General features: G+C 39.2%; 1 protein-coding gene across 1 annotated transcript; it reads left to right on the plus strand.

Moving 5' to 3' along the window:
- Positions 1-39,201: 39,201 nt before the first annotated feature.
- On the plus strand, positions 39,202-57,446 carry NEURL3 (neuralized E3 ubiquitin protein ligase 3). The gene is made up of 4 exons (XM_007476532.3): positions 39,202-39,360; positions 50,279-50,773; positions 52,695-52,757; positions 56,591-57,446. The coding sequence occupies exons 1-4, from the start codon at positions 39,333-39,335 to the stop codon at positions 56,848-56,850; spliced, it is 846 nt and encodes a 281-aa protein (XP_007476594.2). The 5' UTR covers positions 39,202-39,332; the 3' UTR covers positions 56,851-57,446.
- The last annotated feature ends 14,643 nt before the right edge of the window (positions 57,447-72,089 follow it).

Consider the following 72,089-nt stretch of genomic DNA (forward strand, 5'->3'; position numbering starts at 1 on the left):
TCATTGGCAAAAAAAACCCCAAAACAAACAAACAAACAATAAAAACAGATTTAGGACAAGAGCTGACCGACACTGTCTTCTCTCCATTGTCAATTATAATCAACCCATCTACTCTAAGCAACAGCCATACCTACTCCTTTGTATATCCCCCTTTCCCTTCTATTTATTCAGTTGATTTTTTTAAAGTTCAGGATTTAAAATTTTTTACCTTAAGTTGTTTCATCTTGATGGCGTCAGTCCAGAGTTCTAACTTGTGGAGTTCCTTGAGAATCTTAATTTGCTGTCAGTTGGGTAAACTATTTCTTCCAGTCACTCATAAATACATTGAGCAAGATAGGATGCCAAGAGCAGAGCCTTGAGGCACTCTCCTGGAAACCTTCCTTCAGGAAGACATAGAGCCATAAATCACTAAGTAAAAATGTTAGTATGCAAAGTACATGACCTAAGCATGACGTAGTGAATGCGACTCTTCTGAGTTTGAGGTCATTTCTCTTTCCACTACAAACAGGGGAAACTGAGGCAAACAGGGTTAATGAAAAACTTAGGTATGTTCTAGTCTTGTATTTCTACTTTTTTTCCTAAACCTTCTGACTCAGAATTGATACTAAATATTGAATCTAAGGCAAAAAAAAAAATGCAGTAAAGGCTGGCAACAGGGGTTAAATGACTTGCCCATGATCATACAGAGTCAGGGGACAAATTTGAACCCAGGTACTCCTGACCCTAGTTAGACCTGGCTCTCTATCCAATGTGCCCCTATTCTTTCTGTTCTTTACCTTATTCATTAGTGGCTTGTATAACTTCTTTAGTATGAATTACTAATTATGTAAACAATAACTTACATCGTAACCCAGGTGTCTGGCTATGGAAATTCCCACTGCTGCGTGCATGCAAAGGTATCCACATTGGGAAGTTCCAGTTAAAGTCAGGCATCTGGCTAATATATAACAATCAGCAAAGGAGTCTAAAAGAAATGGAACTCATGGTTTAAATGGGCTCCTGAGGGACGATGAGCACATTTATGTTCCTGATCATGTGTTCCTAGACAAATCATGTAACTTCTCTGAACCTCATTTTTTATCTGTAAAATGGAGCTATAACACTTGCACGACCAACCTTAAAGGGTTGTTAAGTGGGAAGAGCTCTGCAAACTTAGAGCATTTACAAGTATCAGTAAGTATCTTTATTTTTATTTAACGGAGGGACAGAAGTTATCAGTTAGATTTGCAGACAACTAGACAGTGAGAGGTATTTAGACACAGCCAACTGATTTGTTAATAGTTATTAGATAATATCTAGTTTTTAGAATCATAAGGCTGGTGTGGCACAGTGAAATGAACACTGACTTCGGAGTCAGGGGACCTGAGTTTGAATTCTGTGTGAGCTACTTCCTTGCATGAACAAATCACAATCTTTCTAGGTCTCAGTGGACTTGGACTTGAATTAAGGGGCTCAGACTAGTGAGTCCCTTCCTTGGATCTGAAATAACTATACTTAAATAATATATGTAAATATAACCATAACTAAAATTAATAATTTCTTTTAAGATAAGGGAAGGAAGGGAAGGGAATTGGGATGATCTATCTAAAACCAAAATCAAGTTGTTAACCTACACTCTCTAATACTTCTCCACCCACAAATCTACTTCCTACAACTAGTTAAATTAAATCCCCTTAGATAATACATAAAAGTGAGAAGGAATTGAAGGTAGCAGGAACAGGGTTCAAAGGAAAGGTCTCACTGACAGTTGTCCTCTGGGGTCTTGAACAGCTCTGTTGGGAATCACTCTCAGCATCAACCGGATTCACGGGGATAAGCTGGTCACAAGGAAGGCCACAGGATAGAGAATATCTAATTCTCTAGGTCCACCCCAGAAGAACTAGACTGAAGCTCAACTCCTGGCTGCTTAACTATCTTTCTCAGAAGAAACAAACTGCCCTGTCACTCTCCAGAATTCTGGAACCTTGCTCTTCTGCCTTGCAGATAACAGAGCCTATGAGACCTTGTAGTCCACAGCAATACTAGCCCCAGCATGTAGAGACTTGAGTATCCAGTTATAGTGAGTATATTTAGGCTTTGAGTGTACCCATGAGCACAGAGGCTGCAGGTGTGAACATTTTAGAGTCTGTGGCAGGGCAGAGGAGAGAAGAGAATATTGTCGCTAACTAAAAAGCTGGGCAATGGGCCACCACTGACTCATTTAGAGAGATCTCAGTAGAATCTGGGAAACCCAAAGGCTGCGCCAACCAAATGGTGGAGACAGAGACAAATCTAATTTGGTTAGAAGCCTCAGGTGGAAGGAAGTGGCCACATCAATGTATATTTTGTCATCATAACAATAACAAGGCAACTTCCTGCTCAACTTTCACCTCTGGGGCTTCATTCTTCCCCCAGTCTCAGGGCAGCAGTGACTCTAAGGAGTTTCTGCCCCATTTTCAGAGGAGGAAACTGCAGTATAGACCTGTAATCTACAGAGGAGCAGCAAAAGATGGGAATTTGTTCCTTTGATTTGTCATCAAAGGCACTTTCAGAGAGGCAGTGTGAATACACTGCCCTGGCAAACAGGCAGAAGAGACTTTTAATCTAATCAATATGTACACAGGAATTTACTCTATGACATTCTCAATGAATTATCATTCTATCTCTACTTGAAAACCACTCTACTCTGGGTAGCTGGGTGACCTAGTGAATTGAGAGCCACGCCTCTAGGCTTGGTCCTAGATGGGAGGTGCTAGGTTCAAATCTAGCCTCAGATACTTCCTAACTGTGTGATCCTGGGCAAGTCACTTAACCTCCATTGCATAACTCTTACCACTCTTCTGTCTTGGAACCATTATACAGTATTGATTCTAAGAGGGAAGAAAAGAGCTTTTTCTTTTTTTTTTTAAACTATCTCACTTTTGAGTAGCTCTAATTGGTGGGAAGTTTTCTCTTACAGCAACCCTAAATTTGCTTCTTTGCAACTACCACCCATTAGAATTTGGGGCCAGGCAGAACAATTTCAATACTTCTTCCCCAAGACAGCTCTTCAAACTCAGCTAACATGTCTCCCAATAAGCCTTTTTTTCCTCCACGTCCAACATCTTCAATTCCTCTAACTAATCTTTATGACTATGATTGTTCCTTTGGCTTATCATATAATATGTACTCATGGTCTCTCCCCATTTATTTGGTTCTCCTCTGTCTGTTTTTGACTTTCATTGAATCCCAAGCATCAAGCACAGTGCTCAGCACATAATAAGCATTTAATGACTGTTGACTGATCTAACTGACCATACACTCTCCAACTTGTCACAGCCCTTCCAAAAAGATAGCACCCAGAATTAAATACTCTAGATGTGACCCAGCTAAGATAGATGACAGCAGGACTGTTAGCTTCTTAGTCCTGAAAACTATTCTCTAAAACCATAGAGGGACCAGAGTATCAATTATATCCATTAAAGAATTAATTTTTAAATAATTTTACTATAATTTCTCCACTCCATGCAAATGCAATTTATTATTTTTTTAAAGTCTTACCTCTCTGTTCATGGACATATAAGGTGAATGGTTTGTTGTAATTTGGGATGCCTAGAGCAAGGGCAGACAAGATAGCCTATTTTAGATTTGAAAGAGCTACCAGATGTTCCTTTTCCAATTTAAGTGGTTCAGGGACTGGATTGTTTGTGAGTGATACAAGGGGCTTAGTGATTTCTCCATAGGAAGGGATCCACTGCCTACAAACTCCTGTTGCTCCAAGAATCACCCTCAATTGCTTTTTAGTGGTAGGAGCACTTAATTTTTAGATACTTTCAATACATTTAGGAGAAATAAGATGGGACCCAGAAGTTAAAATAAAACCTAAATTTTATACTTTGGGGAGACATCACTGAACTTTGTGACCTCTCTTATGTAGTTCCAAAAGTAGGTATTTTCTGTCCTCTTGGCATGCTTCAGCATTAGGTGATGCCAAGAGTAAATTGTCCATATATTGTATTAAATGGCTATATTTAAAATTAATGGCATCAACAGTTAAGAATTGTGTAAAAAATGTAGGGCTGTCCAAGAAACCTTGGGGGTAAATGGGTCCAAGTCCATTGTGAACCCTTCCATTCTAAAGCAAAGATATGCCTGGAATTTTCATTTATGGGTATAGAAAAAAAAAATGGAGCACAAGTCTACTAGAGTAAAGTATGTAGCTGTGCTAGGAATAGAAGAAATAATAGTGTTTATATTGGAAACTACAGGGTGTCTCTATATAACATAATTGTTAACCACGCTCAAATTCTGGACAAATTGATAGAGATGCTTGCCATTGGGCCCCAATTTTGATTTCTTAACAGGGAGGATGGCAGTATTATATCCAGATTTACAGGGAATTATGATGCCTTGGTCAATTAAACAATTTATTACCAGTGTAATGCTCTCAGTTGCCTCCTTTGAGAGAGGGTACTGAGGAATCAAAGGAGGTGGGCTAGATTTTGTTTTAATTTGGACAGGGATGGCCAATTTAAGTAGGCCAACATGAGAAGATGATGTGGCCCAGAAAGGCTCAGGTATATCATTTGGGATTTGAAAAGGAAGAGGTTCCTGTATGTCCTAAGTTGTCAAAAGAAGGACCTGGAGCAAAGTTAAGGTTTCCTCTTGCAACTCTAATGAGATAGAGTCATTAGGAGAGCAACTTATCGTTGCTCTCAGTTTACATAGTAAATCTCCCCCCAGAAGATTTATAGGGGAGCCAGGCATCAAGAGGAAAGAATGCTCCACTGACAAGTGTCCTACAGAGACCATTTTTGGGGAAAGCTTTGGAATCTTTAGGGGTGTACCTGATATCCCCACTACATTTATTGAACAGATGGAATTGCAATCCAAATCAGGTGTGATCCTCAATACAGACCTTGAGGGTCCTGTGTCCAGATGACAGTCATAATAAGTATTACCAATCTTTAAAGTCACATGGGGGGGGGGCAATGAAAAGGTATAACAGGTAGTAAGACATCAGGGTCTGGAAAATCAAAGGTTAAAATCTTTGATTCTTGTGTCCCAACCCCCCCACACACACACACCTTGATAATCTTTGGGTATTTCCTTGGGTTCCCCCCCGAGGGGCATAAGCACCCTAATTAGTTTGGGATGAGCTCCATTTAAAATATACTGTTGAGGGTCATTTGGTTTGAGTTATCAGTTATTTGGTTTAAATTTCTAGAAAAGCTATCAGTTCTAAAATTACAATTTCTAAATTCATTGTTGTAATTAAAATCTCTATAACCATTATTCCATTGATTATTGGTTCTGATTGCTTGGAAGAAATTTCTACAATTCATCATTATGTGACCCTTCTTTCCACAGAAGTGGCAAGTAAAGGATTGATAATTAGGTTCTTGGAGAGGGGCAAGTAGCATTGGTTGAGTATCATGCCAGTTTTCTTGTTTATCAATTCTTTATATTAAAGATTTTAATTCTTTCTGGATCTTTTCTAGTAGATCATTAGTTTTTGTTTTTGTTTTGTTTTTGTTTTTCTTTATTGCCTTTGAAGACATAAGCAGCAGTTCACCTTAACTCATCAATGCCCATTTCAGGACACTTTGGGCAATTTGTTTTAAAAATTCTTGGAGTATTGTGGAACAGTTGTTTACAAAATATCTTTTTATATGTCTAATACCACTTTCTGTAGAATTATCATGGTCTAGGTACCTACCTACCCAGGTCAATGAGCCTATCCATAAATTGGGAGGGTGTCTCATCATCAGATTGTTTCAAGCATTCAAATTTAGTCCAACCATGAGGTCTTTCTGAACATTCCCTCATTGCTTTTAAAGTGCTGTCTCTAGCATGTTATAGTTGCATATGTTCATTGTGATCGTTATAGTCCCAATGAGGATCTACAGGTTGCCATTGTGGTGCATTGGTGCCTTGGGACTTATTAACATGAGAGATGATGTTATCCCTCTCACGTTCTGTCAAAAAGGCATGGAACAATTGTTCAACATCCTTATAAGAAGGATCAAAATGAAAGAATATATTGGCCATCGTTTTTGTGACAAGGATAGGTTCATCTTCATAACTTGGAACACCTCATTTAAATTCTTTAATATCCTGCAGTGTGAAAGGTCTATGTTGTCTTAATATTAAGACATCCCTAATTAATGCTAATGTGGGCACTTCCCTAAAGGGGAAAAGTTATTCATAGGAATCAGTCAGTGCTTGTGGTTTTCTAGGAGGTGCCTTTGTGGACACTGAGGTAGTACAAGTAGGAACATGTATGGTAGGGGAACAAGGGTTTTGGGGAGCTGGAATTGGCAGTGGGGTGGGAGGAGAGACAGGGCAGGAAGGGGCATCAGGAGGAGTATTAGCCAAGAGTTGAGAGAGGATATTTTCCATTCTAGACATATGAGAAGAATCTGTCTGTATTTCAAGAGAAATTGGATTTTTTCTCTGAGTAGTTTGGGAACAGGCTTATAAAAATTTGAATTAGACATTTGAATGGGATCCTCCTTTTCTACTGGATTGTGTGAAGAGTGTTTAAAATTTTCCAATTGAATTTCTAGTGCTTGTATTTTTGCTTGCATTTTCCAATTTTCAGCCTTTTGCATCTTAATATTAATAAGTAGGAAAAGAAGAATTCCTAGCAGCATTAGGAAAAGGAGCCATTCGGGAACTTTAATGGTTTCCAATTTGACAAAAGTCAAAAGGCTTTCTTGTAGAGAAGCGATCATGTTGTTCTGTTTTTATTCTCTACAATGATATAGCATGGCTGTATTGGATAGTTGTTTTTTTTTTAGTTGCTATATGTATATATTTTTTTATTGGTTCTGCCTTTAGGGGGCAAAAAGGTAGCACTGCAGGTCAGCAGAAAAGGGGGAAATAAAAAAAAACTGAGGGATAAATATTAACCTCTAGTGGCAGGGGTGAGGGGGTTTAAATCAAGGATTATGGGCTTGTTTGAAGCATGAGGACTTCTTTTAGCTGGAGTGGGAAGAGGTTTGTTTGTTGTTGTTTTTTAAGAGAGAGTATAGGAATCTGGGTGGGGTGAGTTTTTTGGAACAGAATTTAGTTAGGAGAGAGAACCAGTACCCCCTGAAAAGGGGAAATGAATCCCCCTCTGCTGGACTGGGATTTTGGGGGCAGGGAATTTGAAGCTTACCAGTATGAGGAACAGCAAGCAGCAGTGACAACAGAAGGAGTTAGCAGGAATAGCCTCTGTGAGGGAAAGACCCAGCTACCCAACTATCCTTGTGGGCAGGTGTAGGTAGTGAACCTGAGAAGGCTTTGAAGGGTTTTCAGGAGGGAAAAGGGAGAAGGAAAGGGGGAGAGGGGAGAGGGGAGAGGGAAAACCACAGCAGGGAAAAAAAACTGGTTCTTCTAGTTCTTAGTCCCTTTGTGGTCTACAAAAATTTTTGTAGGATTTTTAATAATAATTAAAAGAGAGGACTGGAGAAAAAAAAGTTCTTTCTACCAAGTGAGCAGAGCAAAGAGAGCCAGAGACTCACATCTTCAGCACTTTACCAAAAGCACAACTCCAAGAAAAGAGCCCCACAGCATGGGTCTCAGCCAAATTTATCTCCTAAGCATCCTTACATAAAATGAGGATGTAACTTAAAAGGATGCTGGGAATGTAGCTCAGGTATTATAAATTTTCCATCTGCATACATCTTAGAATCAATACTGGGTATTGGTTTCAAGGCAGAAAAGTGGTAAGGATTAGGCAATGGGGGTTAAGTGACTTGCCCAGGGTCACATAGCTAAGAAGTGTCTGAGGCCAGATTTGAACCTAGAACTTCCCATCTCTAGGCCTGGCTCTCAATCCATGAGCTACCCAGCTTCCCCCACAAATGATTAAAAAAAACTCTAAGAACTTACATGCATTCCTGTTTGGTTGAATCTTTAGTAGATTAGTCTAATTTGGGGGTAACTGGGTAGCTCAGGGGATTGAGAGCCAGGCCTAGAGGAGGTCCTGGGTTCAAATTTGGCTTCAGACAGTTCCTAACTGTGTGACCCTGTGCAAGTCACTTAGCCCCCATTGCCTAGCTCTTACTGCTCTTCTGCCTTAGAACCAATACACAGTAGTGATTCTAAGACAGAAGGTAAGGGTTTTTTTAATTAATCTAATTGCTTGCTAGATTAATCTTGTGTTCTAAATCTTTTTATACCCCAACTCTGTCCTCCATTGTTAGCCATTCCTTCACAATTTTGTGTCATCTTTAAATTTAATAAACTTAAATAAATTAATAAATAAAATAAATAAATAAAAATGTATGCCCATAAGATAGTCTACCTCCCTGCAATGTCATCCTTACATTTCTCTATAAATCTGTATCTCCTCAACTTTAAAATTCAGCTAAAAACTTACCTACTTCACTAAGGTCATCATTGAAAGGGTTAAAAGCTGTGTTTATATGAAAATATTCATGGAAACTTTGTTTATTATGACAAAATAACTGGAAATAACCCAAATGCCATGATAGGGAGAAATGGCTGGACAGATTGAGATATTTGAAGGTAATTATTATGTTATTGAAATGACAAATGTGGGAAGAATAAAGAAAAGAAGGAAAATACACAAAGAGAAGAATAGAGAATAAGAACAATACATATCATTATTACATTTTTAAAGGCCACAAAATCAAGAGAAAAAAGTATCCAACTAAAACAAATTCAAAAGTAACTCAAAAACAGGGGGTGTTTATATGAGCATACATAATGTAATTTACATATTTCAAGCAAATTATAAAAATGTGGAATTGGGGGTTTAGCACATAATCTTTTTTATGCATTTGTTTAGCTGAATGTTTTTTGGATGGTGGTTCCTATGTATATAATAAAAAAATTTTTTTAACTTACTTAGGAAGCTCTCCCTATTTCCCCCTCCCTCATCACTTCTTCACTTGGTAGTGTGCCCTCTGTTACAGGATTTAATGACTGACAGTACATTATTTTTCATTTTTCTTTTCTTCTGTAGGTGTTTTATGTATTGTTTTCATATGTGTGTGTGTGTGTGTGTGTGTGTTTATATATGAGGGAGGGACCCATCTCTCCTATCAGGATATGATTTCTTTATAGTTTCATCCTTCCCACAGATTTCCCTTGAGGGCCTAAATAGAGGGTGTTTGGCTGGCTGGGGTCCAAGGTACCCATTTCTCCCTCCCTCCATAATCCTTCTTGCTCCCTTCCACTAGGAGGCAGTGATGGCTAAGCCTTCCCTTATAAACCAATGCCTCTTGGCATTTATTCATTCAGTCAGTCATTTGCTCATAAATACATTTATTCACTTCATTCATTCATTCTTTCATATAGTCACCATATTTAGTCTTTTATTCATTCAACAAGTGTTCATTGCTACTCTACATTTTCCAGGAATGAACAAATGGACAAATGGACAAATGGACAAATGGTCATTGAGCTCATCAGCTAGGTAGATGGATAGAGAGCCAAGCCTAGAGATGGGAGATCCTGGGTTCAATTATGGCCTCAGACACTTCTTAACTGACCTTGGGCAAGTCACTTAGCTCCTCCCCTCTGCCCCACCCCACCCTTCATTGCCTAACCTTTACTGCTCTTATGCCTTGGAATTGATACTTAGTGTTGATTCTAAAATAGAAGGTAAGGTTTTTTTTTTTAAATTAAGACATTAAAAAAAATAATTATCTGGACTCTACTCCAGTTTTGCCTCTAGCTCCTTCCCTATTGTCTAATAAAAATAATGAAGTGACATTTATATATCACTTTATGTTTTACAAAGTACTTTATATGATTCTCTCATTTGATAGTCATAAAACCCTATAAAGTAATGGAAAAGTACAGCAATTACTCCTATTTTACAGATAAGGAAATAGGCACAGAGAACCTAAATGACTTGCCCATAACCACAAAGCTAGTAAGTGGCCAAGCCAGAACTTAAATTCAGGTTTCCCAAGTTCAGTGTTCTTTCTACTTCACCATAGTGCCTAAAAAATCGGTGTTACCTATAGAAATGAAATAACTCAGTTTGTAAATATAATCTAGGATCTGGCAGCTAGGTGGTGCATTGAATAGAGTTTTGGATCTGGAGTCAAGAACACAAGACCTGAGTTCAAATTTAGCCTCAGGCACTTCCTGGCTGTGTGACTCAAGTCATTTAATCCTGGTAATTTAGCCCTTACCATTGTTCTGTTTTAGAATTAATTCTAAGCAGAAGATACAGATTTTTTTTTTAAATGCTTCAATCTCATTCAGACGCTATCAATTCTTTCTCTGGAAGTGGACACAATTTTTTTATCCCAAGTTCTTTGGAACTTCCTAGATCATTGTATTGCTGAGAATGGCTGTCATCCACAGTTGATTGTTATATATTATTGCTATTATCGTGTACTGTCTTCTCTTGGTTCTGCATTTGAGAAAGCACAAGTAAGGTGGAGCAACCAGGGTTTTTCACAGGACCCTAAAATGTAGATTTTTAAGAATGTTTCCCAAAATAGCTAGAAATAACACAAATGCAATGAATGGGAGAAATGGCTGTATAGATTGTGATATATGAAAGTAATAGATTGTATTGTTATTAGAAATGACAAATACTGGAAATATAAAGAAAATAAAGGAAATGTATGAAGAGATGAAAAGAGAATAAATACATTTTTTAAAAAGCCACAAATCAATGCTCATGGGTGGGATGAACTAACATAATAAAAATGACAATCCTACCCAAATTAATTTACTTATCTGGTGCCATACCCAATGAACTACCAAAAAACTTCTTTGCGGAATTAGAAAAAAAACATAACAAAGTTCATTTGGAAGATCAAGGATATCCAGGGAAATCATGAAAAAAAATGCAAAGGAAGGAGGACTTCCAGTCCCAGATCTCAAACTATACTATAAAGCAATGGTTATCAAAACAATTTGGTAATGGCTATGAGACAGAAAGGAGGATCACTGGAATAGACTTAGGGTAAATGACTTCAGCAGGACAGTCTATGATAAACCCAAAGATCCCAGTTTTTGAGACCAAAACCCACTTTTTGATAAAAAACTGCTGGGAAAATTGGAAGACAGTATGGGAGAGATTAGGTTTACATCAACATCTCACACCCTACACCAAGTTAAACTCAGAATGAGTGAATGACCTGAATATAAAGAAGGAAACTATAAGCAAATTAGGCGAACACAGAATAGTATACATGTCAGATCTTTGGGAAAGGAAAGACTTTAAACCAAGCAAGAGCTACGAAAAAATCACAAAATGTAAAATCAATAATTTTGATTACATCAAATTAAAAAGGTTTTGTACAAACAAAACCAATGCATCCAAAATTAGAAGGGAAGCAACAAATTGGGAAACAATTTTCCTTACAAAAATGTCTGACAAAGGTCTAATTACTCAAATTTATAAAGAGCTAAACCAGCTGTACAAAAAACCAAGCCATTCTCCAATTGATAAATGGGCAAGGGACATGGATAGGCAGTTTTCAACTAAAGAAATCAAAACTATTAATAAGCACATGAAAAAGTGTTCTAAATCTCTTATAATCAGAGAGATGCAAATCAAAACAACTCTGAGATATCACCTCACCACACCTAGCAGATTGGCTAACATGACAGCAAAGGAAAATAATGAATGTTGGAGGGGATGTGGCAAAATTGGGACATTAATGCGTTGCCGATGGAGTTGTGAATTGATCCAACCATTCTGGAGGGCAATTTGGAACTATACCCAAAGGGTGATAAAAGACTGTCTGTCCTTTGATCCAGCCATAGCACTGCTGGGTTTGTACCCCAAAGAGATAATAAGGAAAACGACTTGTACAAGAATATTCATAACTGTACTCTTTGTGGTGGCAAAAAAGTTCAAAAATGAGGGGATGCCCTTCAGTTGGGGAATGGCTGAACAAATTGTGGTATCTGTTGGTGATGGAATACTATTGTGCTCAAAGGAATAATAAACTGGAGGAATTTCATGGGGACTGGAACAACCTCCAAGAAGTGATGCAGAGTGAAAGAATCAGAACCAGGAAAATGGTACAATCGAATGTAATGGACTTCTCCATTAGTGGCAATGCAATGACCCTGGACAACATGGAGACACCTACGAGAAAAACCTCTATCTACATCCAGAGGAAACACTATGGGAGTAAAAACACTGAAGAAAAACAACTGCTTGAATACATGGGTTGAAGGCATATTGTTGGAGATTTAGACTCTAAATGAACATCCTAGTATAAACAACAACATGGAAATGGGTTCTGATCAATTATACATGTAATTACCCAATGAAATTGTGTGTTGGCTGTGGTAAGAGTGGGTGGAGGGGAGGGAGGGAAATAATATGATTATTGTAACCAAGGAATAATGTTCTAAATTGACTAAATAAGCTTATTCAAATGGGGGAAAAAAGAAATGACTTAGAACAAAGTCATATGCCACACTCAGCAATACATTCTAAATGGACATGTATCCTTAATAATAAGGATTATATTATAAAAAAAGAAGTGAAGTAGATTATGTTTCTCATACTGCTTTGAAGTGCTGGACCTACATTGTAGACATTAATGATCTGAAGGCAACTAAGCCAAGTGGATGGCTTAAAGCAGTGATGGGCAACCTTTTGAGCTTGGTGTGTCAAAATTCCTCAAAAAACCAAGCATAACTCAGGTGATGTGTCACTTTCAGAAAAAAAACCATAATTTTGTGATATTTATAGTTTAAATAACAAAAATGTATCATTGCAATATATAACTAAATTTAATAAACCAAAAACTAATTATTTAACTTAAAAAAGCCACAAAATCAAGAGAAAAAAGTATCCAAGTAAAACAAATCCAAATGAAACTCAAAAGCAGAGTGTGTTTATAGTAGCACACATATCTAACTTGCATATTTTAAACAAATTGCAAACAATGTGAAGTTGTGGTTTTGCACATAATTTTTCATGTATTTCTCTATATAATGTTTGGTGGTGGTGGTGGTTACTAAGTATATAATACAAAAACAAAAAATAGACTACACTCACACAGGAATGTTGATGCAACAATTGTAAATAAAATGAATGTAAGGAAACTGTAAAAATTTTTTAAAGTGTTTGCATTTTCTATCATCTTAGAAACACTGGAGCTCACTACACCTACCTAGCAAGAATAATAAGATAAAGGAGAATGCTATCAGATGACATTGTTCCATTCCACATGGGCCATCCCTTGCAAGCTCGTCTATGCAGGGACCTTTAATAATGGCATCTCCACTGCCATTGGAATTTGTCTTATAATATCAATTTAAGAGCAGATTTAGTTCTCCTCACTTCAGGCACCAAAATTGTTAGTCACTACTGATTGGACTTAATGGTCTCTGAAGGTCATTTGAACTCTTGGGCATTTATTGGAAACGAGTAGACCAGATCCTATAAGAATTCTATTTTGTGCCCTCTATATCTCTCATGCCATTGTAGTCCCCACTTCCCTATTTCCTTCCCCACCCTTGAACATGGGTTTCTGAATAACTCTACCATCCCTGAAGTGTTTCTCCAAAGACAATAGAGGTCACCTCAGCCACCCCAAGCTTAGAGACTACTGGGGGACTAACTGATTTATATGAATACATTCATAATAATTTTAAGTATTTTCCTCTCCTACCTCCTGGGACATGTAGAAAGTTTCTATTTCTCTTCTCCTTATTGTGGGACAAAGAGAAAGCCTTTATTCACCCCACAGAATTGATGGAATAGATTCTTTTTTTTAAACCCTTACTTTCCATCTTAGAATCAATACATGGTATTGGTTCCAAGGCAGAAAAGTGGACTATCATACAAACCAAGGCAGATGCAATGTTAAACATATAGTTGGAAATTGGAGAGCATTCCCAGCAGCCCTTTGGGTAAATGCGGTTGCCTATACAAACAGGTGTTCTGAAATAGTATTTCATTATAATCATAAACCACAACTTGTTCATCCATTCCTCAACTGATGGCACTTTCCTTGATTTCCACACAAAGAAAGCTGCTATTAATATTTTGGAACAATATATTTTCTTTTATGCATTTAAAAACATTTTGAGAAGGATCAATAGGCTTTACCATGCTTCCAAAGGAGTTCATAAAACAAAAAAAGATTGCTCTAGCTAGATATGGATACGGCTCTAAGGAACAGCACTTCTGACAACAGAAAAGAGACAACTATAGACTCAAAAGAGAACCAGCCTTGAAATCCAGATTCAAGCTGCAAAGAGGAACAGATCCTGGAAGCCAAGCTGAGGAACTCACCCAGCAAAATATATTGTTCAAGGTGAACATTTAGAGAAGGTTTCCTAAGGAGAAAGGATTTCCATTCCCTAAAGTACCAGGAGAGTGAATGACTTTGGCAAATATATTTCCTGTGTGTTCCTTACTATTATTGTACTCTGTCTGTGCTCCTCTTCCCATATATGTTGTATTTATGGAGAGTTGTATTGGTTCCAAGGAAGAAAAGTGGTAAGGGCTAGGCAGTGGGAGTTAAGTGACTTGTCCAGGATCACACAGCTAGGCAGTGTCTAAGGTCAGATTTGAACCCCAAGATTTCCATCTCCAGGCCTGTCTCTCTATCCACTGAGACACCTAGCTGCCCCAACATAACTTTTTTTTTATTAAGATAGGATCTCTATGACCCAAAGGATGCTCTGTGGCTCAGATACAGATCCTCTGGGACTGAAAAATGTGTCTTCAAAGGTTTAAGGACTAAAAGACAGAGCAGGAGGGCAAGATCCATTCGAAAATGAATTAAATGTAAACCTTGTACCCAGATTCATAGGGGTAGCTAGGTGGTACAGAATATAAAGTGTCAGATCTGGAATCTGGAAGACTCATCTCCCTGATTTCAAATCTAGCCTCAGACATTTACTAGTTGTGCGACCCTGGGAAAGTCACTTAACTCTAGTCTCAGTTTCCTCATCTGTAAAATGAGCCAGAGAAGGAAATGGCAAAATACTCCAGTATATTTGCCAAGAAAACCCCAAATGGGGTCACAAAGAGTCAGTCACAACTCACGTGACTGAACAACAGTAGGTTAATAAGAAGAACATTTGATAGTTACTAGTTTAACCATGCAATCTTAGTAAATGCCTTTGCTATGAGCTAATTAAGTTTACAGAAAGATTGTTAAGGGGAAGAATACTGGTAGGAGCTTGTTTATTGTAGGAGAAACATGGACCCACAGGATACCCTAGAGCCTGAGGAAGCAACTGCCTTCAGAGGATTAAATCCTGAATGTGGGTTCAAGTTGAGGGAGGTACCCTTGAAGAGTGTTACAAATAGATACACGTATCTAACCATGCTTATATTAATAATTGAGACCTCTCTTCCTTCTTCTTCCTCCCTTCCCTACTGAATCTGACAACATTCACATGTAGAATTCCAAGGGCAAACACTTTCATCACTTATATCAATCAGAAGGTTGCCTCTTTATCTGGGAGAACAGTCTAAAGTTATCCTATCTAGAGTCTGAACTCTCTGGGAAGTCTCATATTCACATTAAATATCTCTTAAATACCAATGTAATTTTAGTAGGTTCTCCATCTATTTTGTTTAAACCTCTAATGCTAGCCCAGAAAGTTTTCCCCAATCTCTCCAATAAAAATTGGACAGACTCTATTCACTTGTGCCCAAACACTCCCAGAGCATCTGGGATCATAAACAGCTATGTGGCCCAGTGGAGAGAGCCCTGGACCTGGAGTCTAAAAGGCTAAAATTCAAATCCTGCCTCAGATACTTATTAGTTGAATGATCCTGGCCAGATTACTTAACCTCTGTTTGACTCTGTTTTCTCAACTATAAAATGAAGATAATAATGGCACCTACCTACCAGGATTATTGTGAGAATCAAAGGAGTATGGTAGCCATAGTAGGTGCTTAATAAATGTTTGATCTCTTCCTTTCCCCTTAGCCAAACCTGAATAGACTGGAGGACATTATAATCCCATGATTCTCAACCTCTTCCAATTATGGTCCTTGGAGTTAAAGTTAGTTCCAAAATACAGATTCAGTAATAGAGGCAATAGATGATAGTTTGTTACCCCACCGATCACCACCTTGTTTCCCCATCCACCAAAAGGTCAGAGAGCACAAGGTAAGTGTTAAATAAAAGAACTCTTACTTCCTGTCTTAGAATGGATACTAAAAATCAGTTCTAAGGCAGAAGAGCAGTAAGGGCTAGGCAATGGGGGTTAAGTGACTTGCCCAGGGTCACACAGCTAGGAAGCATCTGAGGCCAGATTTGAACCCTGGTCCTCCCAACTCCAGGCTAGGCTCTCTTTCCACTGAGCCCCCTCACATGATCATTCTTTTGGATGGTTCATTTTTGCCAAATATGGGAACTGGAGTGGGTGAGAGAACTTGATCAAGCCTCCTTCTCATTATAAAACTCATATAGAGAGCCTTATTCAGACTGCTGTGATGAGTGAGCCTGCTTCACAGGGTCACACTCTCATTACATGTCAGAGGTAGACCTTGAACTCATGTCATCCCGACTTCCCTCCATGCCTGGCCTTCCCACCCTGGAACACCATCTGCCACACCAGTCCTCTTCTCCCATTGGTGAGTTCCTTCCAAGGTCTCCATCTGGGGTCTGGACCCAGTAACGCTTCATTTCCCACCTAGCCATGCCTCTGACGCTCTGGACCTTGACCCAGTGCCCCTGATTTTTCTTCCTCCTCAACCCCTCTTTTCAGCTCCTCCACAATTAGAGCACAAGTCTCTGGAGGACAGGGATGCTTTTTGCTTATATAAATTTCTATCTCTGCACACAGTAAGCCCTTAAATGCTTCTTGCCTTGCCTCACCTCCAAAGCCACCATGCTGCTCACTACAGCACTCTAACTCTCCCTGGAAATGCTGGATGCAGATGACTTTTTCTGGACTTTCCCTTTTGACTTCATTAGTCACCCTTTGATCATTCCGTGTAAACAAACATGAGTTTGTGCACCTGCATAATTGGGAAATTTTGGCCTGAGACTGACTGACAGGAAGCTAGACAATAGGCAAAAAAGGGAAGGAAACTAAAGAGAAATAAGGAATAATGTGTTGTAGGGGGAAGAGCCCTGTTTTAGGAGCCAGGAGCTCTGGGTACTAAGCTGAGCCCTCATCCTGACTGTGTGAGCTTTAACTGGATATTTGGCTTTTCCAGGCTTATTAGCTTATCTTTAAAAGGAGAGTATCTGGCCCCGAGGCCCCTTTCAGTTATGAAAATTCTATTTTGGTGGCATGATGGAAACTGTGGCTCTGTTAGGATCTCTGTGACCATAGACACGTCATTTCCATTTTCTAGGTCTCAGTTTCCTCGTCCATAAAAGGAGTGCGGTTGGACTCTAAGTCCCCTTCTGTCTAACACAGGACAGATTTCTCATGATCAAGAGAAAGAACTTGGCCTGGGAACAAATTGGTTTCAGATGGATGAACAGAGGTATGCAGGGGATGGTGGGACACAACCAGCTGGGCTTAGCCAGCTGCTGGAGACCAGACAGATCTCTTCCAGAGAGAGAATTGGGGAAAGTTCCAGACACCAGGGGAGATTGGCCAAATGTGGTGTGTTGGGGAGAGGATGGGGGAGGCGCCAGAGGAAGTACCACAGACAACAAACAATACATAGAGGGCCAGGTAGTGTGAAGGCATCAGTGTCCTGCCATGGACTTCAGGGAAGACTGGCAATAGGAACTAGCTAGAATTCCTGGTGGGGCTAAGCTGTCAGTCAATCTGTCAGTCAACAAGCATCTGCTAATCCTTGCTGTGCCAGGAACTAAACTGGAGATATTAAGGAAGATAAAAATGGGGGCCTTGCCCTTAAAGAGCTTACCCTCTAAAGGGGAGATAGCATGCAACAACTACGTCCATACAGGATCTGTGTTGTTTGTCCTTTGTTTCAAAGAGGATCAATGACCTCAACTCATATGGGAACTGGATTTAAGTGAAGCAGAGCTGCACAAATACTCCCAAGATATAGACAGAGTAGAAGGAATATAATCTCAGAGGGAAGACATGAGCATGAAGAGGACAGAAGGGGCAGCTTGGGGGCTCAGTGGATAAAGAGCCAGTCCTAGAGACAGAAGGTTCTGGATTCAAATTTGACCTCAGACACTTTTTAGTTGTTGCCTACCCTTTATCGATCTTCTGTCTTGGAACTATTAATTCTAAGACAGAAGATAAAGATTTTTAATTAAAAAAAATTTTTAAGTCTAGAACAGGGTCAGCTAGGAAGCAAAGTGGATAGAACTCTAGGCCTAGAGTCGGGAGGACCTGGGTTCAAATCTGACCTCTTTCTAGCTGTGTGATCCTAGGCAAGTCACTTAACCCCAGTTGCCTGGCTCTTGCCATTTTTCTCTCTTAGAACTAAGACAAAAGGTAAGGGTTTTTTCCCTAAAATGTCTAGGACAGAACTTTGTATTCGATCCTGAAAATAATCAGGAGTCACTGGAGCTTATTAATAAAGGGATAAATTTTTAGCTACATGGCACAGTGGATAGAGTACCAGGCCTGGAGTCAGGAAGACTCATTTTCCTGAGTTCAAATCTAACTTCATATACTTACTAATTGTATGACCCTGGGCAAGTCATTTAATTCTGTTTGACTCAGTTCCTCATCTGTAAAAATGAGCTAGAGAAGGAAATGGCAAACCATTCCAGAATCTCTGTCAAGAAAAACCCCAAATAGGGACATGAAGAGTCAGACACAATCAAGAAATGATTGAACAATAACAAAAAAATGGCAAGCCTATGCTTTAGGAAAAGCAATGGCACCAGGGCAGGCCAGAAGTAGGGAGAAGGAACTCACCTTCATTGAATGCAGTTTGGTGACTCCAAGGCTCCAGGTTTTAGGAAGTCATTAAAAAGAAGAGAACAACAAATGCTTATTCAATAAATGCCTACTATTGCAAAGCACTCTAGGGGAAGGACTGTTTTAATAAAATGAAGAGAAATTAATTTTTGAGAATGCAAAAATTGTGATAAAGTTCTCAAAGGGGTCATTTTGAAATTAAATTGCTGCTGATACCTGGGACACTGAAAAGTTAAGTGGATAATAAGACCAGGCCAGAACTATAACCAGGAGAGGGCAATTAGGGCTTTTTCCCAGAGTTCTGACATGTGGGGGTATGGGGGGGGGAGATTCATTCCCACAGTGCTTTCCCTGACCCCTTTTGCCTATCCTATGAATGATATGTCTCCGATTTCCCTGTCTCCCTTCCCCAATTCCTGTACACCACCACTACAGTCATGTATTGATGTCCTCTGTCTATCCTCACTATTATCATCCTCATCTACTGTCTCCTTCCTCTGGTCTCCATCCCTGAGGATTTGGAATTCAGAAACATGCAGACCAGATACCCCTCCTCTCCCCTGTAACAACTATGCTCAACCTAGATAGACTAGTCTTTGCTCTATCCCTCCTTCTGCCAATAGGATCTCCCTAAGGGTACCCAACCAGTGTGCATTGCCCTCACTCTGCTATCCATTCTCCAAGTGCTTCTCTACAAAGGCTGAAAGGGAAGGAGTTAGTTTAGGTTAGTTTAGCTTGTTGACAACATTGATTGTGGGCCCTGGAGGATAAGTGGGAAGAAGAAAAGCTTGGAGAAGGAGAGAACCAAAGGAAAAAATATGCATTCAGCCAGTTAAGCATTTATTACACACTTAATAAGTGCCAGGCACTGTGTTGAACACTAGGGATACAAAGGAGGTAAAAAAAATGTCCTTGTCCTCAAGGAACTTACAGTTCAATAGGGAAGATAACATGTAGATAGATATCTAAGTACATAAAAGATATATAAAGAGTATATAAAAGTAATCTGAGACTGGAAGGACCCCAACAAGCCACCACCTGGCTTCCCTGGCTTCCTTCAACACTCAACTCAAATTCCCACTTCAGCAAGAGACCTTTCCTAGGTTTCCCCCTGCCCCCCACTCTGCCCTAACATCCAGAGGAATCCAGAAGGTTTACTCAGAAGATCATTCCTTGGTCCTCAGGGCATCAATGCCACACAAACAAGACTCCAAAATTCCCAGTATACCTTACTACCCTTCTTATTTTTCCAGACTCGCAAAATAGGAGGCTCCATTTTCTTTACCTAAAATGAGGTCAAGGACTGAGACCCTTTCACTGGGCCACATGGCTTCAGAACATTGGCTCTTGCTATATTCTTTGAGTGAAGGAGTAACCAAGATTCCCCAAGAGCCCTGAGGATGAACTGAAGAGACTGGCAAAAACTGACAGCCTTTTGGAAGATGCCTCCAGTTCTGGGTACATGGCCAATTGAAAAGTGCTCCTCCTAATCACATAGTTGCAGACCAGAACCAGTTACAAAATGCCCACATTTGTTCCTCAGTCTCTCCAAAGTATTTGCATTCCATGTTATCACAACTCCCCTGGAAGCAACCTTCTCAGTCTCTCCACATGGGGAAGTTGTACCAGTCAAGCATGTACCAGACTCCTATGGTATCTATGACCCCAGTTCTTAGCAGTATCTGGCACAGAATAAATGTTCTGGCTGCCACCTCCTCCTCTCTCCTCCTCCTTCTCCTTTCTTCTCCTTCTCTCTTCTCCTTCTCCTCCTCCTCCTCCTTCTCCTCCTCCTCCTCCTCCTCCTCCTTCTCCTCCTCCTCCTCCTCCTCCTCCTCTCCTCCTCCTCCTCCTCCTCCTCGTCCTTCTCCTCCTCCTCCTCCTCCTCCTATTCCTCCTCCTCCTATTCCTCCTCCTCCTATTCCTCCTCCTCCTATTCCTCCTCCTCCTCCTCCTCCTCCTCCTCCTCCTCCTCCTTCTCCTCCTTCTCCTTCTTCTTCTTCTTCTTCTTCTTCTTCTCTCTGTCTTCCTCTCTCTATTGGTCTGTCTCTCTCATACACACACATATGCATACATATTCCTTCCCTACGCTAAGACTCTTTGGAATCTGTTTTACTGAATCTGTTTTACTTCATCTGCCTTCAGTTTCTGAGATCTACCTGTGGTAGTCGCTGATGAACAAAGGAAAGAATTTCAAGTAGAAGAGTCAGAAGCTTGAGTAGTATGCTAACAAATATTTAACAACCAGCTTCCTGTAGAAAAAAGTATGTGTGATGCAGGGTTTTTTCCCTTTATTCTCATGCTTATATTTCTGGGTGTTCTACATCATCTTTTTTTTTTTAAATTAAAGTTTCCCAATTACATGTAAAAACAAATTTAACATTTGTTTCTTTTTAATATTTTGATTTCTAAATCTCTCCCTCTGACTCCTCCCCACTTATGAGAAAGCAGGCTGTTTGATATAGGTACACATGTGCAGTCATGCGAAACATATTTCCACATTAGCCATGTTGTAAAAGAAAACAAACAAAAGCCAGCATGAAAAATAAAGTGAAAAATAATATGCTTTGATCTGCATTTAGATTCTATCAGTTCTTTCTCTGGAAGTGGATAGCATTTTTCATCATAAACATGACACACTTTTAAATATAATCTGCATTATTAACATTTTCCATCACTTTTTGAAGTCTAGACAATCAATTACACAACAAATCAAGTCCTGATTTGTTATGTTGTCCAATTTCCAAATACAACTGCTCATATTGAATATCTAACCTTCAACTCTCAAGAGCTTTACCACACCCCAGCCTGTTGTAAACTCCAGTGGAAACCTTTAGAGAGAGGGGACAGAAACGGAGAGGTATGGTTTGGACTAGTGTCCTAATGACAGATTTGGGAGACAATGGACAGAAGAGATTCTAGGGTGCTTGTTCACAGCTCTCTCTCTCTCTCTCTCTCTCTCTCTCTCTCTCTCTCTCTCTCTCTCTCTCTCTCTCTCCCCCCCTCTCTCTCTCTCTCTTCTCTCTCTCTCTCTCTCTCTCTCTCTCTCTCTCTCTCTCTCTCTCTCTCTCTCTCTCTCTTTCTCTCTCTCTCTCTCTCTCCTCCCTCCTCTGAATCAAAGTAGAGTGATAAAGTGGAATTAATTCTAGGATGGGAATCAAAAGATTCAGGTTCTAATCTGGCCCTGCTCTTAACTGTTTATTTTTCCTCAGTTAGGTGACTCAGTGGATAGAAATTCAGGCCTAGAGATGGGAGGTTCCAGGTTCAAAGTTGACCTCAGACCTTCATAGCTCAGTAACCCTCAGTGCCCAGCTCTTACCACTCTTCGGCCTTGGAACCAATACTTAGAATTGATTCTAAGAAAGAAGGTAAGGGTTTTAAAAAGAAAAAGAAAAAAGCAATGGAGTTGGGTGTTGCCAAAGATTTTTTTTGAGGCTCACATCTTATGATTCTATAACTTAAGGGAGTCTATGCTTTGGCTATAGACCAGGGATTGGCAAATTATAGCCCATAACAACCTGTGAACTAAGAATAGTTTTTACATTTTTAAATACAACAAAGCTTTATTTAAAATATTGGGGTTTTTTAATTCTTGGTTTGCTGGATGTGCCAAAACAGACAACAGGCAAGATCTGGCACTCAGGCAATAGTTTGCTTTTACAGAGCCCTAGCATAAGCCAACCCTAACCAGAAGAATAATATCTTCATCCTACACTGTCTGCCTTCTTAGAAAACAGGTGATAAGCTGTGATTAGAATATCTTTCTTCCCCCTATTACTCTTGGAGAGACCAGTGGAGATCCATCCTGGGAATTCATGTGGGTGCTCCCCAAGGGTGTGGGGGTAAATGTTTAACTACTGACTTTCTGAAGAAAATAAAAGGACCCACAACACATTTTTTAGTTTAATGTGAATTATTAATATCACTTTCTTAAGCCTAGAAAATCAACAGAACCATAAACCAATCCCTATTTGAAGCATTTGTAGATTTCTGAAGTGTAAATGCTCCCAATAAAAAATTAATTATCAGCTTTTGAGATATGGTTTGAATTGGTTCCAGCATTTACCTAGTGCAGCACTGGCAAAGCTTTTTGAATATGAGTGCCCAGATGGCAAATTTAAGCTGTCTGTGAGCCCCCAGTATTACCAGAGAGAGCTGAGGGAGAAAATGCTTGCTTTGGATGGCTGGACAGAGGGGCAGGGCATGCAAAAAATGTCCTCCAGCACTGGGAAGAGGGGGAATGTAGCAGCTCCCCCAAGCCTGGGGAGGCTCACCCACCATTACTTCACAAATGGCTGACCTAATGTTTCCTTTCTCTGAGCTAGTCTTTTGGATTATGAAATGGAATGGGGGAGTCCTACCTTCTGTAATTTTCCTGGAAGGGGAGGAATTAGGTATGCATGTTCAGGAGGAATGTCCTGAGGAGTTACCCCTAGGAAAGGTGCCAAACTAGATATCCCATGGTTGTTTATAGGTTGAATGAACTTGGACTTGATAGATAGTAGGGCCAGGTGTAGAGTCAAGCAGAAGAACTCACCTGTTTTCCCAAGGTCAGGCCTGATTTTTCCAGTGTTGGACCTGTGGATCATAAATGCAGGCCAGATATACAGGGATTCATCATTAAGGGTCTAACATTTACTAGGGTCATAATTGTAGCTTGAAGACAGAAGCATTTTAAGGTGAGAAGTTCATCTTTAAGATGAGTTCAACTTTAAGATGAGAGTTGGAGTGGGGTTCTATCAGAAAAGCACCTGATTGGGTAAAGATGGTTCTAAAATCTTCAATAGCTCCTCATTGCTTATAGCATATTAATAAATCACTCATGTTTATATAATGTATCCACTTTGTAAGAGGAAGCAAAGAACATGTTATTTTAGCTAACTAAAATGCTATAGAAAGGAAAGTGATAAATGTTGGAGGGGATGTGGCAAACCTGGGACACTAATACACTGCTGGTGGAGTTGTGAATTGGTCTAATAATTCTGGAGGGCAATTTGGAACTATGCCAAAAGGGCTTTAAAAGACTGTCTGCCCTTTGATCTAGCCATAGCACTGCTGGATTTGTACCCCAAAGAGATAATAATTAAAAAAAAGACTTGTACAAGAATATTCATAGCTGCGCTCTTTGTGGTGGCAAAAAGTTGGAAAATGAGGGGATGCCCTTCAGTTGGGGAATGGCTGAACAAATTGTGGTATCTGTTGGTGATGGAATACTATTGTGCTCAAAGGAATAATAAAGTGGAGGAATTCCATGAAGACTGGAACAACCTCCAAGAAGTGATGCAGAGCGAGAGGAGCAGAACCAGGAGAACATTGTACACAGAGGCTAACACACTGTGGCACAATCAAATGTAATGGACTTTTCTACAAGAGCAATGCAATAACCCAGGACAATCCAGAGGAACTTAGAAGAAAGAACACTATCCATATCCAGAGAAAGAACTGTGGAACAAGAAATGCATTAGAAAAATATATGATCAATAATGTCGTGCAATAGAACAGTGATTAGGGTTTTGATGTTAAAGGATCACTGGACTGCAAATATGAATAACATAGAAATAGCTTTTGAACAATAATACATATATCCAATGGAACTGCTTGATGACTTTGGGGGGGAGGATTATGAATCATGTAACCATGGAATAATAGTCTAAATAAAAATTAAAAAAAATTTTAATGAAGTAGGTTACATTTTAACAGATAATGGGGCTACGGGTGGTGCTTCTTATTAATGAAAAGAAAAGAAAAGGACCCTGGACAGAGACCTTTGGGTTAGACATGATTAGTGGAAGAAAGGGTCAGATAGATAAGAGGAGAACCAGAAGAGAATAAGAGTCACAAAAACCTAAAGCGAAGACAGAATCAAAGAGAAGATGGTGATCAACAATGCCACTACTTCAGAAAGGTTTCAAAAAGAGTGAGGATTGAGAAAAGGCCATTAAGTTTGTCAACTGTAAAATCACTGGTAACTTTGGAGAAGGCAGAGGTCAGAAGCTGGGTTATAAGGAATTAAGGAGAAAGTTAATGAAAAGGAAGTAAAGAGATCTTTTGTAAATGTCCTTCTTCAGGAGGTTAGCCACAGAGGGCAAAAAAGCTACAGTATGATAGTAGGGATGCAAGGATCAAGTAAGAGTTTTTGAGGATGGGAGAGAATAGGAATATTTGTAGACAATAGGGAAGGGGTCAGTAAACACGAAGAGACTGAAGATAAGTGAGAGGAGGGTAATCTGTTGGAGGAGATAAAATAGAATGGGATCAGTTGTGCAGGTAGAGGAGTTTGCCTTGAAGGTGAGTAGAATCATCTTTTGTGTGAGACAGAATTGAAGGAGGAGATGGTGGCCGAAGGCATCTGACTGATATGAAATGAAGAGGGGAGAAGAGGGAGCTCTCAGCAATGGTTTCAGTTTTTTCAGTAAAATATGAAGCTAGATTGTCAACTGAGAGGGTGGGAAGAGGAGAAATCATGGGAAATTTGAAGAGAAATGAACAGGTTTGGAAAAATAGACTATGGAGAATGGACAAATGAGTTGAAATAAAGGTGAAGAAAAATTGCCTAGCAGCAGTGTGGAGCCCATTAAAGTTATATAACAAATTTATAATGTATCCAATCATAGCATAATGATTTTTTCCACCATCATTCAGCATCCCTTGTATAGGATGAATTTAGCATATTATGGGAGTGTTCCAAAGCTGAAGCTTGGCAGGACTCAACTGGCAATAGGGGATTAGGAACTCAAAAAAAGAAGACAGTATTCTCACTGCTGAATTGGCATACTAAGGGATCAAAATGAGGAAAGGAGGAGAGATTGGCTAGTGTACAGGGGATGTCCTGGGGGAGAAGTGAGGGGTCAAGGGATTGGAAATCATGATGCGGATGAAAAGTATTATTTGATGTGGGAAAGCAGTGGGAGAAGTAGAAAGCCACTAGATAGTGATCAGCTAAGGGAAGTTCAGAGTTTTATAAAGATATATAATGGCTAAAAGCACTATATCCAACAAATACCTTTGCACATTATTACAAAGAATGGTGGTCTATTATGAGCAGGATTGCCTCATAAAACAAAGAGAAGTAGAGTCAGATAAAAGCAGTTTAAAGAAGACAGCAAGTCAGCCCAAAGTTACTTGACAGACATCTACAGACAAAAATGCAAGAGAACAACAAACAGAAGAAAAATGGAAAATATTTATAAAAATTATTATAGCAAGCTGTGTGCTGCACTTGATCCCATCATAGGAAGTAAAAATGGTACTAAATGGCAGCCAAATTAGACCAAGTATCCATAGAGGAGATTGTTCTGGAGGTAATACATCAATTGTGAGAACACTAAGGGATCAGTATACAAGGTATTTAAAGAGGAAAAACCAAAGGCATGGGAAAAGTAATGAACATTATCAATTCCCTCTAAAAGAGTTTTTGAAAGGCTATCTCTTTCCATGCATGTCGCTTCTTCCTAATATATATATATATAATGTCTGTGAGAATCAACCATTCACAATTTGAGTGTCCTCAGTAAGATATTAGTAGGAAAAAAGAAAGTTTTCATAAGCTAAGTTCAACCATGGACTAGCATTTTCTAATTGAGTAAAAATAGCTAATAATAGCTAACACTTTTATAGTTCTTACTGTCTGCCAAGCACTGTGCTAAGCAGCTTTACAATTATTATCTGATCTAATCCTCACAACTACTCTGGGAGGAAAGGGCTATTATTATTCCCATTTGACAGATGTGGAAACTCCAGCAGATAGAGGTTAAGTGATTTGTCCAGGGTTAAACAGAAAGTAAGTGCCTAATGCTGGATTTGAACCTAAGTAAGCTTGATGCCAAGCCTGATTCTCTATTCACTGCATCACCTACCTGCCTAGAAGATGCAAAGAAAATAGGATCCAGGCATGTTTATTGGTTATGAAAAAACATTTACCTGAGTACAACAAGATGTGACTCCTCTATGAGACATCCAGATCTGAAAATCATTTAAGATTCCTTGAAAATAGATAGTGTAACAGAGGAAAATTGACATGGCTACTTTGCGGCCATTCTAAGGACTGCATGGCAGACCTGTCTCTTATCTGGTCTAAGGTCAGAGTCCTTCAGATGACAGGGGCTCAGGCAAATGATGCCATGAGAAGAATAAATTGGTGTAGAGGAAGGAAGTTGGGTCTTCTTGCCTCAGAACCTTGGACAGATGAGGTGGCTTGGAGAACACTGGGGTGGCTGTGATCTGGCTGGGCAGCTGAGTCTGGTTCTAGGCTAGCTGGAGGGTGCCTGGGCACAGAAGCTGACTCAACCAACTCTGGGAAGATGCTGCTAAAGGAAATGGCTGGTATCTTGTCTTTCCCTAGTCTGCTTTTTATTATTTAATAAATAATTATACATTAAGATACAGTATCTAGAGAACTTTAATCATAACAGAAGCTTATATTCTCTAATCTTTCATCTAAGTTTTTTCAGTTAATTTTAAGAATTTAAAGATGTGGTCTGTTGTGGAATATTGCTTTGGAAGGACTGTTTATTATATTGTGAAGAACGACATCAAAGAAGTATATTCCTGGGAGAAAAGATTGGCCATTCATGCCAAGAGATGGACATCCCTCTTTCTCTATCAATGCCCTCAGAGTGTCAGGAGAGAATGGCCTCTACCATGTTGGGTGGACCTTCTATGGGAAATTTCTAGAAGGAGATGTAAAAGAGTCACCCAAGAAAGGTAAGTTTGGATGGGCCACAATCTTGGCACTGGAAAGAATACCTACATCAATGACATAATAAATCTAAGAGGATATTAGGTTGAAGTGAATATGTTTTGTGGGGCTTGGAGCTATGAAAAGTACTATATTCTAGTCCCAATTCCTTCTGGGGAAGGATCTCAGTAATATGGCCCTTCTTTAGACTAAAGACAACAGGGTCCTAGGTAACCTGAAAATAATGTCAGTCCTAAGCAAAGTGATCTTTGGAGCCCTCCTAAATGTTAAGCCAAGTCTCTTAGAAATCCTGTTAAATCCCTACCATATTCAAATTCAAATTCAGTTAACTAGGAGGTATAGTCAGGAAATTCTGAGCTCAAATTTGATCTCAGATTTTTATTGGCTATGTGTGACCCTGGGCAAATCATTTGACCTCTATGTGTCTCAGTTTCCCTAGCTGTATGATGGTGATAATAATATAGTAAAAAACCTCTCAGGACTATTGGGAGAATAAAATGAGAGAATATTTGTAAAGCACTTTGCAAACCTTAATTGCACTATAGAAATGCTATTTGTATTACTAGTAATAATATAACATCATAATAAATTCTGTATACGTGTTATTACCTCTACAAGATTTAAACTTTCTTGAAGGCAGTAACAATTTCTTATTTTATCTTTGTAGCTGCCCTAGTGAATAAATGTTTGTTGAATAAACTCAAGCACTCTGTGACTCCCATTTTTTGCTAGAAGAGAGATTGATTCCCTTTATAAACACTGGAGAAGAACCTTGAAGACTACTGCCTGTGGACTATTGTGACTGTGGAGATGAAGTGAGGACCACTAGAGGGGTGGGACTTACAAGGTACTGCCTGAACTCTAAATCACAAGTAAGGCCTCACAGAGGGATTATGTGTAAAGAGGAGATTCATCAAACTGAAGAATTCCCCAACTGCCAGGGATCTCAGAGATTGTCTAGTTCAAAGCATGAATTAAAACATTTTCAGCATCCCTGACCAGTGATGATCACCTCTATACTTGAGAACCTCTATCTCCCACAGTAGTCCATTGCACCTTTGGAAAGCTTAGGAAATCCTTGCTTGTATTAAGTAAAATTCTTGCAAATATTAAGCCAAGAAGTCCTTGTAACTTCTACCCATTGGTCCTAGTTCTATTCTCCAGGGCCAAGCCAAATAAATAAATAATATCCCTCTTTCACAGGATATCCCCTTGAATATTTGAAGACAATGTTCACAATCCCATTGTCTTCTCTAGGCTAAACACTTCCAGGTCCTCCAATTGAACCACATATGGCATAATGTCAAGTTCTCTCACCATCCTGGTCACTCTCTAGTAGTTTGCCAGTGTTAATAAAATGTGACTTTCCAAACTAAATATTCCAAATGGTGTCCAGTAAGGAAGAGGATAGTGGGTATATTACCACCCCTATTTTCCATCATTCCTCCCCTTTTTGAACACTGTGTTTCTCAATAAAATATAAACTAGTACAACAACATCATTGGCCTCCATGCCATACTGTTGACTCCTGATGCTATCCTTATTAAAAATGATTCAGTATTAGGGCAGCTAGATGGCACAATGGATAGAGATCCAGGCTTGGAGTGGGGAGGACCTGGGTTCAGATCTGACCTCAGATACTTCCTAGCTGTGTGATCCTGGGAAAATCACTTAGTCCCATTAGCCTTAAAAATTACTTAGTATTAATTTGTATTTACTGACTTATATACATGTAAAATCCTTCTCTCTATCTGTCTCTGTCACTCTGTCTCTTTCTGTGTCTCTCTTATAAGCAGACACACACATTCATACCCACTAGAATAAAAACCTCTTGAGAATAGGGACTGTTTGGCTTTTAACTATATTTCCATTCTTTAGCACAGTGTTTTAACACAGAGTTAGTTCTTAATAAATTGTCATTATTCAGTTGTTTCAGTGGTGTCTGACTGTGCCCTCATTTAGAGTTTTCTTGGTGAAGAAACTGCAGAGGATTGTCATTTCCTTCTCCAAAACATTTTAGAGATAAGAAAACTGTGGCAAATAGGATAAAATGACTTGCCCAGGGTGACTTAGCTAGTAGGTATCTGAGGCCATATTTGAACTCAGGACTTCCTGACTCTGAGTCTGATGCTTTTTCCACTATGCACCCTAGCTGCCCTCTTTAAAAAAAAAGATGTTTTTTGATTCACAAGTGAATTCTATCAAACATTTAAAGAACAACTAATCCCAATACTATACAAATTATTTGACATAATAAGCAAAGAAGAAGTTTTAACAAAGTTTTTTACCAGTTTTCCTTTTATGACACACATATGGTACTGATTCCAAAGCCAGGTAGATCAAAAACAGAGAAAGAAAACTGAAGACCAATCTCCTTAATGAACATAGATGCAAAAATCTTAAATAGAATACTAGCAAGAAGACTCCAGCCAGTGATCACAAGGATTATCCACTATGATCAGGTGAGATTTATACCAGGAATGCAAGGATGGTTTAATATTAGGAAAACCATCCACATAATTGACCATAGTTATAGTATTAGTCTCTCAGTAACTGAGAATGATGATTGTCTTTGTGTGCTTTCATATAGATGAGTGTGCACAAAAACACTTGTGCGTGAAGGACATTTAAGTGGAAAAGTCGATGCACAGAGACAGTCCCACTCTCTCGGCGTTGGAAGCCTGGGTCCAGTGGCACGAAAAATCATTACACCTGGAGACTTCCTCAGCTGCATTGGATGGCCATGTTGTCTTTTGTGCTCCAACACGCCCTAAGCACTCCACAGTGCTTTGCTGCATCGCCCTCTCAGCTGTTGAATCTTCTTATTGGTTTCTTCCATCTGTTCAGCCGAAGCAGTCTTCACATGCTGGGTGAGCAAAGCCCTGGTTCACCAGGGGTCGACGACCCAATGGCTACCCTCACAAGGTTTAGCCAGCCTGTCGAAGCCGTTGTCATATCAATAAACAAACCAACAGAAATCACATGATTATCTCAATAGGTGCAGAAAAAAAGCCTTTGACAAACTACAATACTCATTCCTATTGAAAAAACTAGAAAGTATAGGAATAGAAGGGCCTTTCCTAAAAATCATAAATGGTATATACTTGAAACCATCAGCAAGTATCATCTGCAATGGAGATCAGTTATAAGCTTTTCCAGTAAGATCAGGAGTGAAGCAAGGATGCCCATTATCACCTCTATTATTTAATATTGTTCTAGAAATGCTAGAGATGGCAATCAGAGAAGAAAAAAGGAATTGAAAGTATTAGAGTAGGCAATGAGGAGACTAAACTATCACTCTTTGCAGATGTCTACTTAAAGAAGCCTAGAGAATCAACTAAAAAGCTAATGGAAATTATCAACAATTTTAGCAAAGTTACAGGATACAAAATAAACCCACATAAAACATCAATATTTCTATATATTTCCAACACAACTCAGCAGCAAGAGTTAGAAAGAGAAATTCCATTTAAAATCACCCTAGATAATATAAATATTTAGGAATCTATCTTCCAAGACAAACACAGGAATTACATAAAGACAACTACAAAACACTTTCCACACAGTTAAAACTAGATCTAAATAATTGGGAGAACATTAATTGCTCATGGGTAGGATGAGCTAATGTCATAAAAATGACAATCCTACCCAAATTAATTTACTTATTCAATGCCATACCTATCAAACTACCAAGAATCTTTTTTATTGAATTAGAAAAAAGTATAACAAAGTTCATTTGTAAGAAAAAAGATCAAGAATATCAAGATAACTAATGAAAAAAAATGTGAAGGATGGGGGCCTAGCAGTATCGGATCTTAAACTGCACCATAAAGCTGTAATCATCAGAACAATATGGTACTGGCTAAAAGACAAAAGGGAGGATCAGTGGAATAGATTTGGGGTAAGTGCCCTCAGCAGATAGTGTTTGACAAACCCAAAGATCCCAGATTTGGGGACAAAAACTCGCTACTTGACAAAAATTGCTGGGAAAATTAGAAAACAGTAAGAGAGAGATCAGGTTTAGATCAACATCTTACACACTATTCCAAAATAAATTCAGAATGGGTAAATGACTTGAATATAAAGAAGGAAATTACAAGTAAATTAGGTGAACTTAGAATAATATACATGTCAGATCTATGGAGAAGGAAGGAATTTTAGACCAAGCAAGAGATAGACAATGTTACAAATTTTAAAATGAATGATTACATTAAATTAAAAAGGGTTTGTACAAACAAAACCAATGCAACCAAAATTAGAAGGGAAGCAACAAATTGGAGAAAAAAATCTTTATAACAAAAACCTCTGACGAAGGTGTAATTTCTCAAATTTATAAGGAGCTAAATAAATTGTACAAAAAATCAATCCATTCACCAATTGAAAAATGGGCAAGAGACAGGAATAGGCAGTTTTCAGATGAAGAAATCAAAACTATCAATAAGCACATTAAAAAGTGTTCTAAATCTCTCATAATTAGAGAAATACAAATTAAGAGAACTCTGAGGTACCACCTCACACCTTGCAGATAGGCCAATATGATAGCAAAGGAAAGTAATAAATGTTTGAGGGGATGTGGCAAAATTGGGACACTAATGCATTGCTGATGTAGTAGTGAATTGATCTAACCATTCTGGAGTGCAATTTGGAACTATGCCCAAAGGGCGCTAAAAGACTGCCTGTTCTTTGATCCAGCCATATCATTGCTGTTTACCCCAAAGAGATAATAGGGAAAAATACATATACAAAAATATTTATAGCTGTGCTCTTTGTAGTGGCAAAAAAACCTGGAAAGTGAGGGGGTATTCATCAATTGGTGAATAGCTGAATGAATTGTGGTATCTGATGGTGATGGAATACTATTGTGCTGAAAGGAATAATGAACTGGAAGATTTCTATGTGAATTGGATCGATATCCAGGAACTGATGCACAGTGAAATGAGCAGAACTAGGAGAACATTGTACACAGAAACTGAAACATTGGGGCACCATCAAATGTAACAGATTTTTCTACTAGTAACAATGCAATGATCCAAGATGACATGAAGGAACTTTTGAGAAAGTACACTATACACATCCAGAGAAAGAACTGTGGGAGTAGAAGTGCAGAAGAAAAGTACATGATCAATCACATGATTTGATAGGGATATGATTGGGGGGTTGACTTTAAAAGATCACTTGATTGCAAATATGAATAATATAGAAATAGGTTTTGAACAATGATACATGTATAACTCAGTGGAATTGCTTGTCAGCTCAGGGAGGGGAGATGGAAGAGAGATAGGAAAAATCATGGATCATGTAACCATGGCAAAATATTTTAAATAAATAAATAAAATGTCCCCTTTTTTATTTAGAATATTTTTCCATGGTTACATGATCCATGATCCCTACAACTCCTATTTTTTTCCTCCTCCTCCCAAATCCAACAAGCAGTTCTGCTAGGTTATACATGTATCATTGTTTAAAACCTATTTCCGTGTTATTCATATCTGCAGTAGCACAATCCTTTAACATCAAACCCCCAATCATATACCTATCAGATTACATGATCGATCACATGTTTTGCTAATACATTTATGTTTCCACAGTTCTTTCTCTGGATGTGGACAACATTCTTTCCCGCATATTCCTCTGAATTGTCCTGGGTCATTGCAATGCTGCTAGTAGGACAATTCATTACATTCGATTGTACCACAATGTATCAGTCTCTGTGTACAATGTTCTCCTGATTCTGCTCCTTGCATCAATTTCTACAGGTCATTCTAGTTCACATGGAATTCCTCCAGTTCATTATTCCTTTTTTATTTTTTAAATTTAAGTAATTTAGAATATTTTCCCATGGTTACATGATTCATGATTTTTCCCACCTCTCTTCCCTCCCCACTCCCGGAGCTGACAAGCAATTCAACTGTGTTTTACATGTATCATTGATCAAGATCTATTTTCATATTATTAATATTTGCAATAGAGTGATCATTTAGAGTCTACATCCCCAGTCATATCCCCATCAAATCATGTGATCAAGCAGTTTTTCTTCTGTGTTTCTGCTCACACAGTTCTTTCTCTGGATGTTGATAGTGCACTTTCTCATAAGTCCCTCAGAATTGTCCTGGATTATTGCATTGCTGCTAGTAGAGAAGTCCATTACATTCGATTGTGCCACAGTGTATCAGTCTCTGTGTACAATGTTCTCCTGGTTCTGCTCCTTTCACTCAGCATCAATTTCTGGAGGTTGTTCCAGTTCACAGGAATTCCTCCACTTTATTATTCCTTTGAGCACAATAGTATTCCATCACCAACAGACACCACAATTTGTTTAGCCATTCCCCAATCAAAGAGCACTCCCCCCCATTTTCCAATTTTTGTCACCTCAAAAAGTGTAGCTATAAATATTTTTGTACACTTATTTTCCTTTATTATCTCTTTGGGGTAAAGCCCTTTGGGCAAAGTTCCATATTATCTTCCAGAATGGTTGGATCAATTCACAACTCCACCAGCAATGTATTAGTGTCCCAGGTTTGCCATATCCCCTCCAATATTTATCACTGTCCTTTGCTGCCATTCTGCTAGGTGTGAGATGATACCTTAGAGTTGTTTTAATTTGCATTTCTCTAATCATGAGGAATTTAGAAAACTTTTTCATGTGCTTATTGATAGTTTTTATTTCATCATGTGAAAACTGCCTATTCATGTCCCTTGACCATTTATCAATTGGAGAATGGCTTGATTTTTTGTAGATTTGATTTAGTTCCTTATGTATTTGGGAAATTAAACCTTTGTCAGAGATTTTGTTATAAATATGTTCTCTCAGTTTGTTGCTTTCCTTCTAATTTTGGTTTCATTGGTTTTGTTTGTACAAAACCTTTTTAATTTGATATAATCATAGTCATTTTACATTTCGCAATGTTCTCTATCTCTTGCTTGGTCTTAAATTCCTTCCTTTCCCACAAATGTGACAGGTATACTATTCTATGTTCACCTAATTTATTTGTGATTTCACTCTTTATATTTAAGTCATTTATCCATTTTTAATTTATCTTGGTATAGAGTGTAAGATGTTGATCTAAACTTTATTTTTCCTATGCTGTTTGCTAATTTTCCCAGCAGTTTTTGTCAAATAGTGAGTTCTTGTCCCAAAATCTGGGGTCTTTGGATTTATCGAACACTAGCTTGCTAGGGTTATTTACCCCTAGTCTATTCCATTGATGCACCCTTTTGTCTCTTAGCCAGCACCATATTGTTTTGATGATCACCGCTTTATAGTATTGTTTAAGATCTGGTACTACAAGGCCTTCTTCCTTCACTTTTTTTTCATTATTTCCCTTGATATTCTTGATCTTTTCCTCTTCCAGATGAACTTTGTTATAATTTTTTCTAATTCTATAAAAAAGTTTCTTGGTAGTTTGATAGGTATGGCACTGAATAAGTAAGCTAATGAGGGTAGAATTATCATTTTCATTATGTTAGCTCATCCTACCGATGAGCAATTAATGTTTTTCCAGTTGTTTAGATCTAGTTTCAATTGTGTGAAGTGTTTTGTAGTTGTGTTCATATAATTCCTTTGTTTGTCTTGGCAAATAGATTCCTAAATATTTTATATTGTCTAGGGTGATTTTAAATGGAATTTCTCTTTCTAATTCTTGCTGCTGAGATGTGTTGTAAATATATAGGAATGTTGTTGATTTATGTGGGTTTATTTTGTATCCTGCAACTTTGCTGAACTTGTTAATTATTTCCACTAGTCTTTTAGTTGATTTTCTGGGGTTCTTTAAGTAGACCATCATATCATCTGCAAAGAGTGATAGTTTAGTTTCCTTGTTGCCTATCTAAATCCCTTCAATATCTTTTTCTTCTCCAATTGCTATCACTAGTGTAAATAATAGAGGTGATAATGGGCATCTTTGCTTCACTCCTGGACTTATTGGGAAGGCTTCTAACTTGTCCTGATTGCAGATGCTACTTGGTGATGGTTTTAAATACATACTGTTTATTAAATAAATAAAATTTTAAAAATATTTTTAATTCAATATTGAGTTCTCAGTCTACTAAAACAACAAAACCTTTATCAAAGAAATTTTTGTGGGGCAGCTCGGTGTCTCAGTGGATAGAGGGCCAGGCCTTGGGGATGAGAAGTCCTGGGTTCAAATTTGACCTTAGACACTTCCTAGCTGTGTGACCCCGGGCAAGCCATTTAACCCCCATTGTCTAATTCTGCTCTTCTGCCTTGAAACCAATAAACAGTATCAATTCCAAGTCAGAAAGTAAGATTTTTTTAAAAACTGCTATCTAGTCATTACTTTCCCATATTGTATTTGTGAAACTTATTTTAGAACCCAAGTTTAGAATTTTAAATTTATCTGCATTAAATTGCATCTAATTCAATTCATCCCTCACTCTACCTTGTGGCACTCTTTTAGGATCTGGATTCTTTTATTCAGTATTTATTACCTATGTCACAAGGGGGTGTTGCAGCCCTCTCAGCAGGCTCTGGAAAGCCTGTTGTTAAATTTTTTCAGAGTGAATATTTATGCCTCAGAAATCAGCAAATGTCATAAAGCAGAGCTTGATTTATTGATTATACTTAAAGTAATAGAGAACATGTTAAAAAGGGATATACATAATTTTAGAGTCATTTGTCATTTATCACAACCCCCAAGGCTTATGCCTCCATTTCATTTGACAAGCATTGTATTTATGTCTTCTCCAAGTCATGTAAAAAATGTTGACCAGCCTAGTGCCAAGAACACATGCCTGTAGCATTCCATTAGTTGCCCCATTCCACTGGCCCATTGATGACTTCTCCTAGAACAGGGGCATTTTAACTTCTGCCTTTTTAACCAGAGTGCCCAGCATAGTGCCTGAAATATAAAAGGCACTTAAGTGCTCATTGAGTGATTAATGAATGTCTTTGAGCATGGCCATTTAAGCAGTTCTAAATATGCAGATCCAACTCTATCAATCATACTGCTTATTTCTATGGTCCACAAGGATATTGAAAGCCATTGTCAATTGCCTTGAAGAAGTCCAATTAATGCTGTGTCCTTAGCATTCCCCATATTAATTAGCCTATTAACTCTACTAGGTTCAAAGAGAAGAGAGGGCTGAGCCTGGAATCAAGAAGACCTGAGTTCAAATTTGACCTCAGAAACAATATTTGTATGACTAGGCAAATCACTTAACCCAGTTTACCTCAGTTTCCTTGTCTATAAAATGAGCCAGAGCAGGAAATGGCAAACCACTCCAGTATCTTTGCCAAGAAAACCACAAGTGGAGTCACAAACAGTCAAACACAACTGAAAATAACTGAAAAAAAAACTTCCAGAAAAGGAATGAGGCTAGTCTGGGGAAAGGCTTCACAAAATCACCTCTTTAATAATGTAGAACTTTGCCAATAATTGAAGTAATGATCTTGAAATTGTCTTCTTCCTCATTTGCCTACTTCTAGTCATATGACACTCTACCTTTTCAGTAGAATTCCTCAATGATCACAGTTCCTTATTAACCATTCTGTCTCCCTGATAGGAAAAAAAAAGTTCTGTAATTTCACCTTTCTTCCCTAAGTTGTTATTATCCCATTCTCCCCAGCTAGCATTCTTCTGACCCAGATATAACAATAGAAACCATAAATTATGACCTAATGGAGCTCCCAGATGAGGGAATGCCTAATACCAAAGCAGATCAACTGTTTCCAATTTATCATCTTTGAGAGCAGCCTGGAACACTGAGAGGTTAAGCAACTTACCTAGGGTCACACAGCTAATATGTATCAGAGATGGGACTTGAACTCAGATCTCCTTGATTCAAATTCCACTTCCCTATCCACTAGACCACATTGACTTCCCTGCCTCAGTATAGCTGGGTTGTTTGTTTTTTTTTAACCCTTATCTTCTTAGTATCAACTCTAAGACAAAAGAGTGACAATAGCTAAGCAACTGGGGCTAAGTGACTTGCCCAGGTCAGATCCCAGTACAACTTTAAAAGATCTTTTTCATTGTCTTTAGCATTATCCTAAACTTAAGCTCACACTGGGTTTTCCTTATTCTATTTTGATACCTTGAAAGGACAGTAAAAGTTAGATTCACTTTTTTTTAAAACCCTTACCTTCCATCTTAGAATCAATATTGTGTATTGGTTCCAAGGCAGAAGAGTGGTAAGAGCTGGGCAATGGGGGTTAAGTGACTTGCCTAGGGTCACTTAAGTGTCTAAGGCCAGATTTGAACCTAGGACCTCTGTCTAAGTCTGATTCTCAATCCACTAAGTTACCCAGTTGCTCCCAAAAGTTAAATTAACTTTGAAGAATCCTTTGAGTTCTACCATTGAATTATACATTTAAGCCTGGAAGGGACCTGAGGAGTCATTGAGTCAGTCCTACCCCCTCAATTTACAGATGAGAGAACTGTGGTCCTGAGGACTTAAGTTCCTTTAATTCCAGGAAACTTTGGGGGAACCTCTATATTGCAGTGACTCAAGGAATGGATAAGTTAAAAAACTTTTCCTTTTGGTAACTGAGGACAAGGTATCAACCCATGGGAAATATCCCTTTGAAACCCCAGCAGAGGAAAGAAATGAAAGGAAGCCCTTCCAAGAGAGAAAAACAGAGAGGATAACAATCAGAAGGAAGGAAGCCATGGTCAGAGAAGTCAGCAGACTATTAGATACTCATCTGCAGATCAGGGGGGCCTTGGAACCATAGCACTGTGTTGGGGAAAGAGAAAGAAGGGAAATGTTTCTTCTTTCATTCTTTGTTGGAATAAAGCTCCCTCATATTTGGGGGTCAGAACTCTTGCAAAGGTAGAATCGGTATGAACCTTTTGGACTTTTATCTTCAAGAGAGAGCTCTTCCTGGAAATGCCTCCATGAACTGGTGCAGAGTGAAATGAATAGAGCCAAGAGAACATTGTACCCAGAAAGTGAAACATTGTGGAAATATCAAAATGCAATAGACTTCTCTACTAGCAGCACTGCAATGATCCAGGACAATCTTGAAGGACTTGTGAGAAAGAACACTATCCATATCCAGAGGAAGAACTGTGGGAGTAGAAATGCAGAAGAAAAACATATGATTTATCACTTGTTTATATGGATACATGATTTGGGGTTGGGGTTTCAAAAGACTGCTCTATTGGAAAAATGGATAATGTGGAAATGGGTATACATTTGGATAAGCCAGTGGAATTGCTTGTGGGCTCCCGGAGGGGAGAGGTAGAGAAGATGAATCGTGTAACCATGGAAAAACATTTTTAAAAAGTAAAAAAAATTGTGAAAAAAGAGAGAGAGCAGTTCCCCAAATTTTGGGTGGGGTCTTTGGGATGAGAAGCAGAAAAATACAGCTCCCTAAAGTGCTCAAGTCCATAATTCCCCAGATACCACATCATCAAGGTTAAAATCTTAAGAGTGTCCTAAAGAGAAAGATTTAGGTCCCATGCTCCCAATATACCTAGCCACAGAAGTTACTTTCTCAGTCTCGTAGCCCTCAGGCTATTCCCAGCCTCGATCCCACTTTTTGGTCTCTTTCTGCCAAGGGGTAGGGACCCAGCCCAGGCCTGACCCTTCCCTCACTGGGTTTGGGACTAGTATATTCAGCCAAGGAAAGAACTAAATGCTGCTGGATGTTACTCCTCCCTGACTCTCTCCCTCAAGCCAACGAGACCAAGGCAACATGGGCCAGAAGCCAGGAGCCGCTGTTAGCAAGGAGGAAATCCCCAGGATATTGTATCTTGTGACAAAAGCATCTCATTAATCATCAACCCTGTAACATGAGCTCCCATCTCATAAAAGGGTGCCTCTGCTAAGCTCTAAGGAACCTCATCCAGCAGAGCTACACACAACAGCTTTCCCTGCAGAGATCTCCCAGCATCTACAGAGTCCCTCAAGTAACCCCTAGTGGGGTGAAGGAAGGATGGGAAGTGCTTTCAGTCATGAGGCTGGTAAGTAGCCATTTAAAGGAGCCTGCTCACCCACTGGATTTTTGAGTCCTCTAGGCACTGGGATGAAGGCTGAGGATCAGAGAAATGAGATAGCATTCAAAGTAGCTCCAAAGGGAAGAACCAAGACCAGAAGGAAGGCTATCAGAAGAGGAATTTCAGTTCATTATAAAGAGTTTTGGACTGTGAATTAGAGAATCGAGCTTGAATCCGGGCTCTATGACCTTAGGTGAATCATTTGGCAACTCAGTTTGCTAATCTGTGAAATGGGAATGAGCCCAATTGAGTAATAATTTTAGATCAAATAAGTTTATAAAATTAAAGATAAGAGCTTTATAAACTGTGAATTGCTAAATGTATAAATGGATGGGATTTTTTTTATTATGTCTGTTAGAGATGTCCTATGGGGTAGAAAGGTTTCCCATCAATCAGAAGCTGAATAGCCTTTATCTCTCAGGGATTTTGTAGAGTATTACTGCAAGGCAGGGATGGTTTCTCCAGATGAGCTCTATGGCAACCCCTAATTCTAAAATAATGGGACATTGTGATAAGAGAAGCCAGTTAGCTATAGACTAGACTCAGTTGAGGATGACAGCTGGATATATAGGCAACAGATGTTAATGGTTTTTTGGACAAGAGAAAGAGGATATTCTTTATCAACATTATATGCATCAATCAATAGATATTTCCCTTTAATTATAGCTTCCTAAGCATATTGGGTCCCTTATCTCTATTTATCCCATATATATGATGACTTCCTTGGAACTGCTGATCAATGACTGAATTGCAATATGATTGGATTCACCCATTTCCCAGTTCAATATTATCCCCTGCCTAGTAAGCCTGTTAATAGCTAATAACAATTATAACAATAACTCTGTTTGGTTTTCTGTAGAAGGTTGCTATGTTGCCTTGAAAAACAATCTTATTTCCAGCAGAGAAAAAGAGGAGTAGACACAGACCAGTAGAGAACTCTACTAATTACATTTCATTTCACCACTCGGGCTATCTCCATGGGTCCAAGTGGAATGAAAGAGCATTGATGTGAGCTGGTAGGTTTTATTGTCTGCCAGGCTAATATCATGCAGATGTATGTCAAGTGGAACTCCTTTGCCAATGGTGTTAACTGGAATAACATTCATTTGTGTTTTGACTGTTTAATATTCATTTAAAGTGATATGAGGATCTTAAGGTTTGGGGGTGATCATATGTTAGTGGAGTAGACTAGTGGCAGTGACAATGGTAGCAGAGTGAATAGTGTGCTGGTTTAGAATCCAGGAAACCTGGGAGGCTCAGTGGATTGAGAGCCAGGCCTAGAGATGGGAGGTCCTAGGTTTAAACCTCAGACACTTCCCAGCTGTGTGAGCCTGGGCAAGTCACTTGACCCCCATTGCCTAGCTCTTACCACTCATCTGCCTTGGAGCCAATACACAGTATTAATTCTAAGATGAAATGTAAGGGTTTAAAAAAAAGAATCCAGGAAACCTACCTCAAATTCTACTTCCAGCACTTACTAACTGTGTGATTATGGACCAGACACTCAGTTTCATTGGGTCTCAATTAAATCATCTGTAAAATGAAAGGGTTGAACTAGATAACCTTTGAGCTCCCTCTATCTCCAGGCTTATGATAGTATAATTTACTAAGTCATAAATAGGATCTGCATTTGGCCATAAACTCATAAATCTAGAGTTGGAAGGAGCCTTAAAGGTTGTTTAGTCTAATCCCACTCTTTTTTCACAGATGAGGAAACTAAGGCTCAGAGAGATTAAAGTGATTGCTCAATAGACCCACAGCTAATTAGAACTGAGATGGGATTCAATTTAGGTCTTTCTGACTCCAAAGCCAGTACCTTATCTGTCATGGTGCCACTGGTGGAGGGCATTTCCACAATGAAATTTCTAAATTCCTACCTGGGAATATACTATGTTCCAGAAATCATTGATCCTTTATGTATTTGTCTATACAAATACATAGAGGATGGAGTGGAGCTAGTGAGTGAATAGCAAAGAAGGGAAGTTGATGGGAAGAAGAAAGGGGATTCAGGACAATAAGGGTATCAAGGCAAAGAGATATGGCATCCATGCAGTAGGGAGCAAAATCTTAATAGGATTCTAACCTCTCCAGCTGCCCAGAGGAAGCTAATCAGAAATAAGTACTGTGGAGTGAAATTCATTTTCATACCAAGTTGATTAAAAAATGGTAACAAGTGGAGCAGGTGGATGGCTCAATACATTGAGAGCCAGACATAGAGATGAGAGGTCCTAGGTTCAAATCTGGCCTTAGACACTTCCTAGTTGTGTGACCCTGGGCAAGTCATTTAATACCCATTGCCTAGCCCTTGCCGCTCTTCTGCTTCAGAACCAATACACAGTATTGATTCTAAGACAAAAGGTAAGGGTGTAAAAATTTTTTTTAATTGTTTAATGATAACAAGAGAGAGGAAAAGAACTCTATACTCCCTTTCTGTTCATCTTTCCCACTGCTTACAAAGCAGGTGACTGTTGTAGTAGTTATTAAAACTTGGTGAATTATAGTAGGGGGGATTTTTTGAGAGGTTGCACCAGGGCCAGGGAAAGGACTGAGTTTTGAGCCCCTCCTCTATACTACTTCCTGTTCCCTTTAACTGTCTGGGAAATGATCTTCTCACAAATGGTAAATTGTAGATTTTTCCATTAATGACTAAATCCCACAACCAGTCCTTTAACTAAAGGGAATTTTATTTGGGGGGTGGGGGGAGAAGGGATAAGAAGAGGTTAGGGGAAGGGTAGAGGAAACTTAGATCTCCCTAATTTCTAGGTTATCTTGTTGATTGAAGATTTGAAATATAGTCAGTTCAGGACACAAATTTATCTTTCCTTAAGTATAGATATTCACAGCACTGCTGACAAGTCTCTTTTGGGCTAAACCAAATTTCTCTGCAGCTCACAGTCTATGTAGAAGGCAAATGGCTAGAGAGGAGACGAAGAGGGCTATCTTCCACCTTCTGGTCAAACAGCCAGAGAGGGAATCTCTCTCAGCCAGCTGAAGCTTCTTAACTGCTTTTTCCCAATGTTCCATGGGAACTGTCTCCCCATCTCTGTTAATTGACGTTTCACAAAGTTCTGAGCTCCTTTTCTTTTTGCAGATGCATTTGTCATTGCCCAATATCTTCATTTACGCTGTCCCAAACTAAGAAAAGGGATCCCATAGCAATGTGGAATAATAAGAAGAGCACTGCTTTTGGTGTCAAGAGAATTGCTCTACTACTAACTGGCTTCATTACCTTACTAAACGTCAATTAACCAGTGAGGCTCTCAGTTCATTCTGTAAAATGAGGGGTGTTGATCTGAAGATCATTATAGGCTCTTCTAGTGCTAAATCTATTATCCTAAATTTCTAAGTCCTTCTAGTTAAAAAAAAAAAAGTAATTCTTTATGACTCAGGCCTCTTCTCTGAACTTGGGGCCCTGGGGCTACCACCTATATTTGGACTTAGATCCTCTCCAATTAAAAAGGATACTTCCTTTTTCTCTTTATTTTCTGATTACTTTAGGTGACTGAATCATACAGCCCATCTGGGAGAAAGGGGACCATGAAGTTAGTGCCCACAGCTATTATTATCCCACTAGAGAAAATTAGGAGAATGGCTCTGCTTTTAAGTTAAATTGGACAGAGCCCAACTCCCTCTGAGTTGATTTCTGCTCCCAAACGTGGGTTCCATTATTGTTAGTGATTCCAAATATTTTTCAACAAAAAAAGTTTTTTTTATGCCTTTGGTTTATTTAATCACAATAGTTTTCTCCACTATCCTTCCCAGAGAACCATTCCATATAACAAATAGTATTTTTAAGGGGGAGAGAGAGAGAGAGAGAGAGAGAGAGAGAGAGAGAGAGAGAGAGAGAGAGAGAGAGAGAGAGAGAGAGAATCTGCATTGAATATATTGTGAAAGTTTGAAAATATGTTCAATATGCAATGTTTGTGGATCTCCTGCATTTGCAAAGAGGTAGGAATGTCTTCCCATATCACTTCTTTTCAGATATGTTAACTATTCATAATTTTGCAACACTTTTTGTGGTTTTGTTCTTTCCATTTACATTGTAGTCATTGAACATATTGTTGGCTCTGCTTACTTCACTCTGCATCCGTTTATGAAGATCTGTCCAGGCTTTTCTGTATTTGTCATATTTGTCATTTCTAATAGCACAGTGATATTATATTACATTTTTAACCATTGGCTTAAGGGCCATTTGCACACGACTCTCCTTATTGGTGGAAACTGATTACTCTGGCCTTGAATGAGGGACAGAATTGATGAGTGCTGGAGCTAAGAGAGATCCTGGTCATCTAGATTTCAACTCCAAAAGAGAAAACAGTTTCAATTGTTTTCTTTTTCCTGAAGAGCAAGAAAGACTGTGGGAGGAAACAAAATATAGAGAAGCTGAAGACCAGGATCGCTCTTCACCTCAGCTCTCAATAATTCTGCCATCTCACATAGAGGGCAGAGCTCCTTCATACAGTTTTAGTAATCAGTCTCCACCAAAAAGGAAAGTTTTTTTGGACCTTTTAACTTTTTATTTTTAATATTTTTCCATGTTTCCATGATTCATTTTCTTTCCCTCTCCTCTTACCTCCCCATTCTCAGAACCAACAAGTAATTCGACTGGGTTGTTCAAATGTTATCATTTGATACCTATTTCCACATTATTCATTTTTTACCATAAAGCAATCTTTTAAAGCCAAAACCCCAAATCATATACCCATATAAACAAGTGATAAGTCATAAGTTTTTCTTTTGCATTTCTACTCCCACAGTTCTTTCTCTCAATGTGGATAGCGTTCTTTCTCGTAAGTCCCTCCATAATGTCCTGGAATAATGTATTAGTACTAGTATCAAAGTCCATTACATTGGATTGTTCCACAATGTTTCACTTTCAGTGTACAATGTTCTTTTGGTTCTGCTCATTTCACTCTGCATCAGTTCTTGGAGGTGTTTCCAGTTCATATAGAAATCATTTCTTACAGCACAGTAGTATTCCATCACCAACAGATACCACAGTTTGGGCATCCCTTTATTTTCCATTGTTTTGCCACCACAAAGAGTTCTGCAATGCATATTTCTGTACAAACATTTTCCATCATTATTTATTTGATGTACAAACCCAGTAGTGGTATTGCTGGATCAAAGGATATGCATTCTCAAAAAGGAGTCTTAAGCAAATGGCCTTTTGAGCTAACAGTTACACATTCACACATCACAATTTGTTTAGTCATTCTCCATGAAATTGCAAATATTTATTGAAAACAGAACATGTCTGTGTAACTCCGTGCTGGTCCTCATAGGAAGAGAGATTAGAAAAATATAAGACATAGTCTTTCCTCTTAAAGGCCTTAGTCTAGGAATCTGGGAGACAGCAATGGATATGGCGTCAAGCTTGGAGTCAGAGGACTTGGGTTCAAATCTGCCCTCAGGCACTTCTTAGGTGTGTGACCTCTTCAAGCTCATTTGCCTGGCCCTGATCCTTCTGTTTTAGAGTTGTTAGTAAAGCAGAAAGTAAGGGAGATTGTTGTTAATGTTCTAAAGAGAGCTTAGTCTAGCAGGGGTGACAAAATAACTGTGACTTTAGAAATGAAGCTATAAGGTATAGACTCTAAATGCAGCAAAAGTTCAGAATAAGAAAAAATCAACATGGGCTGGACTAGTTGGCAGGCTCATTGGAAGAGGTGGGGCATGACAAGAGACTTTTAAGGATGAATACATAGGAGGTATTCCAGACAAGGAGGTTAAGTAGAGTAAATGGGGATTATAGGTGGAGATTATGTGTAAATTTCCTACAGACTCAAGGAAAGGATAGATAGAGGGATGAAGAACACTATTGTGATGGACCTTCATGAACCTCATTCTCAACTGATGTCTCTAATCAGAGCCTCTGAAATGGGATTTTCTCAACACCACCTGCAGAGATTGAATCCCAATATGTCACTCATTCCAGCTGTGTCTATTCTTTAACAGAGTAAGTACAATCTTTGGCTGGGATCCTGGAGCACCTTGTAAATCTTGAGTCAGGAAAGTGGCAAGACTTGTGGGTTCAATCTTTCCTATTTCTCCTTTGAGGCACAGACTAGCTTGACTCCTCATTAAGAATTTCTTACAGAAAGTCCCCAAGGCTACCTTTGGGGGGAGAATTGAGAAAGTCATTGTAGAGTCTTATACTTGTGCCTAATGAAGTCCCATTTGTAATGAAGCCCTCTTTGGAGAGGGCTCAGAATTTTGCAAGTTACTTTCCATTTTCCATCAGCAGCTCTGCTTGGTTTCTACTCCAAGGAATATCAGATCCCTAGGGTACCCCCCTTTCCCCATTTCCCTATTTATTTTGTGTCTTCTCTTATTTGATTATAAATTCCTTGGGGGTAGAGATTATCCTTTTGATATTTGTAGTCCACAGCACTTAACACTGTACCTGCCACTTAGTAGGGGCTTAATAAAAAGTTTATTGAATTGAAATTAAAATGCAAACAGGAAGAAAGACAATCCCTGCCCTGCAAGGAACTTACATTCTAACTGAGGAAGACCACACATAAAAGAGAGCTGAGAAGGAGTAGAGTGGGAAGGGGTGAGGAGAGAAAGCCCTCATGCCAGAACTTGTAAAGGAAGTCTGAAGGGCACAGAGAAATGAAGACTTGAGGAACTTTCCTTAAAATGGAAGTGCTGAGAGGAGCTCAAGGATCAGAGTATACTTCCTCTATGAGAAGGCTAGTTCCAGTGTGTGGAGGCTACAGGGGCAAAGTGAACTTCCAAGAGGAGAACACTACTATGGCGTGATGAGAAGTCTACTGGCTGCCCCCTCTCTACTTCTTCCTCCAGTTGAAGGTCAAATTGTAGCTGGGATCTCTGTCCAAATGAGAGTTGGTAAATACCCGTCTTTAAGAATGTGCCTGTCCTCTAAAGACTAGCTTTCTGACCCAGCACCCAGCACCCAACCTCCTCTCCACTATCCTATGCCTTATTGCCCACTAGCTGGGAGCTTGGACACTCTTCTATCCTCAGTTGAAAACGTTGTTCCAAATTTCAGTTAACCTCAATGAGTCATCATGCTGGAATGAATTGTCCTCTGCAATCAAAGCTTTTATTCTAAGAATTCCCCTTACCTGATCCCCTTTCCCAGGAAGTATGGAATAGAGAGCTTAGTATCCCTTAGTCACAAGACTTGGCAAGGACAGGGAGTTGTCATTTCTGTTCTATCTTTTAAAATGAAATTGAACTTGACAGGACAAATACCCAGAAATTCCTATTGAAACCTAATTTCTACACTTTGCCTCCAGGATTTGAGGTCCTTGAATTTAAAGTTCTTCAAAATGAGGAATAACAGTTATCTTAATAGTGGCAATCTTGGGTATTCCCTTTGGAAATCCTCTCTAACGTAGATGAGTTGTGTTTATCTTCTCTTCCCTTAAAATCTAGGTACTCCTTGAAAGCTAAGACCAGATCTTAATTCATCTATTTTGTATCCCTTCTAATGCGTGGCACAGTGTTCTGCACAGAAGGGATGCTTAATAAATATTTGTTGAGTTGAATTAGCCTTCAAGTCAGAAGATCTGGATTCAAATCCCAGCTCTGCACTCTTCTACCTCAGTGACCTTGTACAAGTCATTTCCCATCTTCAGTCTTCAGATTCCTCATCTATAAAATAGATTAGACTCTTTCATCTCTAAATTCCCATTGCTTCATAATAACCCTTTAAGAAAAAGCTTGGTATCATGGCTAGTGTCCTAAACTTGGAATCAGGAGATCAGAGTTCAAGTCTTAATTGTCCCAAATATTTATTAACTTTGTGATCCCATAAATGAGTTCCTTCATTTCTCAGAGCTTCAAGTTCCTCATTTGTAAAATGACGGTAGGGAAATTGTATTTGCACTATCTACTTCATGGAGTCATCTTGAAAAAAATACCTTGTAAACCTTGCAGCTCTATAGAAGTACAAGCTTTATAAATGATTTTAAATGCAGTAGTTTACAAATTCAGAGGACATCACAACTTTTAAAACATTTCCATGTTCCTTAGGTCACAATATCCCTCTGAGGTATATAAGGCAGGTATGTGATTATTTCTGTTTTATGGTTGAGGAAACTATGAACCAGAGATATATAATTTATCTCCAGATAACCAGCAGATAAATAGGAGGGCCAGGACTAGAATTCAGGTGTTCTGTCTCACCATTCCACCAATAAGTTTTCTTTTGAATTTTCTTTTTATTTTGTTTTAATTTTTTCCCACTAATATGTTTTCAATGCACTAAAATCCTTCTAACAGCAGGAGCCAGGACCTGGGGGAGGGCAGTTAAAAGGAGAATGGGAGAAGGAGTGGGAATAATTTTGCAATCCCAGGGTGTAGGCATGTCCAGTGACAGTCCTATAGACGTCAGTTTTCCTGGCTCCCAGAAAAGTGAAAGAATGGAAGAATTACAGCCGTGCACTTGGGCATGTGGCCATCAGCCTCTGATAACATGGGAAGCTGAGTCCTGGCCAAATTTACTCACTTAGGTCTAGGGTAAAGGCAAAGTCTTTCGGTTTTGATGGCAGGTAGGAAAATAAAATCCCTCTTTCTACTCAGTCCCTTTCCCTTCAGTACATCCAACCTCTGCTCTCCAGACACCCTGACTACAGATGGTCTTGACTGATAACTGCCAGGGAAATAGACTTCTTATCTCCTGGTAGTTTGGGGAGGAGACCTTGGCTCTGAACTTTACTAGGCAAAGATCTTAGATAGAGCAGACAAAACATGAAAGCCAAGGGGACTTCCTTTGAGGCATTACTTAGGAGAGAGAATCACAAAATGGGAATTTCTTCCTTTTCACATGACTCCCTATGGGAATTCTTCTTAACTTGAAGCCACACAAACCTTTGTAGCCCCAACCTGAGCCCTAAGGATACCTGTGCCTTAGATTCTGCAAAACCGACCAGATCCCTGGATGTGGTACCCTTTCCCAGTAGGACTTCCACTTCCATCACTGACTGTACTCGCCGTCATCCCTTCCCCTATTTGGAGTCCTGGAGTTGACAAAGGACTCAGTATAAGCAGTGGATTGGAAATGATTTGGTGCAGATCCTGTAGTGTACAGTAGGGGAAATGTATGGATAGGTCTGTATAGGGTCTTAGAGGATTCATTATTGATGTGTACTCGAGTATTTTTAGAAATTGTAAAAAGTGGGAAATGGGATGATTTGGAACTGTCTGGACCTCATCATTCATTTCTAAAGAGAATTATAGAATCAAGGAATGCTGGAGCTAGTGGAGATGTTGGAGCAGAGCTATAACTGGCTTGGGGCCCTCAGAACTTTGCCTCAGGGCAGACAATTTAGAGAGCACAAAAATTTAACATATGGCCAGTAGAAGCAAGTAAGGGGAATATGAGCATGGATGTTCCCTACGGAGTAGAGAAGAGGTGACAGAAATGAATGAATGAATGAATGAATGAATGAATGGATGGATGAATGAATGAAAAAAAGCATCCATTAAGCACCTCTATGTGCCAAGCTTTGTGCTTAGTGTAAGAGAATAGAAGTACAAAATTGAGAAAAATCTCTACTTTCTAGAAATTTACCTTATAAAAAGGATGGGCTCTACACAGAGAGAGAGATATCTAAAAAGTAGTGTTTTCATTTGGTAAGTCACAGAAATGGTGAGTAGAGCTACATGGGAATTTATTGGCACTACTCAGCGGCACTGGCAGTATTTTCCCCTGATGGGAAGGGGAAATTAATATACCAAGGTGGGTAGCAGATGATGGCTGAGAGGAATTGTTGAGACCCTCAAGAGTTGGTAGTCCAGATAATCCTGTTACCAATCAGAAGTTATCCAGGGAGCAGTTCTAAAGCAAGTTCTAAAATGTGAATTGAATTTTGAAGATTCAATTTTGCAAAATTTTGAGTTCTAGGTAGCTATGGAGACAATAGCCTGTTTGTACCTTTTTCCCTCCCTTCATCTGAAGAGCAAATCCATGTTTCTCCTCATGCCTTCCCCCTTCCTCCCGCCTTTCCAGGAGAAGAAATAAATCCCCCTTTAACCAATACCCACCTTTACTCCTGTCATTCCCCTGCAACTTAAAAAGGAAGTAACCTCCACAAAGATCTCACCCCAAATCTTATGGATTAGAATAGATGACCTCCAAGGTCCTTTCCAACTCTGAAATTCCATTCCCCAAGAACCAATAATAAAAAAATTAATTTCTTCATCACTCAGTTGACTATATCTAAATGTCTTGTATTATTTCCATGTCATGAATTATAAAGGTAAGATAGAAGGCACATTTTGGCTGTTAGCTCTAGTTCTTGCCGCTTGCCCTAGTAGTGGTTTCTCCAGCACCAAAATTACTAGTTATGTCTCTGCTTTAGAGACCATCTAGTCCAAAAGCATCATTTTGCAGATAAGGGAACCCAAGCGTAGTGAAATGGAACTGAGCCCAGGTTTTACACTATTAGTTAGTTAGTAGCTCAGCAAGGATAAGAATTTAGGTTTCACAATTCTTAGCTCTGTGATCTTTCAACTACCCACAGAGTACAAACTACACTGTTTTTATGGGAGGTAGTTCTGATTCTTCTAAGTTATTTCATCTCCTCTCCCCCATTCCTATTTCCCCCCCCCCCAAAACATTCATTCAGTCACTTAGCAGAAAGATATCTAGCAGCTTGCCCAGTACAAGACCCAGACAAGGATGGAAGCTTACCACCATATTCAAGACACGGGGACTTACAGAAGTTCTCTGGTGAAAGTAGAGGTCTAGACTGTCAACTTTATGTAGGGTGATTTTTAAGAGATTGAAGATAGTTAAAAGTGTTCAGGGTCTTTGAAAACTTGTGGGGCTGGATGGTAAAGTTGCCTCTCTATGAGAGTAAAACTTATTTTGGGGGGGTTCTGATATCAGTCATGTGAATTTTTTTTTCAGAATACCTTAAGAAGAAGAGGTCCTATGAGCCTCTCTATTTCCATCCCAAGGCCAAGGGCAACCAGATCCTGCTGAATGACTGCTATTCGAGGGCAGAAAGGATATCTACCTTTCATGATGGCATTGTCTTTACCAACCGGCCAATCCAGCCTTATGAAATAGTAACCCTCAGGATCCTGGAGATGGAAGATAAATGGAATGGTGGACTTCGAGTAGGGTTCAGCTGCTTGGACCCCTCAAATATCAACCCTTGCAGCTTGCCCCCTTTTATCTGTCCTGATCTAATAGCCCAATCTCCCACTTGGGCAGCTGTCTTGCCTGATCAGTTCATTAAAGTTGGAGATATCATCCACTTCTGGGTGAACAACTCAGGAAAAGTCTTCTTGAGAACCAACGAGGTCAAAAAGTTTCCTTTACTTGGCAGAGTGGCTGTGAGCTCTCCTCTTTGGGCTGTGTTGGATGTCTATGGAACTACAAAAGCCATCGAGCTGCTCAGTGAGTTGATTCCTTCTTGAATGGAGAGGAGAGAGGAGTAGAGAGAGAAAGGAGTGAATTCCAGTTGGATTGGGAGCAAGTCTCCATTTCTCAGGGATACTCACTAACCTAGGGTAGTGAGGGAGGAAAGACATTTCAAGGGGGTATCTCTTACAGCTAGGTGGCACAGAAGATAGACTACTGGACTTAAAAAGACCTAATTCAGGGGCATCTGGGTAGCACAGTGGATCCCAGGGCAGCGGGATAGGGGCTGGAAAGGCTGGGTTCCAATCTGGCCTCATATGCTTACTAGTTGTATGACCCTTGGCAAGTCACTTAACCCCAATTACCTAGTCCTTGCCACATTCCTGTCTTATAATTGATACTAAGACAGAAGTAAGGGTTTAAAAATAAATAAAAATTTAAATTTAAAAGCCTGAGTTCAAATTATCCTACCTCGATCATTAACTAGTCATATGACTTCAGGCAAGTCCCTTAACCTTTCTTAGTTTGTTTCCTCATCTGTAAAATAGGAATTCAAGTTCAATTCAACAAACATTTATTAAGCACCTACTATAAGCCAGGCACTGAGCTAAGTACTAGGGATACAAAAAGAGGCAAAAGACAGTCCCTGCCTTCAAGGAACTTACAATCTAAGGGGAGACAGCATACAAACAAATTTATACAAAGCAAGCTCTATAAAGGAAGAATAGGAAATAATTAACGGAGGAAGGCACTGAGCTTAAGAAGGGTTGGAGAAAGCTTCCCTCAGGATTTGGAATTTTAGTTGGACTTCAAGGAAGCCAGGAAGGTCAGTGGTAAGAGTGGAGGAGGGAGACATTCCAGGCATGTGGGATGTGGAGAGGTAAGAACTGATCATAAGTTGTCGTATGGATAAGATGAGATAACTTCTTTAAAGCACAGTGCAAATCTTTTTTAAAAAATTTAAACCCCTACCTTCTGTCTTAGAATCAATATTATGTATTGGTTCTAAGGCAAAAGAGCAGAAAGGGCTAGGCAGTGGGATCTAAGTGACTTTCCCAGGGTCACACAGCTAAGAAATGTCTGTCATATTTGAACCTAGGACCTTCCATCTCTGGGTTTGGCTCTCAATCCACTGAGTAACATACAGTGTAAGTCTTAAGCACTATGTAAATTATAGTAATTATAATTACAAATCCCTCCTTTCACTGTCCCTAGCCAGCTCTGGAGAGGGCAGTGTTAAGGGAGGGCTCTGAGTAGATGGGAAGCCCAGTGAAGAAGGAGCCCAGGATTAAATCCCTTCTAGGTTAGCATTTCAGATTTAGGGAGTTCAATGATTTATTGAGTGAGAGTTTCTCTTCACCTCTAGGGCCTTCCTACTTGGGAAGAATAATTCTTAAGAATGAGGGCAGGACATGTATAATCTATATTCAATTGCTCTCTGTCTCAGGGAAGGGGGAAAGAGGGAGAAAATTTGGAACTCAAATTTTTAGAAAACCAAATGTTAAAAAATTGTTCTCACCTGTAATTAGGAAAAAATTAAGCACTACTAAATTTAAGGGGGAGGGGTAGAGAATTCAGGGATTAAGAAAAGGACAAGCTAGGACAACTTGAAATATGGAGATTAATGCTTTTTCCCTTGTCCTGAGACTTCTGTTAACAAGGGTCATGGACCAAATATTTGTTGCCCCTAAAAAGGAAAATAAAAGCTTAGGATGCCCTCTATGCCCCCACCCCACCCCTCTCTCTCACCCCTCCTCTCTCTCTCTGTCTGTCTGTCTCTCTGTCTCTCTGTCTCTCTGTCTGTCTGTCTGTCTGTCTGTCTGTCTCTCTCTCTCTCTCTCTCTGTCTGTCTCTCTCTCTCTCTCTCTGGGCAGAAGGTAGGGAGAGATTGCAAAACTGGACAATTGTTTTATTTGTCCTCAGTTGTCAACTCCTAACCTTGTTTCATTTTTCTTAGCTCCTATGAGTAAACCTTGCTGGCCCAGACTTGTGACACCAAAGTTCAAGGATGAACCTCAAGGTAAATGTTCCTCTACAACCAGAGAAGTCATTTAAATTCTCTTTCTCATCTTGTAGATGATGTAGATTGGGGTATGTCATTAGGAATGATGGAGTTGGAGGTAGAAGGGAGTGGGGAGGGAATGGGAGGGGATTTACAACCATGAATAAGGAGTGGTGGACTATAGACTTGGGAGTTGGAACTCCTAGGGCAGTGATGGCAAACCTTTCTCACATGAGGCATGAGGGTTGCAGTTTGGGGACTCTACCTCTAAAAAAGGTTTGCCTTTTTTTGGTCCTGATACCAGTTATGTAAATTTTTTTCAAAATATCTTGAAAAGAAGAGGTCTTACGAACCTCTCTATTTCCATCCCAAGGCCAATGCCATCCATGGGATTTTCATAACAAAGATACTGGAGTGGTTTACCATTTTCTTCTTTAATGGATTAAGGTTTAAAGATTAAGTGACTTAATCAGGGCTGCACAGCTAGTAAGTATCTGAAATCAGATGTGAATTTAGGTCTTCCTGACTCCAGGCCCAGTGCTCTATCCACTGAGCCAACAAATCAAATACCTCCTCACCAACAGGTGTGATACCAGATACCAACTTCAATAACTTAATCTAGAAATTGAAGCAAAGTTAATTAGTAACTTCTAAGAAACCAAAATCCCTCCCACCAACTTCCCCCAAACATTTTAGTCAGTAACTTATTTGTCAAATGGAGGGAGACAGGGTTACAGTTATCGGCTTAAGAATATATGCCTGTTCTCTGAAGTATGGTGGACAATCAGTTCTGAAAGCAGAAAAGTAGTAGGGGGTGAAACCAGTGGCAAGAACATTTGGCAAAAGATACTTGTCCAGAAAGCATTGTGTCACCCCAAGGAAGAAGAAAACAAAGAGGAATGTCAATAGAAGGAAATAAAGAAAAGAAGAAGAAGAAGAAGAAGAAGAAGAGGAAGAAGAAGAAGAAGAAGAAGAAGAAGAAGAAGAAGAAGAAGAAGAAGAAGAAGAAGAAGAAGAAGAAGAAGAAGAAGAAGAAGAAGAAGAAGAAGAAGAAGAAGAAGAAGAAGAAGAAGAAGAAGAAGAAGAAGAAGAAGAAATAAAAAGAAATATTTCTTGACCCATAGTATGCCTATTCTCATTTCTATTTCCCCAAGGATCTTAGGCCATCAATTAAGAATTAATCAAAAGTTAGCCCAATAAACATGAGTAGGGAACAAGGGGCTTTTGTAAGCTCTTCTTGGATTTCTGAAAATGAGAGTATGACTTCTAGAAATTCTATCCCTAAGTCAAGATTACTCAATGATCTGGTTATTGATATTCAGAGTCTGCTCAGATAGGGAGAGCCTCTTACTGTCCACCTGCTTAAGTATCCCTGGATGATGGGGACAGTGTCCTTTTCTTTGGAGAGAGCCCAGTCATATAAATAGGATCAGATTAGGGAAGAAGAATTAAAACTGCCCAGGAAGCAGAAGTGGGCAGTTCTCTCTCCCATGTTCCCAGATGAGTTGACTGGATCAGGCTGGGAGCATGGAGACAAAGTTCAAGCAGGTGTGGAGGCAGCCTGGCAGCAGTGGCACAGCTGTGGAAGGAAGATGAGCCTGGAGAAGTGGCAGGGTACAGCAGAGTCGCAGATGAAATGGGTATGGCGCAGCCTGACCCTCACACCCCATCCAACCCCCACTCCCCTCTTTCTCAGGCTCAGGCCCTGGACGGGGCTCCTCTGGGAGCTTGGCCATGACCCCAGAAGCTTCAGCCCTCACACCTCTGTGGACCAGGCAGGCAGCTCTAGTAGATCACCAACTAAAGGGGAAGACATACTCTTTGGAAGAAGAAGCCAATCTCCTCCACGAGAATCCATTGTAGTCATCACCATGCTGGAATCAATGTAAAGCAGGAACAGGAAAAACATGACCGAAAGGAAGCAAAGATGGGCAACACACAAAATGCTGAGAACATCAACAAAGGCAGGAGAGAAATGGCCACTGGGAGGGCCACCACAGCCATTCCGACCAGAGGAAGACCACTAGCCAGAGGCCTAGCTGTGAGCCTAACCAACATGGCCAGAACTTTCAGGAACAGGAAGCAGAAAGTTGTATAACTCAGAGAGGGGCCTCTTCAGTAGCAAGATGTGGATGGCAGCAATCATAAGAATCATGAGATTGTTGGACAATCTGCTAGTATCCGACAGTAAAGGAAAAGTCCCATCAAATAAAGAGAAACCCAGCTTCGTAGTGTCAGGAGCACTCTTTAAAGGATGCTAATGCATTCAGGGGTGAGGCAATAAAGTATTGCAAGCCTCTGGAAGCATGAATCCCAAAGCATCGCTGGCACTTTTACCCCTTTGAGAATGATGAGTTGCTCTCTGTCATGAATATCCAGGCAAAGAGCCCATCTCCTGGCCAACATTGGAGAATTGCAGATATTCCTGTTGACCACCCCTCCTGTTCCAAGCAGCACATAGTACTTCAGTATGGGCTAATAGAATACTCTTATGCTGATGGAACAGTTGGCCAAAGGGTAAGACCATATACCATTGACCTCAGCTCAGGCAATGGAACTTTCTTGAACAATCAGCAGATTGAGCCAAAGCGGTCCTCTAAACTGAAGGAGAGGGATGTACTCAAGTTTCTGTTTGGTAGCAGGGAAGATGTACTCCTCCTCATTTTCTATTTTTTTTTTTGCCACCACAAAGAGTGCAGCTATGAATATTTTTGTACAAACATTTTTCATTATTATCTCTTTAGGGTACAAACCTAGTAGTGGTATTGCTGGATCAAAGGGCATACAGTCTTTTAAAGCCCTTTGGGCATGCAGTTGTCCCTTGCAATGTTGCGGTTCACTTATCATGGTTTCACTATATGGAGGGTTTTTAAAAAAATATATCCAATTCTCTATTGTAGAGTTGCACATCGTGGCAAACTATTAGCTGATGGAATGAAAGGCGGCCAACTACAGGGCTGTGTTCTGTATCCCGGGCTTTGATTGGCTCAGTGACTGTAGAGTGTGGAAAGGGTTTATAGGAGAATGGGAAGGGTTTATAAAGCCTTAAAATATAGATAAATAATAAAATAAATATAACGCCACTACTTTGCAGATTTTCACCTATCGCAGGGGTCCTCTGGAACGTAACTCCCCTGATTGGTGAGGGATTACTGTAGCTCTGAATTGCCTTGAATATGTACTCCTCCCTGACTCTTCAAAAACCTAGGAAAGAAGATGAGGAGGAGGAAGAAATATCCGACAGCTAGCAAATTCAAAAGGAGTTCCTGTCGCTTACTAAGAGAATTGTGGAAGGTCTGGACTTGGGATTTAAAGAGCAGAGCAGAAGTCCTGGGTGCCTCTTATTGCTTAAATCTTTCCAGTGTTGCTGATCAGCTTATGTTAAAATTGGGGGGGGGGATGGGGAAGGGGGTGATTAATCAAGTGGGCATGAAAGACTTTGGCCCACAGTAGTTGGAATAGAGTAAGTTTATCACTGAGTTCAAGTCAAAGAGAGATTCCCTCTGGATGGTGAAGTCTTCTGCAATTATCACTGGTTCCAATAATCCCAAGACAGTGGAGCAACTCCTAGAGAAGGTCTATAGTCACATAAAGGTTTGGGGCTATTTATCCACATAGAAAAGAGAATAGCTATTACACATATCAACATGTATTTGGATAGACACCTTTAGGGATAGCTAGAAATCCTGAGAGGAAGTAGCTGAAGGTAGAGATGACTTGGTGTCTAGATAGAATGAAAGAGATAGACAATAGAATCTCAGAGGTTTTCTCTAGGACAGATGGATCTCCTGGAGATGAGACTCATCTTACCCAAAATGCTTTTCTTGACCTAAACTTTCTTGTTTCCCTAGACTTCTGTTTCTGCTTCCCAGATGGAGATGAAGAAGAATGTTCCGTCTGTTTTTACCATGCCAAGAACACTTGGCTTTTTCCTTGTGGCCACACCATCCTCTGCTATTGCTGTGCCAATCGCATCTTCAGAGACACTGCCAAGTGCCCCATGTGCCGTTGTAAGATTGAGCTATTCTATCTACAAAATAAATTCACTCCAGCAGATCCTTCGAATTTCTCTTCAACATCTACTATTGCAGTGGAATCCAGGCAGTGCTGAGGCAGGAGCACCAAGACCAGCTAATCGTCTTCTCATGACACCCTCTCCTCAAAGCTGGCCTTGCCATTTCATACTGAATAAAGAGACTTTGTCAGTGACTTCTTTGATATTACCCATCCAAGCTCTGTCACTTAACTCCTTGTGTGAACCTGGCCAACTCATTTAATGCCTCTCAGACTCAAATTCCTCATCTGTAAAATGGGGATGCTACCTACCTCATAGGCTTGTTGAAGAAATGAATAATGTACAGTATTTAATATAATCATAAAGCACTACATGCTTATAAACTTTTGTCACTGTTATTTTTTCTTTAATGGAACATATGAGTGGTAGGAAAGAGATGAATGACTATCAGAGCCTGAGTAAAGACCAAGGAAGTAGGACAGGGAAAGATAGAAGCAAAAGGCAAAAGTGTCCCCTCCCCTCTTCCACTCTCCCCACTTCCCTACCACACCACCACCACTCCCACTTCACAAAAAGTAGGGGAGGAAGGATCTGGGATAGGGGTTGGGGATTCCAGAATCTCTGAGATGGAAGGGACCTTAGAGATACTTAATTCAACCTTTGCCCAAATATATTGGGGAAGAGCATTCCCACAAGTTGTCACACTGCCTCCAGTGCTTAAGAGAGCTCCAGTGCTAGGAAGGAAACAGTACATCAACCCTAAAGCAGCCCATTCCACTGTTTTGCAGGCTCTTAATTGTTAAGAGAAGCAGGGCTCCTGACCAAGAGGTTACCTGAGGAGAATCTCCTTTGGATCAAAGGATGCTAAGTGAAGTTCCTCCAGATACTTGAAGGGGAAGTTGGTGGCTGCTTGGCAGTACTCTTTTGGGAGCTACAATCCCAAAGTATCTATGTGGTCAGCAATTGCCCTGGGAGCTAAGAGGCCTCCGCTTTCTGAAATCATAGCCTCATTTGATAAATTTGAACATTCATGCTTAGTGGGGGACATTTAATTGATTGCTTGGCACCATTGCTATATATAGGAAATGGAAACTTAACTGACCAATTTGTCCCTTGGAGGAAAGATGGGGAATCAAATAATCAGAATGTTGGAGTTGAAAGATACCAACTACCTTAATGGCTTTTACTTTACAGATGCGGAAACTAAGGCTGAGACAAGCTAAGTGACTTACCTACTGAAGCAGTATAGTGTTATGAAAAGAGTGCTCACCTTTGGAGTCAACAGAGACGTGCATCTAAATTCTATGTCTGACACTTCCTAGATGTGTGACTCTGTGGAAGTCACTGAACCTTGCAAAGCCTCAGTTTCCTCCCATGAAAAATGGGGAATGGGAACAATAATCCCTGTAGCATCTACCTCCCAGTATAGTTCTGAGATTCAAATGAGATCCTGTGTGTAAAAAGCTTTGAAAACCTTAAAGAAACAACTTTAATGATCGTCCTACTCATTCATGACAGAACCAAGACTGGTATCACAGGCTCCTGGATCCAAGGGCAGTGTTCTTTCTGGTGTTCTGGGGTTTAGTTAATGCTCAGATCTAGCCAGAGGTGTCCTGATAAACATTTTGACAGCTAGCTGCCTGGGAATGGAGGGTAGGGAAGAATGTATGCAGACCTCAAACTTAATTCAATTATTATTAATTTTTCTCTATCACTTTCTTATATCTAGACAATCAATCTTATATCTGGGCAAAACAATAAATCAAGCCCTGATTTGTAGCCTCAGTCTAAATGTTCATATTGAAATTTTAATAATCAGCTTTCCTGAGTCAAACTGGCTCAAGCACACCTTTCAAGCAAACTCCTAGTTTCAACATTCAGAAGAGACTGGCCCTTGACAGCCCAGACATGGTCCTAAAAGGTTATGAACCTATATTTTGCCCCTCTCTCTGTTCTCAGAGTTCTTCCATACCAACACTTCATCAGGCCCCCTTCTCTGTTGTCTAGGACCATAAAAAAATGCTCTCAGCTAAGCAATTAAGAGAGAAGGGCAGCCAGTGGCCCAGTGGATAGAGCATTAGACCTAAAATCAGGAAGACCTGAGTTCAAATTCAGCCTTGGACCACTGGATATGTGATTCTGGGCAAGTAGGTTAACCCAGTTTGCCTCAGTTTCTTCTGGAGATGAAAATGGCAAACCACTCTGGTATCTTTGCCAAAAAAACAAACAACAACAAAAAGGAGTTGTGAAGAACTGGACACTACTGAAAAAAAATATTAAACAACAAGTACAAGATCAAAGAAAGTCATGGCTAATATATATTCAATCTCTGATTAGAGAATGGCCCCTATTCCTTACTCAGGATTACTGGGTATAACCTTGGCAGGGTCCTGCCTTACCTCTTTTCTAGAAAGAATTGTGGGATTGAATAAACAATCCCCTCTATTAGAGGGAGGTGAGTCCAGAGAGGGTGGTAAGAATGAAAGAACAGCTACTATTATTTGCTTCTCTCTAGCAAGCCCATAGGAAGTTCTAAGAGGGCAAAGGATTGAGGAAGACAAAGATTATCATTCTGTGAAGGTGACATACATACGTTTATCTAGTTCTGGGAGGGGAAAATTGAAATCTCCCACTATTACTGTTTTGTTGTCTATTTCCATTTGTAATTCATTTAGCTTTTCCTTAAAAAATATGGATGCTATAACATTTGATGGATATATAGGCGTAATTTTGATAATACTTCATTATCTATGGTAATTTTAACTTAATATAGTTTCCCTGTTCATCTACTGATTATATATATTGTTATAATTAAAATTCTCTAGAGTCTGTATATTCATTTATAATTATTTATTAATAAAAGTTGGAGAGAGAGAAGAAAATCTCATAATCACTTGACTGCATCCAATTAATCTGAATTTGCCACACTTGCTTCTATTTGCTAACCAAAAGCAGCCAAACCAGCAAAAAGTCTCCAGCTCAAAAGAGCCAAGATCTAAAAGCCAAGAAAAAAGACCTTTCCACTTCCTCCATCCCCTCACATAAAAAGCCATTGATGTCACTCTTTCTGGATCTCTCTGGTTGAACAGACTTGACCTCATTTTGAGTCAGAGCCCAGTCTTCCAGAGGCCAGGAGTCAAGTCCCTTCTAAAGGGACTAGAAGCTGTCCTCTTCAGAGAGGCCACAGCAAAGCCTCTGGCATCCTTCCATAATACACGTGTGCCCAGTCAAAGGGTGGGGCTAATACCATCCAAAATGGGTTTTCAAAAAAAATAAGGAGTAGAATTTATATTAAATTTACATACTATTTTGGCTTTAACTTTGTCAGAAATCATGATTGCTACCTTGGCTTTTTTTTTTTTAATCAGCTGAGTCTGAGTATATTCTTCCCTAGTTCTTTATTTATTGTCTCTGTATATATCTCTCATTTTTAAGTGTGTTTCTTGTAAATAGCATATTGTCAGGTTTTGATTTTTGATCCATTCTGATATCTATTTCTATTTTATGGGTGAATTCATCCTAATCACATTCAAAATTATAATTGCTATTTTTTTCTCCATTCTATTTTTCCTCACTGTTTGTCCTTCTCTTCCTTTCCTTTTGCTGTATCCCTCCTCAGATATCCAATTTCTTCTGTCCACTACCTCTCTAATTTGCACCCCTTTTTAGAATTCCTCCTTTATTTTCTCCCCTAGCCCTCCTAATTTTAAATCATTCTACCCTTCTAAAGGTCCCTCCCTTGTCCCTTCCCTATCTTCTAGTTCTTATTCTTTCCCTCCTTCCAAAAGTCTTTCCCTTATCCCTTCATCCTGCCCTTTTATTTCTTGATATGAGTTTCCTTCTAAAAATCCCTTCCAAAATCATAAACAAATGAGGTAATGTAGAATAGTGCGCCTATCAGATCTATGGGAAAGGAAGGAATTTAATACCATGCAGGAGATAGAGAATATTACAAAATGTAAAATAAATAATTTTGATTATATTAAACTAAAAATTTTTTTTGTACAAACAAAACCAATGCAACCAAAATTAGAAGTGAAGCAACAAACTGGGGGGGGGGGGATTTTGTAATAAAACCTTGGACAAAGGTCTCATTTCTCAAATTTAGAAGGAGCTAAGTCAATTGTACAAAAAATCAAGTCATTCCCCAATTGACAAATAGTCAAGGGACATGAATAGGCAGTTTTCAGATAAAGAAATCAAAACAATGAATAAACACATGAAAAAGTGTTCTAAATCACTCATAATTAGAGAAATGCAAATCAAAACAACACTGAGGTACCACCTCACACTTAGTAGATTGGCCAGTATGATGGTAAAGGAAAATAATAAATGTTGGAGGAGTTGTGGCAAAAGCAGAACACTAATGTATTACTGGTGGAGTTGTGAATTAATTCAGTCATTCTGGAAGGCAATTTGGAATTATGTGCAAAGGGCTTTAAAAGAATTCATACCCTTTGATCCAGCAATATCACAATTAGGTTTGTATCTCAAAGAGATAATAAGTAAAAATTCTTGCACAAAAATATTCATAGCCACTCTCTTTGTAGTGGCAAAAAAAATTGGAAAAAATGAGGGGGTGTCCCTTGATTGGGGAATGGCTAAACAAATTGTGGTATCTAATGGTGATGGAATACTATTGTGCTGTAAGGAATGATGATCTGGAGGATTTCTATTTTAACTGGAAGAAACTCAATGAACAGATGCAGAGTGAAATGAACAGAACTAGGAGAACATTATAAACAGAAAGTAAAACATTGTGCCACAATCCAATGTAGTGGACCTTGCTACTAGTATCAATTAATGCAACAAGCCAGGAAACTCCTGAAGGACTTATGGGAAAGAATGCTAAACACATTGAGAGAAAGAACTATGGGAGTAGAAATGAAAAAGCAAAACATATGACATCACTTATCACATGTATATATGGGTATATGATTTGGGGTTTAAGCTTTAAAAAAATCACTATAGCAAAAATGAATAATATGGAAATAGGTATCAAGTGATTCTGTACATTTGTACAACCCAGTGAAATTGCTTGTCGACTCTGCAAGTGTAGAGGGGGGAAAATGAATCATGTAAACATAGAAAATTATTTAAAATTTAAAATTTAAAAAATACAAATCCCTCCCGAATTTTATACTGAGAGACTTTCTCTTATCCCCTCACCTTGCCCTCCTATTTCTTAGTATGTCTTCCCTTCTTGGAATCCTTACTTTTTCCTATCCCTTTGTCCTCTTTTCATTTAATTTACACTCCCTCCTCTTAGTGTCTTAGTTCTGTAAAGTGACTCTTAGTCACTCCTTTATCCTATCTGCTCACCCTCCTATTTCTCTGTATGTTAAGAAAACTTTACCCTCCAAGTTGTAGATGTTATTTCCCCTTTAACCCAGATCTGATGAGCATAGAATTCTTGAATTATCAGCCCTCTAGCCCTTCTTTCTCTTTTTTTTTGTGAGTGCTTCCACTTGCCTTTTTTATGTGAGATTATATTTATATGTTCTTTTAAACTATACAAGTAATGATGTTATTAAGGACCATAGATAACATTGTTTCAGACAAGAAGTAAACAGTTCAGTCTTGTTGGGTCCCTTATAATTGATCTTTCATGTTTATCTTCTTATGATTCTTATAGATCAAAGTTTTTTTCTGAGATCTGGTTTTTCCTGCAAAAATAGTTGAAACTCCTTTAGTTCATTAAATATCCACTTTTTTCCTTGTGTAATTATGTTTGGTTTTGCTGGTTATTTTTTATTTTAAACCCAGCTTCTCTGCTCTTCAGAATATTATGTTCTATGCCTTTCATTCCTTTAATGTGGAGACTACTAAGTCTTGTGTTGTTCTGACTGTAGCTCCATAATATTTAAATTGTTTTTTCTTGTTATTTATAGTATTTTCTCCTTAACCTGAGAGTTGTAGAACTTAGAAATTATGTTTCTGTACATTGTCATCTAGGGGTTTCTGTTGTAATAATCAGTGGACTCTTTCCATTTCTATTTTAATCTTAAATTCTAAAAGTTCTAGGATTCTTTCTTTTTGGCTTAATTCTTTAAAAAAAAAATTTGTGGCCAAACCAATAGGCTTAATTATTAACTTTCTGCTAGAGTTGGGTGGGTTTTTTGCATTTATTTCCTGGGCCCTATTTAGTTCTTCCAATTTCTATAATACAGGGCCAACTGCTCCCTCTGACTCTTAACTCCAGTCTTGTGTACCCCTCCAAGTGCTGCAAGACAGCTTGCCTCCTTCTAAGAATAGCAGTCAGGGAATCCACTCTCCTATGACTATAGCCACAAGGGACCCAGCTTCTTAACAACCTCACTCATTGGTGTGTGCTCCCTCTTTACTTCTTCTCTCCAGAAGCCATAAGCTGGAACAGAACCAGCATCTTGTCAGGGCCCCTGGGCCCCTGGAATCTTTCTCTGCTCAGTGATCAGCCCTGAGCTGTAGTTGAATGTGGAATCTCTGGAGTCAAGAGTGTAGCCCACACAGTACTGCTCCCAGGTTTCACTGTCTGTTGACTCCATCTGTATCTGCACTGGGATGTAGATTCCTAAGTCAAGCAGATGGGGTGAGGCTGCCCACTTTGCACTCAGCACTTACAGCTTATTGATTAGCTAGTGTTTGCTCTCCCATGTTTGCATTATCAGTGGTACCAAGGCCAGGGAGGTCAGTGATCCTCCTCCTAAGTTGTTCCTGGCAGTCCTGCTTCAATCCCAATTCTTTTACTTTTTTGCCACTTTCAGTACATCAGCTTTGATTCTGTGAAGTTATTTTCATTGTTTGTAGGGGGATTTGGAAAGCGAGGAAGGCTCATGCCCTACACCATCTTCCCATAATCCTTCTTTCTGTCCATTTTCAAAGAGAGTCAGTAACATCATGGGGTAATGTCTTGACATGTGCATGAATTAGATTTAAGTGAGGCAGAATTGCACAAAGTGGTCAGTCTCACTCTCTCTTCCAGAGTCATCCAAGTCTAGTGGCAAGAGAAAAGTCAGGATAACTGGTGATGGCCTGAGATGCAATGGATAACTTTGGTACCTTTGATGTCAGACCAAGTTCTAAGCACTCCACAACATCTGCTTCAACCACCTTCTTAATGTCTATTGGAACAGATTGTTCAAAGAGGACTGATACCTCTGGTGTGAGGACTTGCCAAACCCTTTTCAAGGGTGCTTATCCACCTTTATTAATATGTGGAAATGTTGATAATACTATTGGACTTAGACTTGTAGCTTTGCTGGAGTTATTATTTCAATGAATTCAACTAATTGATCCTAAAGTTCTCTAAGTTAGCCAATATTTCATCTTCAAAAGGTGGTCATTTTATTTCCTTTTTCCTATGATTTTTCCTTCAATTTCTTTTTCCTTATTTTTGTTTTTTTAGCTAGCATGTGTAGCACTAAAATAGTTATGATGAAAGTGGACACCTTTCCTTTATCCCTGATCTTATTAGAAAGCCATGATAGTTTATGTCTATTATCCCTATAATATTAGCTCAATTTTAACAGAGATATGATTTATCTTATTAAGTTAACATCAATTATTCTTTTTTCTAATATTTTTATTAGAAATGGACACTATTTTGTCAAAATCTTTTTCAATATTCTCAATTTGCTCATATGATTTTTTGTTATTACATATTGATATGGTCTTTCTCATTTATAGTTATTCTAATAGTGAATCAACTCTGAATTCTAGTTATAAATTTGATGAAGTTATAGTGACTGCTCTTTACATTATTATACCAAAGCCTCTTTGTTAATGATTCATTTTAAAATTTTGTGTCAATACTTTTAGGAGTATTGAATTATAATTTTCTTTCTCTATTTTGACTCTCCCTAGTTTAAGTATTATAACCACATTTGTATTATAGAAGAAATTTCATGAGATAACCTCTTTTCCTATTTTTCAAACATGTATAATAGTGAAATTAATGTTTTTTTAACAGATTTGTTCTTAGTTTTTCCTTTGAGAGTTCATTTATGACTTGTTCCATTTCTTTTTATTTTTCCATTTCTTTTTACTTAAATCCTCTATATCTTGTTATGTTTATCTGGGCACTATATATTTTTGTAAAGGTTCAACTATTTCATTTAAGTTGTCAATGTCTTTGGCATTTGTGCAGACAAATTTTTCACTAATAATTTCATTTGTTTCTTCTGCATTTGCTGATAATTCTTCTTTCTCATTCTTGATACCAGTAATTTGGTTTTCCTTTTCCTTTTTTTTAAAGCTAGCTAATTTTAAATTAATTTTCTCTTTAACTAACTGCCAGTTTTATTTGTTAACTGAGTTTGCTTTTTGTTTTGTTAATCTCTTCATTTCAATTTCTATTTTGGTGTTTCCCTGGTTTTTTTTTCTTTTTAGTTACATGCCCAGTTCATGGATCTCTTCCTTTTATCTTTTGTTGATGAAAGTGCTTAAAGTTATAAAGTTCCCCCTAAGAACTGCCCTGGCAGCATCCCACAAATTTGACGTTCTCTTTACTAAAATTATTTATTATTTCTATGAGTTATTCTTTAGCCTACCAATTCTTTAGAATTAAATTTAGTCTCCAATTAATTTTTAATCCTTTTTTTAATGGCTCTTAGTTGAATGTGTGTGTATATGTATACTGTATCATGATCAGTAAAGGATGTGTTTATTATTTCTTTTTTTATTTGTGAGGCTTTATGCTCAAATTCACAGACAATATTTTAACATGTTATATACAAATTATAAAAATGTTCACTCATCTCTATTCTCATTCAAAAATCATCATAGTAATTATATCTAAGTTTCTGAAATTCTCTTCATGTTAGTTACATTTTTTTTCTTGTTAAATTTGTCTAGATTTGAGAAGAGAGCTCTCCCTACTATTATAGCTTTACTATTTCTCCTTATGAAACCTTTAACTTTTCCTTTGTTTTTCAATTCCATTTCATTCAGTGTGTATATATCTATATGTATGCATGTATATGCACATGCATATACATATACATTTGTGTATATATACATACACACACACACATATATATATATATAAATTATTGATGTTAATTCATTTTCCCTGATAGCTTTCAGGATAAAATAGTTTCCCTCATTATCTCATTTAATCAAATCTTTTATTTTCTTTTGTTTTGTCTACAATCTTACTTGCTCCCTCTGCTTTTTAAAATTGAAGTTAAGCATAACGGCTTATGGATTTTGCTCCAGGTCCTTATGATAACTGTGTGAATATTTACTCTTTAAGTGTGTTTCTTATTAACAAAATATTATCAGATTCTTCTTTCTAGTCAATTTTGTAATCCTCTTCTGTTTTTTTGAGTCAGTTCTTTCCATTTGTATTCATTGTTATGATGATTGGGTACCTGGATGGCACAATGGATAGAGTTCTGGGTCTAGAGTCAGGAAGACTCATGAGTTCAAATCTAGTCTCAGACACTTACTAGCTGTGTGACCTTGGGCAAGTCATTTAACCCTTTTTGCCTTACTTCCTTATCTGTAAAATGAGCTGGAGAAGGAAATGGTAATACATTCTAGTATCTTTGCCAAGAAAACCCCAAAAGGGCTCATGAAGAGCCAGACATGACAAAAATAACTGAAAAACAAATTATATTACTCATTTTCCTCCATTTTATTGTTGTAAATCTATTTCTCTCTTTGCTTCCCACTCCATTACTAAGGAGAGGGTGGTAAGAAAAGACCATGCTTAAAACCAGTACTATATACTTGAAGCAATCTGATTCTACTCCTCTGTACCTCTTCTTCCCCTTTCTCCCAAGCCCCAATCACATATTCTTACCTTTTCTTTTCCTATAAGCCTCTCTTGATGATATATCCCCTGGATACATCTTCCATTGTCAGTGTTTGTTTTCCTTATAACTAAACATTCTCTGAAACCATCTGACCTCTTATTCTCCCTCTTCTTTAGGCCCTTTCTCTCCTGTTTCCCTTTTTAATAGAATGCGTTAAAAAAAAACAAACCCTTACCTTCCATTTTAGAATCAATACTATGTTTGGTTCTAAGGCATAAGAGTGGTAAGGGCTAGGCAAAGGAGGTTAAGTGACTTGCCCAGGGTCACACAGCTAGGAAGTATCTGAGGCCACATTTGAACCCAGGACCTCCCATCTCTGGGCCTGGCTTTCTATCTGATGAACCATCTAGCTTCACCCCCTCCATTTTTATTTTTGATAATCATATAGTCTTGATGGATATGCTGCTTTGTAAAATAGTGCTAAATATGTCTCACAAAAGCTTACTATATTTGAACAATCTGAAGGGGCTAACTGATGGTCTTGTGCTTACATCCTTAAGAGGGGAAAAGCCATGTGTCTTTTCAGAACTCAATTGCCTTTGAGAAGAGGCAAGGAAAGACAAACTCAGGGCCCAGGTGATGTTTTATGCTTTTTTCTTTGACTTAAGAATTTTTCAAAAAGGAAGGGGAAAGGAATGCTGTAGGGGAGAAGGGAGAAAGAGGAGGGAATCTGCTATGTCCCAGAAGGGGAATGGATTTGAAAAAGAAAGTAAGAACAAACATGGAGGCAGGGGTGGAAGGAATGGGTAACTCATGAACCTCTTTCTTTTCTGAACAGGAAGGAAGGTTGAAAACACTCACGTACACACAGAGTTCAGTGCTGAAACCAGCAAGGAAATAAACAAATAGAAGGAAGAAAATAAAATAGATTGAGAGTAAATTAAGAATAGACTAATATTAAATTAAGTAGGGATTGAGAGGGGCAGCTAGGGAGTTCAGTGGATTGAGAACCAAGCCTAGAGATAGGAAGTCCCAGGTTCAAATCTGGCCTCAGATACTGCATAGCTGTGTGACCCTGGGCAAGTCACTTAACCCCCATTGCCTCCCCCTTGCCATTTTTCTGCCTTGGAACCAATACACAGTATTGATTCTAAAATGTAAAGTAAGGTTTTTTTGTTGTTTTTTTTTTTTAAGAAGGAATAAATAAAAGAGGGGAGTGCAGCTAGGTGGAAACTTCTTATCTGTGTGACCCTGGGCAAGTCACTTAACCCCCATTGCCTAGCTCTTACTACTCTTCCGCTCCAGAACTTATACATAGAATCCATTCTAAGATGGAAGGCAAGGATTTTTGTTTTTAAAAGATGGCTACGAGAATGGTGGCACTATTTAAAGAAAATGGAGAAATTAGGAAGATATATTTTGAAGGGATAATGATGAGATTAAGTGTGAACTGGGCAAATTTGAGGCAGCCAGTGAGACAGCCTGATGAAGATTTCTAATAGGCAGTAGCATACAGTGGCAGATTAGATATAACACCAGGCTTGGAATCAGGAAAAATCATTCAAATCCAGCCTTAAACACTTTAAAGCTATGTGATCCTGGGCAATTCACTTAACCCTGTTTGACTCAGTTTCCTCCGCTGTCAAATGAGATGAAGAAGGAAATGGCAAACCACTTGCCAAGAATAACCCAAATGGGATCTTGAAAAGAGGACTAAAATGAATAGACTTATGGAAAACATTAGGGCAAGAAATAGAGATTTCAGAGCTCTCTGCATAGGGTTGAATATGATAAAGTTGAAAGAATTAGAGTCTGGGGCAGCTAGGTGGCAAAGTGGATAGAGTACCAGATTTGGAGCTAGGAGTACCTGAGTTCAAATCTGGCTTCAGACACTTAATCCTCATTGCCTAGTTTTTGCCCTTCTGTCTTAGAGTTGTTACTAAGAAAGAAGGTAACAGTTTAAAAAAAAAAAGGAATTAAAGTAAGTTCTGGCTAGACTCTTTTAGCACCTGCCTCATAGGGCTGCTGGGAAGAAAATGCTTTGTAAATCTGAAAGTACTACAGAAATAGGAGCTGTGAACTATTGTTCAATAAAGCCATGGGAATGGATGGAAAGGATGAGGGAGGGTGGACAGGGAGAACAGAGAAGACAGAGACTTGAGAGAGATGGCCATTGTGAGGAGATGGGAGGAAGAAGATGCAAAGAGGAGCCCAAGAGCAAAATCGGAAATGTCATGTGAGAAGCACAGTTATAAGACTGAATTTGACGAGACCTTGGAAGTCATCTAGAACTACATCAGCAGTTCACAGGCAAGGAAACAGGACAGAGAAGAGAGTGTCTTGCTGAAGGTCATACAACTGGCACAGGATTTGAATCCTGATCCCCAGACGCCTAATGTGTAATATTTACCTCTCTGCCATGGTTAACTGTCATCGAGGTCTTTGTCACTAAAATCTAGAGATAAGAGAGGGAGTAGAGTTGGGCAGCAGAAAAAATTCTGCCTTTGGAATCAGAGGACCTTGGTTCAAATCTTGACCACACCACTTACTAGCTATGGGACTTAGGATGAGTCATCTTTAGGCAGTTTTTTCAACTATAAAAAGCAGGAGCCTGAATTAGGCAGCCTCAGGGATCTATTTCAGCTCCAACGTTTTGATCCCAAAGGCCAACTCTGTCATATGCCTCAAAGAGTTCTGGTTGAGAAGAACAACTGGCTTAGAAATAAGAGGTGTGGGGGCAATGAGGTGGCTCAGTGGAGAGAGAGCCAGGCCAGGAGGTCCTGGGTTCAAATGTGACCTCAGATACTTCCTAGCTCTGTGACCCTGGGCAAATCCCTTAATTCTAATTACCTAGCCCTTACTGCTCTTCTGCCTTGAAACACATATGTACATCAATTCTAAGGCAGAAGGTAAAGGTTTTTAAGAAAAAGAAAATAGAAAAGAGACACAGAGAGAGACAGAGAAACAGACAGAAACAGAGAGAGAGAGACAAAGAGGGGGGGAGGTAAAGAGGGAGAGAGGGAGGGAGAGAGAGACAAAGAGAAGGAGGGAGGGAAAGAGGGAGAGAGGGAGGGAGGGAGAGAGAGAGACAAAGAGAGGGGGAGGGAAGGAGGGAGGGAGGGGAAAAGGGAGAAAGGGAGGGAGGGAGAGAGAGAGACAAAGAAAGGGAGAGAGGGAGAGAGGGAGAGAGAGAGAGAGAGAGAGAGAGAGAGAGAGAGAGAGAGAGAGAGAGAGAGAGAGAGAGAGGGAGGGAGGGAGGGAGGAAGAGAGAGAGAGAGAGAGAGAGAGAGAGAGAGAGAGAGAGAGAGAGAGAGAGAGAGAGAGAGAGAGAGAGAGACAAAGAGACAGAGAGACAGAGAGAGACAGAAAGAAGGAAAGGAAGGGAAGGGAAGGGAAGGGAATTAACTTTGCTCCTTGAGTTCTGAGTTAAAAAACAGAAAGGGCATCTGGTGTGTTCAGTTTCACTTTCCTAGAAACCCCAGATTTCAAGATCAGAGGGAAATCAGGCTTTAGACAAATATGGACAATAGAAAATGGAAATGAATGTTCAGCACTTGTACAGTGTTTGTTCAAGTAAAAAGAAAACTAAAACTACAATTAAGAGATTAGCTTCAATTTGGTCATACTGGGATAGAAAGGAGGGAAGGGAAAAAGCATTTATTAAGTGCTTACTATATGCCAGGCACTAAGCAAAACACTTTACAAATATCATCTCATTTTGATCACTGGAAAGAAGAAAAACAGGGCAGTTTTCAGAACTACTCAGAGCTGCTTTAGAGAAGTAGGGAAGACTGCCAGGGATTACATGGCTTGCAATGGTTGGCTATAGGTCAACTTTATTTTGGGTACCCAAACACAGAAGGTGGCTCACTGAGCACTGGTATGGAGTAGAAAGACTAGAAATCAAATCTGTCCTCAGTCACATGTTAATTGTGTGTCCCTGAGCAAGTCGCTTCTTCCTCTGTCTCAGTTTCCTCATCTGTAAAATGGGGATCTTAATAACAACTACCTCGCCAAGTCTCTGTGAAGATCAAGAGATCATAATTGCCAAGCACTTAACATAGTACCTGGTCCATGGCGGGTGCTTAATAAATGCTTATTTGCCTCTATCCCTTCCTCCATAGCTATGCTGACTGCAAAGCTCCTCTGCATTCATGCATCTTATATAAAATCTATTCTGTGTTCATCTTCAAATCTCCAGACAACTCCCAATACAAGATCCTGGAGTTTTTTGTCCTAGAGGGAAATTCCGAGATATGGAGAGAGAATCTGATTTTCCTGTGGTCACACAGTTAAGTTAGGACAGTGCCTGGACCAGGAGCCAGGAATCTTAATACCTAATCCATTGTTCCAACTATATCACTCAGTGGGATCATTATTTTCCACAGGCAGGGTCAGAAGCAGGCGACAGCCACAGGCCAATTGGAAGAGGTCCTTAGTCTGATGATGTGGATGATGCATTTCCTTCAGGGGGAGGCAGTGGACAGAGGAGGTCCCCACCACCTTCAGTGGTCTATGTAGGCTCTGTGTCTAGCTACTGCTAAAGGCTGGAAGATTATAGCCCATTCTTGCTCTATATTTTACAGGGTCCTAGCAAGGATATAATCCAATCCCAGAAGCATTTATAATGCGACTACTATGTGCAAGTTGAAAGCTATGCAGCCCTGGGTTTTGGAGTCAAGAAGACTGGAAGACCTGAGTTCAAATCCAGCCTCAGACACTAACTATGTGACTTTGGTTAAGTCACTTCACCCATGTGTACAGATGAGTTTCCTCATCTGCAAAATGAACTGGGAAAGGAAATTGCAGACTATTTCCTACCCTCAAGTAGCTTACAGTCTACTAGGGGAAAGGTAAGATAAGATAAGAACTTGAGAAAGGAAAGATCACTAAGAGAAATCAGCTAAGGTTTCCTGTAGAGAACAGCACCTGAGATGGAACTTTAAGGGGGCTCAGGATCAAGTAAGCAAAAGCCTAAATAAAGCCAGGCCCATTCCAGTGTCACCAGGCTTCTTGCCAAGCCTGGTTTGTGGGATGTGGCTGCATTTGCAGAGGTAGATGTAACTACTAATTGGAGGAAAGAAGGCTGAAATAATGCAACAGCCCTTAATAGGGGGCTATATGGGTACCTATTTCTTGGAAGAAAGAAATAGGTGATGTCACACACTCTTTTTTTTTTAACCCTGTCCTTCTGCCATAGAATCAGTACTGTGTATTGGTTCCAAAGCAGAAGAGCAGTAAGGTCTAGGCAATGGGGGTTAAGTGACTTGCCCAGGGTCACACAGCTAAGACTTGTCTAAGGTTACATTTGAACCCAGGACCTCCTGTCTCTAGTCTGATTCTCAATCTGCCCCCTGTCATATATTCTTTAACAGAGAAAGACTGTACGCTCCAAGCATGTAGAGGTTGCTGGCTCCTCATTCATCCCTGAATTCTAGCTTGCCTTGCTAGAGACTCTGGAGAAAGACATTCCCCTACTTTTCCAGCAATCAAGAATCAATAGAAAACTGTTGGTTGAGCTGTGATCCCTTCCTCATTCACTTGCATATTTTCTAGAATATTCTGAGCTATATAACCTCCAATTTTGGTTTACTGGGA

Source organism: Monodelphis domestica, chromosome 1 (assembly GCF_027887165.1).
Source record: "Monodelphis domestica isolate mMonDom1 chromosome 1, mMonDom1.pri, whole genome shotgun sequence".
Lineage (NCBI taxonomy): Eukaryota > Metazoa > Chordata > Mammalia > Didelphimorphia > Didelphidae > Monodelphis > Monodelphis domestica.

Excerpts from the sequence above, each read along its gene's own strand:
- NEURL3 (XM_007476532.3), top strand. The coding sequence starts at position 39,333 with ATGGGAAGTGCTTTCAGTCATGAGGCTG. Across the intron at positions 39,361-50,278 it reads TGCTTTCAGTCATGAGGCTG|AATACCTTAAGAAGAAGAGG; the intron begins GTAAGTAGCCAT and ends TTTTTTTTTCAG. Across the intron at positions 52,758-56,590 it reads GTTCAAGGATGAACCTCAAG|ACTTCTGTTTCTGCTTCCCA; the intron begins GTAAATGTTCCT and ends TTGTTTCCCTAG.